Here is a 56963-nt window from a genome sequence, read left to right as displayed (position 1 = left end):
GTTAACAACATGCTGTTCTGCTCTACATCTGCTTTTGCTTTGCTTTTTGTTTTGGTCTGAGAGTAAGCAGAAGACTGAGATAACTGAGGTGCTTTTATATCTTGGTCCTTTCTTATTCACAGGAGGAAAAGAGAACAGCAGCAAAGGAGATACTTGGCATACATGCTGGTGATTGCAAGTAGCACAGACAAAGCTAGTTTCAAGGGACACCAGATTCAATACAGACCTCAAGTAGGGTCCACAACAGAAACCCAGCACAGAAGGATGATCTCACTGCTCTCCTGCTCTGAGGCAGAATAGGTTATTCACCATTTTCTACTAGCCTTCAAAAACAGCATGCGTATGAGGCCCAAAGCATTGATTTGACTAAATTGGGTGCTTCCTGCCTTTTCTCTGAGTTACCGCTGGGGTCACAGGATCCTCAGATCTGTAAGTCCAGCACAGGTGGACTTAGGAAACAGCAAGAACTAGCTAAGAATGATTTAGGACTGGAGCTTCCCTCACCTGCAGCCAAATTAGCTAAGAAAGCATGTCACAAGGCCTACTTAATATCTTCAGGGGGTAGGAAAAGAGGCACAGAAACCAGAGTGTGACACTTTTGTTGGCCATACCTTGCCCTGAGTATGAGGGAGATCTGAGCAGTAACTGAAACAAAAGGTCTGTGTCCCTTTTGGAGCCTGCTCAGCTCACACCTGCCTGTATGTAACAGGTACCCATCTGGTCCCAAGCTAAAATGTAGAAAAATGATGGTGTGAGGCTGTTCTGGTTCTCTTTGTTTAGCCTAACCATTCGGTGTGTTGCCCTCCGTGTTCACCTTGGAGGTGTTACACTGCAGAAACCTCTGTGGAAGGTGTTCACAAGGCCTGTTCCTCCTGGTGAGCCACTGTATGAAGCCTGAGGTCCTTTTTGTGCTGTCTTCCCTCAGTGCACTGATTACCTCAGGTTACTTACACCCTAACACTACTTACACCCTAACCCATGACATTTCATTTGCAGAAAACTTCATCCTTACTTTCCCTGAGCTCTTGGCCATTAGTTTCCTCCCCAGGAGATACTGAGTGCTGGTGCTGTCCTTTCACATGTGCCTAGTTCATTAAGCCATTCAAGGTGCCACCTTTTGTTTGATTTTATATGATAAATTTTATTTTATTTTATTTTATTTTATTTTATTTTATTTTATTTTATTTTATTTTATTTTATTTTTGCTAAGGCTGAGATTTACTAAATGAGATTGTAACCAAACCTTGGCTTTGATACACCACTGGAAGGTCCACAAAGTTCCTTACACCAAACATTAATGGCTTTTATATGGCATATAGGGGGCTCTCATTAGGGTCAGTTAAGATATTTTGTGATTCTCCATCCCTTGCCATCTCGTTTTCTCTCTAAAAGTACCTCTTCCAAAGCCCAAAGACACCTGAGCACTTGCAGCAACAACAGTTGATCCCTCACGTACAGTAACATTTCAAGGAACACAGATGCTCCCTTGAACGACTGAGCTCCATGTGGAGAGAAATTGAACACTCCTGACAGGTGAGAAAATCTGGCAAGGTGTCTATAAACATCATTTGGAAAGTGATTGATGCCATTTTAATGAAGGATGAAGGGCCACCAAGGCAGAGCAGCCACTCACCCACCCTGAGGGCCACTGGTATGTGGTGGAAGTGTCACCAAAGGGCAAGCCTGCCCTCACTGCACCGAGCCATCACCGGGACAGTGACACACACACACACACATAGAAATCATAGAATCACAGAAATCATAGAATCATTAGGGTTGGAAAGGACCTCCAGGATCACCTGGTCCAACCATTCCCCTACCACCAGTGTCACCACTACCCCATGTCCCCAAGCACCACGTCCAGCCTTTCCTTGAACACCCCCAGGGACGGTGATTCCACCACCTCCCTGGGCAACCCGTCCCAGTGCCTGACTGCTCTTTCTGAGCAGAAATGTCTCCTCATTGCCAACCTGAACCTCCCCCCACACAACTTGAGGCCATTCCCTCTAGTCCTATCACTGGTTACCTGTGAGCAGAGGCCGACCCCCAGCTCCCCACACCTCCCCTTCAGGTACCTGTAGAGTTGCTCATGTTGGCAAGGCGTGGTTGATCCTCAGGGCTGAGGCTTCGTCTTGTGCATTGCCTGACAGCCAGCAGCACTGGGACCACAATCTTAACCGGGACCTCAGGGTGCTTCTGTGGTACAGCCAAGGGGGGCAGAGGGGTGCCAGGACTGCTTGGTGCTCTGGGCAAAGGATCCGGGTGCCTTTTTGTCTCCCGGCACCTCTTTGTCTTCCAGGTGTCGTTGCCATGGCAGCAGCCGCCTGTCATCGCTGCACAAGGTGAGGAACGGGCGGTTCACAGCAAAAACATCCCCCAAACCCTCATCCATACACAGAATCCAGATAAATTTCCAAGTCCTGAGAATGCCTCGTACTTTCCTATGTCCCTTTCTCCCCCATTCCTTCTACCTTGAGAGGAAAAATGTGTGTTTTCATTTTTCACCAGGAAATCTGTGTTGAAATGGCAAAGGATGAGCAGCTGAACGATGAAAGACCCTCTTTGTCCTCTTCAGCACCACAACCTACTTGGTGAGGAGGAATGGGACTACTGAAAACAAAATCAGAAGAGGAAGAAACAACATGTCCTGCTGCAGCAACCCTGTGGATTGATGGTGAGAGCTGGAATGACAAATTTATTTTCACCAAAAGTTTCACCAGGCCACCTCTGCACTCAGAGCTTATTGTGCTGCTTATGTTGCTTGTGTCACCAAAACTTCTTGCCTAAAAAAAAAAAAAACAATTTTTCCTTTAAAGCTCAGACAGCAGTTGACTAATTAGTGTTTCTTCCATCATTGGTGTTTTCCAGCTATGGTGTTGAACAGGGAGCTATACCAGGAACATGCAGTACACAAAAACATTCTGGGAAGAAACTGTCCCTGGAGGCAGGGATGAAGCAAGCCTAAAAGGAGAGAAAAACCTTTTCATAATCAAAGGCAACCCACTTGCAAAGAGGGAAATATCTCATCTGGGAAGAAGAAAAAGGGTTAGGGGCAACAAGAGGCTTGCCAGGACAGCAAGACTTTCTCAGTAAACAGAATTGTATTTGAACTATTCCATGTAAAACAAACAAATAAACCAAACCAAAGAAAACAAAAACAAACAAAAAACCAAACACATAGTTTCTGACAAGGAATATCAGAGCCATTCCACTAGAAAGAAGTATTTTGGTAGAAACTTCTTCTAACTGAAGTATTCTGACCTTTGAAGGTCTGAAAAAAAATAAAAATAATTGAAGATCTGAAACAGCTTCCCAGAGTTGTCTCCTACTAATCATGGTGGTTTTTAATCCTGGTTTCTCGTACACTCCTTTTGAAGCATCTCATTCTTTCTACCTGTCTTTTCTGCCTGTTGCCAGCTGAATAGTTGTTTTTATCACCAACCAGGCTCATTTACTGAGATTAATCAGGCTCAAGGTCTCACGAACAGAGGGATTCCTGTGGCTCACAGAAGCAGTCTGCAAACAAACAGAAACTAAACAGCCTCCTCTAAGGTTTAATACAATTTCAGCAGAAAAATGGGGACAATACCTTCTGTCATAAAGTGCCTCTTCCACATTCTTATATTTCATGTAAGTGCTGTTCACGTCTTCCAGCAGGTATCCCTAAAGCAGGAGGGGAGGTGACGAGAGCAATACAACCCACAGGTGGGTGCTCGTCAGGAAGAACCAGGATGAGAAGGAAGCAAAGCACCAGCCTTGGCTCAGGGTGTGCCTGGAGCCCGGGGACTCCTTTCAGCTCCAGCTCGCATCACTTGGCTTTGAATGGGTGGTTTGAAGCTTGGTGAAATTACATCACTGTAGGTGCCAGCGGGTCACTGTCACCAGTGGGCGTCAGATACCCAGGGGCCATAAAGGACTGCACTTCTGTAAGTATTGCACGTCTCTGTTAGAGAGTTTTACAAATGCTAAGTCTCCCAAAAGCAGGAGGACCACAATCACTTGACATCTTTGGGGTCTTACATTTTTGATGGTAGGAGATGCTAAGAGCGAGAACAGGAGTTTTAGGAAGTAAAGGGGTCGTTTTATCCATTTCATTTTGCATCTATCCATAAGACTTCACTCCAGTAAAAGAATGGATCTGGGCTTGGATCAGATTTGTCAGCCATTAGTTCTGCACTATTAGAGATGTCTGCAGAAACCCGATTATTATTATTTTGATGACAATTGAAAGAGCGTTTGCAGACTTGTGGAACAAAATGATGTAATTCAGTCATTTTCTGTGAGATCCTAATGATGCCCTAATTGGAAAATGTACTCTGATGTAATTACCCCACATCTTCATAAGCCTGCCTCCGGAGCACAGTAAAAGAACAAACGGGAATATTTTTACTGTACCACGTGAGAAAAAGTCCTCAAAGTTTTACTTGTATTATGTCATGAACCTTCTGGAGATGGAAGCCTCATAAAATTAAAATATTTTCCTTGTTTGATTTGGCAGCCTCTTGGGGCAGGATCTGAAGGCAACTTTAAGCATGGAAATCAAAGACAGATTTAAAGGAGGGACTAACACAAACATGTGGGTGCCCTGTGCCCTTGTATGCGTTGGGGTATCTCCCTCAGCTTCCACCTGCAGCTCCTGGAGGACGTAGGTCTCCAACATGCTACCATTTCCCAGACCACCTTCAGATAGGTTAGATGCCCGAGTGCCTCAAATGGCACTGTATGCCCGCGTTTAAGCCCCTGGGCTGCTTCCCCAGTGCAGATTGTTATCCCAAGGAGTTGTTTAGTTGAACCCTGAAAGGGCAAGAGGGAAGAGGAAACGACTTCTTCTTCTCCACTTCTCCAAGTGGGAGCCACTGGTGGGCCCAGAACTCCCAGAGAGTGAAGCAGAAAATGGCCTTCCTCCTTTCCTGTCCTACCGGCACCCACAAAAAGCTCCTGCTACAAGAGTGAGCTTGAGGAGCCAGGAAGCAGCATGAAGAGAAAACAGCAGAACCAGAATTTTCCTATATTGACCCAAAGAGCCCCAAAAGGTCTCCCCCAGCACACTCCCTGCCTTCTCGATCATCACAGAGAGTGCGCACATCTCACCATCATCTGCGCTGCATTTGCTGCCTCTGGAGCCTTTCCTGATTATTCAGTGAGGGATAGACAGGCTTGTAATATATTAATAAGCAAGTTTTTTGTTTGTTTGCTTGCTTTTTATTTATTTATTTTATTTATGACACAGCCTGCTCCCTGCTCTGGGCTGGAGGCACAATGCAGTAAGTCATAATAAATATAATGAAACAGTATAAATAAGTAACCAGCTTTAATCCCAGCTGCAGAATTATTAGGCAGGTTAATGAATGGAAAATTATATTTTTGTTTTCATTGTTCAAGTTTCTCTGGAAGCTGTGATTTTCAGGGTCTTTACGTGGGACTCTGTGAAGGGGCAGGAGACAACCAAGAGGCAGAGAGGCAGCAGTGACTCGAGCACCAGAGGGGAAGGCTGGTGCCGCCGTCCTTCACTTTGGGACCAGATGAAGTGGGGTCAGGGGGAGCAGTGTGGTGTCACTGGTTGGGGTCAGCACAGACAGCTCAAAAGCAGCAGCACTTGGGGTCACACTGGGAAATGACACAGAGAAATCCTGGCCTTTGTCCCACGTGGCACCAATTCCCTTTTAGGTACCACCGCAGCGAGTGCTGGCTGAGACCTGGGCAGGGATTTCTTTTTTACTCATGATAAATGTTTTTATTTCTGGTATAATGCCATTTTAAGCCAGCTGTGACGTAGATTTGGATGATAACATCACTGGCACCCATCAATCTTCTCTCCTTTGGGCCACAGAGTGAGAGGTGGGGGCCAGGCTTGGTCTCTGCTCCCTCCATCAACAAGGAGCACCATGAACCAGAGCTGCCATTCCCAGGTGATGTCCTGCTCACCCTATTTCTCCTTACGCCAAGAGAAGCTCCTCAAGAAGCTGCAGGCTGAGAAAGCCTTTCGGGAGGAGGTTCAGGGCTTTCAGAAGACAATGAAGAACTTTCGGGAGAAGATCAAGGCGTTTCGGGAAAAAATCAGAGCTTTCAAGATGGCCATCCAAGCCTTCTGGGAGGAGGAAAAGCCCATCTGGGAGGAGGAAGCTGCCTTTTTGGAGGAAGAAAATGCTTTTCAGGAGGAAGCAGAAACCTTCTGGAGGGAGTATTGTGACTTCTGGAAGCACTCGAATGCATTCTGGAAGAAGGATGCAGATTTCTGGAAAGAAGATCAGCTCCTCTGGGAGGAAGACAAAGTCCTTCTGGATGAGGACAGAGTCCTATGGGAAGAAGAAAAAGCCCTGTGGGCAGATGAAAAAGCTCTCCTGGAAGAGGAGAGAGCAGTCTGGAAAGATGAGGAAGCACTCCATGAAGACGAAAAAACCCTTGAGGAGGATAAGATATTGATCTGGCAGGAGGCCTTTGGTCCCGAGAGAGAGGACGGGCTGCTCCTGGCTGTCGCTGGGGTTGGTTCCTGGGGTGTTGCCGCCTGCAGAGGAAGAGCGTAAATTGTTCTGCTAGGCTTGGAAACATGAAAGCCACACATATGGGCATTTATTTAACAGTGCTGCACTTCAACCACTTCTCTGAAATAACATCTCTAGATATATGTGTAAATATGAGTAGTTTGTTTGCTTGTTTGTTGCTGCTATTTGCTTTAAAGCCATTGCACACCTTTTCAGGACATCACTTGTTCTTTTGAAGTCTTGCAGTCTGAGCAATGGGTGGGTAAAGCCATGAGGTGAGGGTTTCATGGCTGAGATCATGTTCTGGAGCTCACAACTGCTCAGCTAACTTTTTGAAGTTTCTACCAACTGAGTCAACAGTTTATGTAGAATCACAGAATAACAGAATCACTTAAGGTTGGAAAAGACCTCTGAGATGATCTGGTCCAACCATCCCCCTACCACCAGTGTCACCCACTACCCCACATCCCCAAGCACCACGTCCAACCCCTCCTTGAACACCCCCAGGGACGGTGACTCCACCACCTCCCTGGGCAACCCGTCCCAGTGCCTGACTGCTCTTTCTGAGCAGAAATGTCTCCTCATTGCCAACCTGAACCTCCCCTGGCACAACTTGAGGCCATTCCCTCTGGTCCTGTCACTGGTTACCCGTGAGCAGAGGCCGACCCCCAGCTCCCCAGCCCTTCCTTTCAGGCAGCTGCAGAGAGCAATGAGGTCTCCCCTGAGCCTCCTCTTCCCCAGCCCAAACACCCCCAGCTCCCTCAGCCACTCCTCACAGGACTTGTGCTCCAGGCCCTTCACCAGCCCTGCTCTGGACACGCTGCAGGGCCTCGATGTCCTCCTTGTAGTGAGGGGCCCAAAACTGAACGCAGCACTCGAGGTGCGGCCTCACCAGAGCTGAGTGCAGGGGAATATCAACTGATAAATGACGACCTTCCAATCCTCCACATTTAAGAGTCGCAGTGAAGACTCCTATGAGTCTTAATGACAGAACTCTTGCTGTTCCACCAGGTTTGGATTCTGACTCCCCACATAACTTCTCAGGAGCATGACAGGAACATTGCCTGCTTGGTTTAACCCCACACAACCTCTGCTTAGCTGACAGGGGCAGAGGATGAGATAGAAGTGGGAGAGATTACAGGAGTCAGCAGCATGTGGGAACCATGCAAGCTGGAGGGAAAGTTGGCAGCAAGTCCCTCAGCAAGGGGGAAATAAATTTAGCTGTGTGAGTATGTATGTGTGTGTAAGATCAGGAGAAGATACACGCAGGGATTTGGGCTATTATTCACCTGCTGAGCAACTACTGCCAGAGCACCCCCTTCTTCTGCAGGGTGCAGGAGCCTCTTGAAGAAAATCCTCGATAACTGCAGAGCAATACATGGTGGATGTTGAGCAATATTTTATGTGGTGTGAGCACAGACCTGGTGCCTTCTGCTGGTAAAAGCAGCTGTGGCGCAGAGCTTGCTGTTGTTCTTGCCCTGCCTTTCTGATATGTTGGTTTTTTGTGTTTGTTTTTTTTTTTTTTTTTGTTTGTTTTGTTTTGTTTATTGTTTTTTCCAAGGATGAACTAAATTCAGATGTTTTGCTCCTCTGAAGGCAGAGCTGGAGAGGCTGATCTAGAGGCAAATCTCCCTGTGATCCTCTGCACATCCAGGAGAGTGGGGAACAAGAGCAACAGTGACAATTTCTCCTCCTCTCAGTCAAACCAGGCTGTGATCTTTCTCTGGTATGCTAGCATTAGCAGCTCACCCCCCTTACGGGATATAATCCCATATATATGGGATTTTACACTGAAAAGGCTCAAGGACACGGTGTAGAAGCCTTTACAACTGCTGCTGAAGAATCGAGTGACTTCTGCAACTGCCAGGCATGCCTGGGCTGTCACTCAAGTTCAGTCCTTTGTGATCTTCTGCGGGATAAGGCTGGGTGTCCTGATTAATTGCGCTCAGGACAAATTATGCACTATGTCTATCCTGAAAAAAAAACATGAATATTTATTGCTCAGTGAATAACCAGCCCATAAAAAAGGCAGCTGATTCAGCCATGGTAGGAATGCTTTGCAACCTTTGTTATTATTATTCTATTATGTAAGCCGGAGATGAAAATGACCTATTAGACCATTCAGTGCAACTTCCTGCAAATTCAGGGGACTTACGCATTCAAGCTTTATCATTTAGGCACTATGGAGAGAAAGAACCTTTCAGAAAATAACAGTATGCAAAAAGCCCTTGTCACTTAATATATTTTAATGTCAGAAAGCCAAGAATTTATCTCAGTTATTCAAATCCACACGTCAAATTAACATCCATTTAAACTAAAATTAGGTATGTTTTCTCTCACAAAGAACTCGAAGCACATGAACTGCTCTTATGAGAGCTCCTATTCACTTCCCCCTGCACAGGAGAGCAGAGCAGCGTTTCTCTGGTGAGAATGCTGTCAGTATCATACAATGGTTGCGAAACTTGAGACATTACACATTCCAGCAGAGAAGAAACCAAAGTTTAGGCAGGAAAAAAGGGTGTACTCGTACACTTTTAGACTGCTGGTAGCTCCCCCCAAACACTGCACCCATCTGGCATCAGTGGCACTTGCTGGGGTGACATTGCTGGAGAGAGAAGCATGCCATGTACCAAGAGCTTACCAGGGTTGGTATTTCTCAGTGGGAAATTAGGGGACACCTGCTCAGCTCTGGACTGAGGATGAATTTCAGGCATGAAGCCAGTCTCTGCTGACTTTCTGGACTGACAAAAATGACAAGAGGAGTAAATAAAACAACCATTGTTGTGGTTGAAGTTTGCCACCTTTAAAAGATGCAGATGGATGCTGTAGAGCCGTGAAATTCAGAGTAAAACAATACACAAATACATGTCTCTTGGTAGAGTTATTTGCTGGGGGGCAAGAAAGAAGAGGACATGCCTGAAGAGCTGAAGAAGTTTAAAGCATGGACTCATCTGAAGGAGGGTGGAAGGGCCTAAAGAAGCTGACAGATGCACCCATGCCGCAAAAGCTGCCATACCTATAATGCTCTGCCCAAATGCTCGTCTAAGCAGTTTTTGCTTGCTTCATCCTCAGCACTGGTGTGGTACAGCCACCACCTACCCTCTAAGGCTTCACTCATTTTAATATTTTTATGGTGTCTGAGGTGAATCTCCCTAGTTGCACTTTTGATTTCTTACCTGTAGCCCTGTCCACTGCAGACATGGAGAAGTCTTTATCTTGTATTAATTTGTCTGATGCGTGTTACTGTCTTCTCTGTCCAACTCTCCTTAGACTAACCTGTCCCATCTCCTGTCCTCCTTCTCTGACCACGTGCTTTACATATCTGGAAGGCTTCTGGCCCTGCTTCTGGCCCTCCCTCCAAACAACTGAAAAAACTGAGATAGATTGCAGCATCCTGATGCAATCCCAAAGATGTCAAAACTCTAGGTTACAGCAGAAGATACTGTTTTGCAGATGATATTTGTCAGGAAAAAAAAAAAAAAAAAAAGAAGAAAAAAAAAGGGGGGTACAATTTGTGTAATTTCAGAGGGATAGCACCTAGATACAGGGAAACATGGTGAACTCAAACACACCTTATATGTTGGCAGTGCCAATCACTGGAAGCCGATAACCCTCCTGCTCTCCTCTCCCGTTGGTGCTGTGGGAAGGCCTGGCTTATGCCAGAGCTCACCTGCCCTCTGGTGTGGGCCATGCACTTCTTGTTATCTTTCCCTGGAAATCCTTTGTAAATTGGAGAAAAACATGGAAGTATTTTGGAAAATATTACAGAAAAATTATGTCTGGGCTTCATCCACGCTGACTGCCAGCCCTGACCTCAGTCACAAGCAAACTGATGCTGATGAACCTAAAACTCATCTTTCTAACAGATACTCAGGAGTTTTTCCTTTCAAAATTTCTGCTCAAGGGATTCACAGCAGGCTATTTTGTGTTCAGGGCCACAACGGTGGAAGTGACGGACTGCAACGTGGTACCTCTAGAAACACAGAACCACCCAAAGCCCAACGTGTCTTGCAGAGGGATGGCACCAACTTCCTCACAGAGCAGTAAAGAGGCTGAGTCATTAGTGCCAAATCAGCATAAATATTTGAATGGGAGAAATAAATAGCTCCAGAGCTCACCTGCACGTTTGTAGAAATGCAGTCATCAAAAACCATTCCTGACGCATCCGCGGAGCTAACCTGTGGGAGACGCAGAACAGGAAAAAATGGTGAGGAGTTATTTAAGGCAGCTGACATGTCTGCAGGTGTCATAAGCTGGAACAGAATAAAATTAAATCTATTCAGTATATGTGTGTATATATATCCGTGTGTGTGCGCGTACATCTATAATTTCCAGCTCTTCGTGTCAGTCATTGCATAGGAGGAGTGTAAAAGAGCTGTGACTCACGAGAAATTGGAGGTATGGAGAGCATCCAGCCAGAAATACAAATCCTGCCACTCTGCCAAGAGGCAAGGCTGAGTTGTTGAGGAGTCAATGCAGAGGGTGTAACAGAAAGAGAATAAGCAAATTAGAATTAAATAACAACAAAAAATAATCATGTTTTTGACCTTTAGACTTCAACATCTACTTTGAGTTGGAGAGGAACCACTGAGAAGATGTATTTTTTAAACAACTCTGTAATGCTGAGAATCTCTCCTCCTTTTTTTTTCCCTATTCTTATTTTTCCATTACTTATTGATTGAAGCAGGAAAATTATTGCCAAAGAGGGAGAGAACTGCGGATTCTTGAAATATGGGGACTTTGGGGGAAGATTTTGGTCCTGATCCAGAAGTTTTCTCAGTCTACGCAATCCCTCAGAGTACTCAGAATACCCCAAGGCCTCATCTAAATCTGTATATAAAAATACGAAAAAAAAAAAATAATAAAATAAAAATCTAAATCTGTATTTAAAAAGCTGTGATTCTGCTGGATCTTCAGAAACCATGGTGGCAGTTTTAAAGAAAAACATAGCTTGTGTCTTGGATCTTCAGCTTTGCACTACACTACCAGTGACACAAAGCCACCAAGCAAACAACCAACCTCCCTTGGCTGCAAACTATCCTCTTCTTTGTGATTTTTTTGCCCCCTGCTCTACTCATTGAGCTGTACTACCTCTGCTCTTGGAAGTGGTGCTTTGGTTCCTCCCACCAGGAGCCATGCACCTAATGATGGGCCAAATCGCAGCAGTAATGCTGGGGACCTCAGCGAGGGGCTGTGACACTGTACCTTTCATGGCACCACCTTCATTAGTTCTTCACCATGCTGCTCAAGGACAGCATGCCAAAAATTAATCTCACACAGCTATCCACCCTCCAAGTCTTTAACGTGAGCTATAGCATCACGATTTTCTTATCCTGCGGCACAGCTTTCTGAGCATTTTCGCGTGGGAGCTCTTCCAGTAGAATTACTGTTATTATTATTATTCATGTGAACACATTTCCAGGGCTGTGCTCAGGTAGACTGAGAACACTGAAATAAAAGTTGGGATGAAAAGCTGTAATTTAGCTGCTCATCCTGCCAGTAGATTTCCAATTCATGCATGTGTTTTGTTTTTTTTCCCCTTGTCCTTACAGATGGACCCACACACTCGCACCCTGACTGCCTTACTACAGGCTGAAGGAAATGAGTAAGACCAAAAGTAAGCAGGTGCCTCTTTTGTGAGCACACACAAAAAAGCCACTTTCCCTATAGGCTCCATTACAATGTCAAGCTGCAGCCCAGACACACAAAGTCACACTGCAGAGAAAGCTTTAAGTTCCCCAGTCGCTTCACACCTGCCATATACACACTTCATTTTTCAAGTGATTATTACTGGACTTGCATCCTACCAACACACGTGGCCTTTTCTTCTCAGCACCACTCAGAGATGCATCTGTGCAGCCTGCAGCTAGGTTTAATTTAAAAAGGCAGCCCAAACAGCAGCCCGAGGGAAAGTCATTAATACTGTGCAGTAATGAAGAGATGAAGAAACAGTTGCGTGACCTGACTCTTCACACAGAGCAGCCAAGGAGGGACACCTCCCCAAGAGGAGACGTAATCAAGGATAGATGGAGACAGACACAATTAACAGTGTGGATACAGCTTGAAATACATCCCCCTCCCTGCAAAGCAGACATGGCCCTGGTAGGGAGCAGCATGGGGAGAAGGAATTTGTGTAAACCGATGAAGGTGTAAATAACAAGGCCTGCAAGGATCCCTCCATGGGGAAGCAACAGCCCTGCACCACCCTGCTCAAAAGCAGCAGGATGCTTCCCACCCAGCACATATCATGCTGCCCATTCAGGGGTTTCTGCCTTGAAAATCCAAGGGTGACAACTGCCAGGAGTCCCTAGGAGACCCCTGCTTCCCAGGGCGCAGCTCGCTCAACCCTACAGCCACTTTCTTCCCACAGCACTAGCTCTGGAGATGGCAGCGGGCTTTTGTGTGCATCTTTGGCTGGTGGGTTCATGGCAGGGGGAGCAGCTCCCCAGTGCTTGGTCTCACATCCCCACACCTCACTGTCCCTGCAGAACATCTCAGGAGTGCACCACCCACCTCCTGGGTTCTCTTCCAAGCACAGCCCCACAGACCTGGTGCACTCATCAGGGATGGTGGAGGACTGGCGCGGGCAGACACAAACTGAGCCAGGAGTCGGGACATGGCCATGGCTTCATATACATGGATGGAATGGACCAATCCTGGATTTTAATGCCAGAAACCAGTCTTTACAATCACCTGGCATTTTTAGCATCCAATCCAAGAACCTCACAGAACAGCATTTATAACCTACTCCAACCAGATTTGACTGGGGGACAGCAGGTGAGGAGATAGCTACACCACCTCTGCATACTTATTCCCACATGTCACGCAGTTTCCATCTCCTCTCTCACAGACATCTGTGATTCAGCTCCCATCACAAGCACTTTCTACCAGCTGAGCATCTGACACCCTCCAGCAGTTTTATCCGACGGCTCTTCTGTGCACTAAGGACTAATGTGTCTGTAACAGGCTGGAAAATGAGCAGTCTGTGCTACCAGTGTGCATGGCCTGGGTGAATACTGTTGCCATCCTGGAAGCCCAGGGGCACACCAATGTCCTTGCCCAGAGTGCTGCAGTTTACCTGGGAAGGAAACAGGCAGACATGAGAGACACAGATAGGTCTGGATGTCCAGGTAGAACAGCAACCACAATATAAACCTAAGCTCTGGACTAGGATCCACAGAGTCAAAGAGTTACAGCAGGGCTGAGGCTGTCAGGGAGCTCTGGAGGCCCCGTCCCCAAGCCCTGCTCCAGCAGGCCCCCAGCACAGGGTGCCCAGGGCCCCGTGCAGGCGCCTTGTGCCGCTCTGCCAGGAGGAGCCCCCACAGCCTCTCTGGGCAGCCTGGGCCAGTGCTCAGCCACCCGCCCAGCACAGAAGTGCTGCCTGGTGCTCAGAGGGAGCCTCCTGCCTGCCCCTGGGTACCCACTGCCCCTGGCCTGGTATCCATCTTCAAAAATCTTACAGGAGACAGTGCCAAAGGCCTTACTGAAGGAACAGGATACAACAGGAACACATCTCTCAGAGGGCTGACCCTGGGTTTTGGGACACTACACAGGGCAGTGACCACAGCGAGGCCATGGCCAGGAAAACCCAAGGAGACAACAGCTCCAGCCAGGATAACTCTCCTCATAATGTGCCTACTTGCTGCCGAACAGCAAACAGTGAGAAATATATGCAATGTTTGGCTGCTGAAATGATTTGCATTGTATGTAGTGGTGCTGGGCCACTCTGTTGAGTGCTGGCATATGAAAGTATCAGTTCACAACCTCAAGTACAGAGACAATAGCTGGTGCAGCACACATTGCCATTGGTGCATATTTTTAGACTGTTGTAGGCGTTTGCAGCCATTTTGAAGTGCCTTGATAATTTTGCAGAATTTTTTTTTTTTTTTTTTTTTTTTTTCCAGCAGGAATTAAGATTGCTTCCTGAGGGGTCATATAATGAACAGTGTGCAAAAAAATAACCAAAGGACTCCGTTTTCCTCTCAGGTCAGGGCAGGCCTTTGGGGCCTACTGTAATGCTGAGGCTGCACAGCCATGGCTTCTGCTTGTTTCTCTGCAGGGCTTTGAGACGCCAGACAGCATTTTTTGTGACTCTGCCCATTTTACCATGCTCTCAAGCATCCTCCCTTCGCTCACAGATGGTCACATCCAGAAGCTTTCTTGGGGCCAGGAACATGTTTGAAAGAGAGACTTGGGCTATTGGGCAAGGGAAGACTCCAATACACAAGAGGCATTTGCCTTTAAGGATGTGACCTTAAAGGTAAGAGCAACCTTAATTCTCTTTCAACCAAGTTCTGCAGCTGGCAGCAGTTTGGTGCTGAGCACCAGCCAACCAGCCCCTTCCAAGGCGCTAGAAGTTTTCTAGCACTTAAAAATCCATCAGAGAAATCCTGCAGATTGCAGTCATTGCACTGTGAAAATCCTCCCATGCCAGAGGGACATCTGAACCAAGAGGGACATCCAACGTCAAAACCAGCTCCATGGTTTGTCCACAAAAAGAAAAGGCAGCAGCGTGACCCTGGTGACAATAAACACTCATCATTTGGATGATTAAGTCCTAACCAACCCCCCCAGTGTTTGTGTTTCTGTGCTGGATGCCATCAGTAATTCTGTCCCCCCTCACTGATTAGTTATTGTTCATAATGAGAATCCACTTTCCAGTTTACCTCACCAGGCAGCCTCACCGTATTCATCATCACAGCATCCAAATATCCAGTGCTGCAATTGCAATCAAAGTGAGAGATGATCCGTGATATGGTTTTTCTCTCATTCCCCAGAGCTGGCCAGAAGGAAACAGCAGTGAGAGACAAAATGACCCTCTTGCTTTTAAACATGCCAGGCACAGCCTTCGGGGAGCTGGAAAAAACAGACCTCTTGTATTGAACTGTAAATTGTTGGTGCGGGATTATGTTGGGCTATTTACATTTTACTGCATTGGCCCAGCATAGGCCTTTTTTTTTTTAATTTTAATAAAGGAGTTGGCTTCTGAATGTTATCAGCCAAGCTCTTGAGGATTTGAAAAGCATGCCCAACCAGTCTACAAAAAGGAAGAGCTGCAGAGGTGGAAGCCGTACCCCAACAGGCTTGCAAGGAGCCAGGCTGGAAGCTGGCTACATATCCTGGATACTGTGGGTAGCTGTTGTAGTTGTTAAAGAGCTTGTAGTTATCCTGCCCAAAGCACAGCCAGAAGACAACTATTTACAAGTGAGGGAAGGTCCAGATGGCAAGATACTACATCAGCAATAAGGCTGCACCAGTAGTCCACGTGCCATGTAGCTGTCCCATGACACAGTTCAAAATATAGCGTAGCTCAGATCTTACTACATTTTATGGGTTTTCTCAAATAACTAAGAGTAACCTTGGGCCAAGATAAAGAGAGATTCTAGCAGGGCTTAGGCATGGCCTAAAAACAGCACTGTTTTTTTCTCAGTATTATTTTCATCCTTAAAGAGAGTTTTAAAAGTATTTCAGAAACATTGAGTGTTTCCAGTGAACATGCAGGTGGATGCCCTGAAGCTCTCAGGCAGGCATCCTCCAGGCCTGGCCATGCCATGGGGAGATGATGCCACCTTGGAAAGACCAGGGCAGCAACTCATTCAAAAAGGGCACAGCCATGCAAACGCTTTCTGAAGCAAAGTGGGTGGTCACCCATAAAGATATTTCTTCAGTGTGCCCGTGAGTGTTGAAGAAGGCCTGCGGTGCTCATCGTGGCAGTGAAGCCATGAAGAGACTTGGAGAGAAGCTGGTAAATGCTGGTGGATGTTCATGACCTCTTCCCAGCTCTCAGCTTGTAGGTGCAGGGACAAGCAAGATCTTCTGTGAAGGTGAAAGGTGTAGCCCTGGAGGATGTGTGATCCCAACACGGTGCCTGCACTCCTCAGCACAGGGCCAGCAGTGGTGGGAAGAGGACATCTGATGTGGACACAGAAACGGGACGTCCATGTGCGGTTTTGTGGCTGAAATGCCTTCTCCAGCTTTCTGTGGCCATGGGAAATGCTGGTTCCTGTAGCCAAGCCAAGGTTTTTCTGTAGGAAAACCACCCACCAAGTCCTTGCTAATTGCTTTTTGTGGTAAATTCAGTGGGGGCTGAATGCCACTAACAAGGATAGCTGCTCTGCAATTAATTATCTTTGGAAGGAACTGGGATTCAGCCAAATGCCAATGAAGTCAGAGGGAAATGGGAGCTGCACCACGCACGAAGCAGTGAAAGAGTTTCACCTGCAGTCTAAGAGCTGTAGCGTTCCCTTCACAAAACCAGGTGGATACATCTTTCTGCAGTTCTTTGCAGCCACTTGTCACACCAGAGCTAGCCATTCCTTCTCCAAGTGGTGTCACGGGCATCCCGTGCCAATATTTTAGAAGAGAAACTTACCTAAGATGAAAGAAAACATTACCAGCCAAAGAGAACGGCTCATCCAGCACATGGGTATTGACTATTTGGATAAACAGCCCAGAGGTCTTGCCTAGGTCTCCTTTGTATTTCAAGAAAGCTCAGCCAGCCTCCTCTTTTCCAAAGCATCCTGCCTCATTAGAAACACCTTCTTTTAAGAAATCATTTGTGTGGAATTGCTTTCAAAGCACAGGAGAGGGTAAGGCAGGCAACCTTTCTCTGGGCTAATAGATGAGAGCTGTAAACATCAGACAAGGGAAATGTATGATCACGCCAATAAAAAGCACTCTCACAGTCACTGCTGAGTTACTGGGAGATAAGCAGTTGTCTTTGTTCCCCGTGACTCTCGGCTGCTATTAGCCAAATGAAATAATTACGGTTATTCAGACCAGGCAGTTTAAGATTCCTTCCCATGCTCCTGCTCCACTGCCCCACTGATCTTTGTGTCGAGGATTTACAGGTCTGAAATTTGTGAAGAGACCCTGCAAACATGCTCAGGGTTTGGCACAGTAAGAGTGCACGGGATTTACTGCACATCCTGCCTAAAGCTTACCTGCAGAGGGACCATGGCTATTTCTTCCAGGTTCTAGGAAGAAAAAACCCTACCAAATCTGACTTACATCAGCCCCAGTCACACCTCGATACTACACCCGAGTCCTGCTGATCTGACCAGGCACATCCCAAACTTCACAGACTGCAAGGAGGTTTTTTCTCTCTGTCAGTAAGGCAGAAGAGGGGTTTGTTTGTTGTTTGTTTGTTGTTTTTTTTTGGTTGGGCTGTTGGTTTTTGCTTTCTTTTTGCCAAACTGGGGGATTCATTACAAAAACACCGTGGCCACTTGCAGCACCAAACACGCACATATGCAGCACAGGAGATCGAACGAGGACAGCGTTGCTGATAGGTGCAGTCGTTCTCATTACACCTGCTGCCATCTCTCACAAGTGTTTTAATTCCTAAAGAAGTAAGTGGAAGGGCAGCACTCACAGCCAGCACTGTCATTAGCGCGGACGGGTAAATGTAACACTCGGGTATTGCAAATGCTCTGGCAGAACTTTTCATCTGCTCCTTTCATTACCCTTCAGGTTTATTAGAGGCCTTTCCAGCGTGTCTCTTTTCTGACTTATTCATCCAAGAATGACACCGAAAATGCTTCAAGAGCCGGTGAGGATGGAGAGGGGAAGAAGCTGTTGGAGAAGGAATGATCCGTGCCTGAATCAGAGAGTAATGCTTTGTCTGCTGGTGAGCTGTTCAGTTTGTTCATGTGCTTTTACGAAGCTAAGTGAGCTCTTTTAAGGTCCCCTTTTAAATTATTTTATTTATTTATTTTTTTAAACAAACCAGCCAAGCAGGGCTGTAGCACAAAACGTCTGCTCCCTGCTGGGGCAGGCACTGCTCAGGCCACTCAGCCCCTGCCGTGGTTCAGCCTCATGCAAAACACGACCAACACTTTCCCCGTGGAAAAGGTCTGATGTCTTATTGCTGTGAAGCCCCTTTATCTCAGGGCTTTCTCTCATTACTTTGATGATTGCTCAAGAGCAAGCTCACGTTTCTACTGCCTTATATTTATCCGAATTGCTTAGCACAAATGCTGCTGGTGTAGACTTTCTTACTGCAACTTGACCTTGACCAGGGTGGCGTTGGCCAGGTCACCTTTACAGCCAAAACCTGCCTCCCTGCTTGGCATGAGGAAAGCAGCACAGCACCCAGAAGCCTTCCTTCCCTACCACTGCTTCATCCCTAAGATGGAGAAGGCTCAACCTTCGTTTTCTACAAGCAGAACAACCAAACGACAGCCTCTGAGCAAGTTACTTGTGGCACGAATATATTGGCAGCTGTACGTTTTTTTTTGTTTTTTTTTTTTTTAATCCTCCTGCCATACAGAGAGGATAAAATTCCCGACACAAACGGCAACTCTGCAGCAGGTACCTGCCATAATTACAGTAATTATGTTGTCTCCTATGAATCGGTGACAGTATGGGCTTAATGAGCCGCTTCCTGTTCGGCAGGTTGCTCCCAGCCCCTCGGATTTGCAACTGCAATGCAGAGCTGTCTCCGAATAACGTTAACCCTTGCAAGGGATGTGAGCACGCTGGGGATGTGCCCTGTGCATGGCCAAGTCTCCCTCCCTGCCAGGAAAGCCTCCACAACCACACCAACCTTCCCTGCAAACCCCAAATCCCCTGCCCTTCGTGCTGGAGATGCTCAGCCCTACAAACCACCGCACTGACACGCCGGGAATTGAGGAGGATCGCACCGTGTCCCTCAAGGGACCTCATTAAATCCACAGGCTTGAGTGTGATGAAGGTGTAGGGAGGAGCGGACCCCTCATCAGATGCAATTAAAATCTGCTGTATTATTAACATAATAAGGGAACGGTGCCGGAGGAGGTCTCAACAGGAGAGCAGGACTCCTCCTGCCTGCTGGTAGCCCGATGGGGACAGGGCATGGCAATGCATTCCCCCAAAGAGCAGAAATGCCGAAAAATATAACAGAAGTAGATCGAGAAATGTGAATTTTAAAGCAACTTGCTTTAAGAAAAGCTGAAACCAACCATCCTATAACCAAAGGAGGCTTGGGTGATGCTCTCAACTGTGCATATCCAGCCCCTGTCCCATGTCCCACACTCTGTTCGGGGTAAAAAAGAGATGACGGTGAAGGACAAGTAGTTTGGTGGACTTCTTTCAAAACCAGCCCATCTATTTGCTTTTTAGAGAAGCCATCTGTGAGTGCCTGTAGGCCTCAAATGTTCAGATTTATGCCTACATTTGTGTGATAACTCCCATGAGAGGTGCAGCTGAGGAGCGTTGAGCACGTGCCTCCGACTCAAAAGGACTGACAGCAGGATCGACAGTCAGCCACTGACTGATTTCAAAAGGATTTACATTTGGGCTTGGTGTGACTTCACCCAAATTATGATTCTGCGTAAAACAGAAGCCAACCAAACAAGAAGTCTTGCACCCTCGGGTACCTGGGGAGCTCAAATTTCTGCCTGAAGGCGTGGGTTGGTGCTGAGCACGCAGCCGGGGACAGGACGCTCAGCCTTCCTGCAGCTCTGCTCCTCTCCTTACATTGCAGCTTGTCAAAGGGAAAAAAAAAGAAAAGGAAGCTAACAATAATTTTAGCAGACAGCACATGCGGAGCTGTCAAATAATACAACCAAGGTAGCAATTCAGAGCTCCGTGCAAGTAAATGCTTGCCTGAAATCCTCTGTTCCCCAGCTAGATAATGTCAAGTCAACCCAAAATCTTAGGCACGCTGTATTCTTCGACTTAAGCTGCCCCCTTTGCATTTTCCTTCCCCTCGTGGCTAATGAGTCAACGAGCACTGACTGAGCTGGATTTTCAGATGCTTTGCAGATGAAGGGGATTCTCCGCCTCGGGCCGAGCCTGCAGTGACATCTCGTGGTCCCCTGCGATGTGGGGTGCTGGCTCCAGGTGGCACAGCCCCAGCCAGGGCCACGCAGCCACCTGGGCTGCTGCACTCACCGATAATAACCAGCACACGCTGATAATAACCAGCACACATCTCCCAGGGGAGTTTCCTTAGCCTGGGGCAGCTGAACGCCCAGGCGAGGAAACAAAACGCACACCTCCTCATGCCAAATCCCTTCCCCTTTACCTGGGGAAACTCCAGAAATGATCCTTTTGTGCATGAACAGCTCGTGAAAATCAGATCATTGCTCAGAGAGCCTGCAGCTGGGCTGTGCTTGCCTGCAAAGCCCCGGTGCTTTTAACTCGAGACAAGCAGAGGAATCATCTCCCTCCTCCTGCCTTTGTACCTGTCTGGGACTCACATACAAGCAGGACGCTTTGCCCTTCACTTCTTTTGTTGTGGCTCTCAGATGGTTTCCACTGAAAACCAGCATGCTTGGTGGTGGTGTCTTAGTAGAGGAAATTAAACCGGACATCTCAGCGTCATCTCATTTACCATCCCGCACTCCACCGTATTATTTCGCCGCCTACTCATTTGTTTTCCTCACGCACGAGCCCATTCAGAGAGAATCCCATCTCTCTAAGACTGTTTAGTCACGCAGAGGATGCGATCAGCCTGCACAGAACTGAGATCACACCAAGGGAATCGCTTCTTTTCCCTGAACTCAGGGCACCAACATTGTTATGCAAAACAATAGCAAGAGGAGGAAAATGGTTGGAAACCATCACTGAAACACTACGGATCTGCTGCACTAAGAATCCCATGGAAACCAAAGCAACAGCAACTTATCCTCTAAGTGTCTTCTGTGTTAATAAATATATCTATAAATATATACAGGCAAAGACTCACTACTTTTTCCAAGGCAAAATAACTAGACAGCAGCAAAGATTTAGAGAAAATAATGTCACCCCTGCAGCACGGCTGTGACATTCCTGTGTGTTGGTTTATCATCAGATAAATCAACGTTTAGGCTCAGATCTGCAGCACCTGAGTCACGCCAGGGGAATGTGCAGAATTTAGACACTGAAGACAACAATTGGGATTTGAAAAGCCTCTCCGTGCTCCCCAGTCCATCAGAATGTTTAATCCTGGGAAAAGGGAGGTGTGTGGTGTATGGGTGAGCAGCCAGGGCACTGAGCTGAGGACTTACCTGCTTACGTTTCTTATTCTCAGGTCCTTATGTTCGCACATTTTCTAGACTTCTCCTAAGTCTCGTTGCTCTTTTCTGAACTGTCTACAACATTTCCTAACAAGCGTGGCATACAAAACCAGAGCTGCAGCTCCAGCTGATCCCTCACCAGAGCCAAACAGTTGTTTTATGTCATGTAGGTGACAACCTTTACGCACCTCTGTGTATGTGTCTACTTTACAGCACCACAGCACTGCTAGAACGGGTCACAAAACAAGCACAAGACAACTACTTGACCTTTTCTCCTGCCAGGCTGACCTTTAATTCCTCTCTGTCCTCTCTGCAACATTTGTCAGTCCTGTCCGATTTCTCAGGACGATTTGGGATTCTAATTCCACCCTTCAGCATGCTTACAACCTTACCTGCCTCAATGCACGGAGTAATTGTCTTTTTTTCTGCTTACTCTGCCTGAACTAGATCTCAAAGCAGTCACTCTAATCAGCAGTCACAAAATCTCTTACCCATCACCATAATTTTGGATGTGTGTATAACGTGATTTTTGGCTTAAACTATCTTTCAGATGTGTTGCATTAATAATCAGAAGACTACTCTAGCCAGCAGACTGGTCTGAAGTTCCAGAAAGCGGTGATCAAGTCAACAATTTAATCAAGTAAGCCTTGGTTCTGCTGCAGTCTATCACTTTATTTTTGGTGCACCCCTCCAAAACCCAACAACAACAAAAACCAAGACACGCAAAAAAAAAAAAACACCGATTTTTTACTGTAAGCACTGGTAAGAAAACACAACGTAGTGAACCAGTAGACCACCTTCCCCACAGGGCCATCCGTAGGCACCTGTGGCATGTTTGAAAAGTGCACGCTGTGAAAGTAATCTCTGCATATAAAGACATTTTACAGTTTTAAAACAGATTCGTAATTATATTTTAGGCAATGCTGTTGATGTTTTCCAAGGACAGCTCAAACATAAGAGGAAGAGAGAATGGGAAGACCTGCCTGATGCTTTAGGAAGAGGCTTCTTCCTGACTTGTAAAAACAAAAACCATTAAGAGGAGCAGGATTTGAACCCCCACGGGAAACAGTCCTATATGTAAGTCAGTGAAATTAAATGCTTACTTCACATTGCTCAGCACAGTAATTTCTGTTCTTTCACCTCTTAAACCAGATCATAAAACTCTGGTCTGCTTGCTTCAGAGTCCCACAGTCCAGCAGCACAGCACCACGGGACCAGATTCAGCGCACTGAAGCAGTCGATTGCCCTGACTGATCCCAAAAGGTGTTAAGGGTAAAATGTGACATTCAGAGTGACAAAGTTACTGCCAGCTTTGGTAAAGAGGTTAAAGTGAAAAACGTTTGTTCAGCACCTTCATTTCTTATTAAACTAGAGAAAAGATGAAAATTAAAACCAATTCAAAACATGAAAACCCATTTGCATTCAAATTCAAGCTATTGCAGATCTTTTTAGCTCAAGCCCTTCTGTCATCAGAAACAGTAAATTACACTGCAGTTAAGTAGAAGTCCTGCATTTTAAGGCTGCTTTTCCACCACGTCCCATTTAACCTTTTGACTCCATTTTAATCAACACACAAACTGGTCTTAACATGCAACGAACTTGCTCCATCCAGCCATGCTGGAGTCACACCGACATCAGACCTAGTCCTGCTTTCAGTCACTCCATGGTAAATACCTCCTTCACATAAATTCTTCACCCAGTCCGAGGGAAGAACAAGCCAACTGTCCAATTGTCCAGGACGTCAAGGGATTCTGCAAGGTATCCACAGGAAACTGCTGTGCTAACTTGGACCAGGAATTGCATTAAGAACGGAATATTCCTAGTGACTTTAAGGAGTTTGTCCCAAACAGGAATATCTGTAAACGCAGTCAGTGAAACACTGAAGCATTTTTGGTCCAATAAGATGCACACGAATCCTAAGTATAAAGTGCTCTCACAGTAGTGTGACTAGTTAGGATTCTGCTTAAAAATACAGCTTCCAACCACAGAGCTCCTTATGCCATGGATATTTTCACTTGGACAGAGAAATTAGTACTTGGAAGCTCTGAAAAATATTTTTGCTTCACGTACTCTTGAAAGAATAAAGTTAAAAACAGTGAAAAGTATGAAATTTGGTGCCCAGCAAGCAGTCCAGAAGAGAGAAACTCCATTAAACTCTGAAATTTTACATTATTTCAGTATTTGCGGTGTGCAAAGGAGCCAGTTCACTACAGAGCCCCAGATTCTTTCAGTGACTGGACGTAACTGGTGGCCTGAAGGAATCCACAACCCATACAACTCAACACCAGACTGAGTTGCAGTCGTTTTGTGAGCTGAAGTAACAACTTTGCTTATAACCTTGAAGATCTTGATGGCATAACTCAGCTCCTCTCGTCACTGGGATGTTTCCTGCAGCACTAAGAACACGGTGCTTCAGATGTACTGCTCTTCATCTCTGCCGTTCATGAGCAGCGACCACTTGTCCCCTTCCTCCTCAAAAAAGCCATTACGTCTGGGCAGCTTGTCTGAAGTCAAAGAAGAGAGAGAGACTTGACTGATCTGATCCCAGGGAGCGGGTCTGGATGAATCCCTCCTCCTATCATCCATCCCAATGTGAACACTGATTTGGGAAGGAGTCAGTGGCTTCATGCGGCCTTGAGCTTGTGCCTCGTAACTTTCTGTGTCTGGCTTCTTATAACTAAGAAGAGAGAGAGAAAAGACATTTAATATCAAGAGGTCAATGTGTGGAAGTGACTTTGGCATTACAATAAGTCAGAAACTTCTCATAACCTGATTGCTATCTGCACTTCAGACAAAATATTAATGGCTAAGAGTGGTGATCACATGGCATTACAACAGTTCAAACTGTAAACAAGAAGGTCTCTCAAAATGAGGTTTTTATTCGAGACTGTGATCTCACTGAGCATTCACAGGATCAGAATCATGATGCAGTAACAGATTTCCTACATTAGTTGACACTGCACTGTACACTACAAAAGGCCCAAGCTACAGTAGAAACATTTGGCGGTTTGGACTAATTTCAGAAACTCTAAAAATTTTGATTTTAAAAAGATGCGTGTTCACAAAGCTCTTCAAACTAGTTCCATTGCAACTGCACCCAAAAAATGTAGAATAAAATTTAATAGAATTTGAAAAATCTTGTTACATTTCAAACAGTCACTCACTTCCAATAAAAGAAAAGCAGGATGCTTTCACCAGCTGCAAGGGCCAAAAGAAAAAACATATTTTGCTTCTCTTTTTCTCCTTGGCTAAATTAAAAAGACTAAATAATAAAAGCAGGTGCAAGTCTTTCAAAAATCATTTACTGATACTTTATGAAGAACTCTCATTTGAATTATTTGTTCGGTTGATATCCACAGCAAGAACAGCACCAATCATTACCTCCCTTGGTACTGAACTTGGTTCACAGTCTCCAACACAGCTGCCCTTGTGGCATCCACTCAGTACTTCAGCTGATAATTAAAGACTCAATATAGTCTTAAGTCTGGGTGTGTTCATGATAGTGACATCCATCTCTTTTGGAGCCAAGAATTAGACACAACAGCCCCATGCTAAAGGGCTGTCAGGTGTTTTTAGGTATACAAAGCCCAAACTACTGTCTCATTTGAGCTGCTGACAGCCCCCCAGTTGCTCAGTGTAAGCCCACTTGCCATTTCAGCTGCAGGGAGGACAGCACGACGGACACAGAGGAGGCTGCCATCGCAGCTGATCCCATCCAAGGCTGAAGCACGAGGCCGACGGGCATGAACACACCTAGCAAAAGAGCATATGGACATCAGCCAGGGCAGCTTGTCCCATTGCAAACATTTCTGTCCCTACGTATCACAGAACAGAGCAACGTGACTTATTGAGACCTCTAGAAACACAACCAGATAAACATGTATTTACTTAGTTTTAAATATTTCCCTTCAGTTGCAAGGGCTGGGCTTTGCACAGATTCAGCTACAAGACTGCAGCCACAAGGTGAGCCTATTTGTCCCTTCTGCACATATGAAAAAAGCAAAAGCGATAGGAAGACAAAGCAACAGCCAGGCAAACGAGGGAGAACTTACTGACAAAGAAAAAGAGAACTGCTAAAAGTAAGTTTTAAGTTGGAATTTGGAGCATGAGAAGATGTCTGACAGAAGCACGGAGAATCTAAACAGTATGAGAGAAAATGTGCAGTTCAGGCTGAATAAAAGAGCGAGCACCAAGAAGTGGGATGATCTCTCTCATGAGAGGTGGTTTAAAATATACTAAAGCTGATCCCCATGTACTGCTATGTAAAATAAGAGCTTTTTTATTTTTTTATTTTTTTTTAACATATAAGAATTCACTCATAAGAGCTTAAAATTGGGAGAATATAGACTTCTACCAACATAAACATCTATAAACGTATATATTTTGTCCTCCCTCCCTCTGCCAAGGCTTAGATGCTTCAGGAACCTCTTTTCAGTTCCTTGAGCAGGAAATCCTGCAAGAGACACCACAGAGCTGAGCACTGCTGCTGTCTTCCTCAGGCTGAGCTCCAGCAGCCACCCACCTGCTGCTATTGGTATTCCAAGCAGATTATAGATTAAGGCAAGAATCAGATTTATCCGTATCCTTCGTACTGTTCTCTTTGATAAGTGAATACTGGCAACAACATCTAGCAAGTTGTTCTGCAAGACAGAAAAGCATCGAAAGGTTTCCACACGCAGTCTTCAGAACACCGAGCTAAAAAGAAGAGCAACAAAGTGATGAAAGAAGCCAGGTCAAAACCGTAGTGCTCACTCGGATGAGAACAACGTCTGCTGCTTCAATGGCAACGTCGGTGCCCGTTCCAATCGCGATTCCAATGTCAGCCCTGGCTAGTGCAGGGGAATCATTGACTCCGTCACCAACCATTGCAACCTTCCGCCTCTCGTTTTGGAGCTCCTGGACCTTTGCAACCTTGTGAGAAGGAAGAACCTCAGCGAAGACTTTTTTGATCCCAACCTACGTACAGAGAAAGAAACACGTGCTTGTTGGTGACATGCTTCATGCCAAAAGGAAAGGCCACCTGCTGTTTTTAGGGAAAAACAAACACCCAAACTAATTCTGGTCAAGGCCACACTTGCAAGTGGCACAGAAAGCTGATGACCAACATGTTTTTGGTGTAAAAAAGGGATTGATTACAGTCCCCTTCATCATTACCACAGAGAGGCGGGCAAACCACACACTGCCCCTGGCACACATCAGAGTCATCAGGCACTTACACTAGGGAAAACACACATCAACCTAAATATGCAAGTCTCAGGGAAACTGAAAAGAAAGTAGATGGCTGGATAAATTCACCTGTCCACACCTCAACTAACCTGGAGATGCTTAACCAATAGCTTAGTGCTGCAGTTGGAGAACAGAACAGAGGTGGGTGTACTAAAGAGGGCCGTGATAACACCCCTGGTCAGGCTGCTTCATCAGGTAGAGATCAGCTTTTCACTACAAGAGGTAGAAGTTATCTTTTTATGTTTCAAAAAGTAACATTTGAAAAGTAGCTCCCCATTTTTCCATTGGAAAGGAAGTAAGTGACAAAATTTCAGTGAAAACGTGGGTTGGCACAGAGTAAGTTCCTTTGAAAACTTCACCTGGGTGCCCGCAGCCATAAATCAAAGTCTGTTTCTGAAAAACTTCTTCCCGTAACAAAGAAAGGTGGGGTGGGGAAGCACTTGAAAACAACTGAACGCAAAGATGAAAGAGGGAATTAAAATACGATCCCAACTTCCAGATCCCAACTTCCCTTACTGGGGACAGCACTGAATGCTTGTCTTCACTGAGGTCTTAGTGCAGCCGCTGGACTTTACCATGCCCTACAACTCCACCTGATTTTCAGTCCAGTTCAACAGAAGTTAACCTTTCTTTAACACATCCAGGGAAACTCTGCTTACTCCCAACGCACTGGAACAAGCAGATCCTTGGAAGCCCATCACACTTTTTTTTTTTTAAACGCAAAAAGGTACCTGAGTAGCAATGGCTTTTGCAGTTTTTCTGTTGTCTCCTGTTATCAGCACCACGTCTATTCCCATGTTTTTCAGCGTGTGCACAGCAAGGGCTGCCTCCTGCTTGACAGTGTCTGCTATGGCAATCATTCCACACAGGGCACCTTCACAAAGAGACATCCTGCGTTAAAAACAGCTTTGGGCAGCAAAGGGACAACAAAAGAGTAGGACTTTCCCTCCATCACACCACGGTGGCTTGTAAAGCAACATTTTCTGAGCAGGATTGGCTTTCAGAAGCCCGAACCACCATCTGAAGTTTTCTAAGCTATGGCCCCTTTCTTACACACACACACACCTCTCTTTTATCTGTTCCAGATCTAACAATAGGTTCCTTTGATAAAACTCCTGGACCAGGAAGAAGGGGAAAATAGGGGAAAATAAGGGGGTGGCTTTTAAACATGCCCAACTGATAGGTTTTATGGCCTGGACAAATATGATTGAGGGCCAGAGAATGTTTTGTGCCCAGGTCAGGTGCTGAAGCTATTCCTCCAGGACGCAGTGCATTTGTTTTTATATCCCCTAATCTTTCAGGGTTGGATCTCTATCACAATTAATTACTTCTCTACAGGAATGCTGTGCCCAACTTCCAACACATCGACTGAAAGGCATTTCCGTGTTTTCTTCACGTGACTTACAAAAATCCCATGCTGTTTTATCATTGCAAGGTACCTTTTCAAAAGTAAGGCCGTAACAAGGTTTCAGTCCCCAGTTTCCCTGGTCACTATCACTACCAACAACAGGAACTCCAAGGATCCTGATTTTCAGCATTTGATTTTGCTGGACCCTGACAGAGCCCCAGGGGAGACATGCAAAGGCCTCTGAAAATTACTCTGTGGGCACATCAAGATTATTTATTCACTGATTAATTCAGAGGCCCCAAATCAAGATCACAGGTGCACTGGAAATCTATCACCATTACAGCAGCTTCTCGTATTAAGGTGTTGTCTAGGATCCCTTTCAGTGTGGCACAGAACAGAAGCCCTCTGGAAAAACTCATTTAGACTAATCTAGCATTTCTTTTATACTTGAACAATCTAATGAACTCCCACGTTTATTCATGAAGTATTTTGAGATAGTAATGCAATGGGTCAACCTGAAATCCTTAAGTGATGTAAAGTCTGGGTGGGACATCAGTTTGTGGTTGCACACCCTGCACCAGCACTGCTTTTTGGAAGCAGGAGGTTCAGAAATGAAAATTTAAATTAAAAATTACCCAACAAGATCTTTAAACACTGAAAGCAAATATTATTTATAACATTATAAATTATTGTGATATTATAATATCATAATTGTATCATTATATATATAGTATATATATATATTGTATTATTATATAAATACTGGAAGTAATAATAATAAGTAGTAGTAGTCGCTTGACACTAAGTTACCAATGACTTGGTTCACTTTGTTTTTATCCTTTCCATGGTAGAATCATTTGACATTGATTAAGTCTCTCCAAAGAGCAGCAGTTACCATCTATAGCCACTAATACGGCAGTCTGTCCTTTGGTTTCGTGGTCTGTCATTGCATCATTTACATCATTTGCGATGTGCAAGCCATTGCGCCGCATCCACTCGCGATTTCCAATCAGCACCGAGTACACGTGGGAAGCTGACGGACCTTCGTGGAGAGAGAAAAGAAAAATGAGAGACTTACAAAAAGGAGACATGCCAGAGACATTATGTTTGAGAACTACAGTTTCAGGCTGCACTAGCTATTGAAACACTCCGCAGAGGTTTTCTTTTGTGTGAGTCTTTGACTGGGAATGGCCACATCCAAGACGCTTCATCTGGGGGCTTATCAAATGAAATGAGGCTTATTTGAAGTGCTGCTGTCATGGCCAAACCCTAACGCATAGCCACTACCTGCTGACAGCCTCACAAAACTTTCCTCCTTCAAGACTCACTTCTGAGCCTGTTTATACACAGAACTGTGTCATGAACTTAATGGAAGCATTTGCACATATTTGCTTCTGTGAGTTCGCATTGTTTTCCTGGATAAGTGCAGCGTGCACATTTCCTAAATGTCACGCCCCATTGTTCTCACAACTAACAACTTTCAAATATAAAGGCTATTTTTGGTAACAAAAAAAGTAGTTTTGTTCTAACAAACAATGAAACAGTATGGAGAGCTCTTCATTAAGAAGTCAATCCAACTTCACAAAAGCCATCTGAAGCAAGAGAGAAGCTATTACATCAACACCATTCACACATGGCACAGTTCTGATGATTAAAGTTCTTATTTCATTTAATTCTTCTAATAGCTTTCTCAAAAAGGTCAGAAGAGACACAGTCTTCAGAGAATTGATGAGCTTCTTAAAGAAGGCTTTCAATATGTATTCTTTCTCTCGTACAATAACAAAGATCAAAGTGCCTTTCACAGAGCCTGAAACAAAAATAAATTTGTTGGCTAAATCAAAAACATTACGCACTGAAACTTTTATTGTGCACCTGCTGATTATTTTTTTTTAATTAAGTGCCTTGAGAGATATTGAAACAGAAAACAAAAGGTCCAAGTTATTACAGAACTAAAAGGTAGGACATAAATGTAGCAATAAGATAACGTATGTTAAAGGTAATTGCTCCAAGTAAGAAGATCATGCTAATTGTCAAACTTTGCTCTCTGCTGGACCATTCTTCTGTCCAAAAGGGACCTTGCTGACTATGGCTTATTGCCTAGGTACTGTGCAGACTTTTGGAGTACTCAGCACTGTAGCATCCAGATCCTTAATTAGGTTTCTGAATTCCAGAGCAATTGAGAGTAGGGGAGAAGAGAGTTTGAATTTTCATTAAGGCTTATTTTTGTCCCTCGTGTTCTTTGTCTCTCTCTCCATCTTTCTGCTGTTCCTAGTCTGGCAGGATGCATTAGCCCTTGGGCAGAACTACCTTCTGATTCAGGGAGCGCGATCAGTGCGTTATCTTCCAGAGGAACGCTGCTGTCCCTGCTCCTGCTGGCATCCAGCTCACCCAGCCCCTCCTCGGCCATGCCCAGGACAGCCTCAACGCCGCCAACTTTACAGCTGATGCCACAGCCTGGGACCGCCTGGAAGTTGGTGCAGTAGCCCAGGCTCTGGGTGCCAAGCTCCTGCAGATGTAAGCAGAGTTCACCATCAGTCAGCGCGTGGTACAAATATTAGACAACTCCCACCAAAAAGAGACCTCATTCCTCCTCTTGACAAAGACTTAAAGCGGCATAGAGCAGAAATTAAAACAAGGATGTCCTAGATGTGCCGGGGTTTTCAAATGCAAAGAAGTTACAGTGTTGGTTCATGACCTCAGCCAAGATTAGGAACTAAAAAGAAATACTACAGCAGGCCATACAGCCTCTGAAAAGAGGCAACTTCTAATTAGCTTCACAGACAAGTGGCTGTGTGGCATCAGCTCTTATGTATATACACAAACACATATAAGGACAGTGAAAAACTGCATCTAATCCCTGTGATCTGCTGACCTGGTGGATGATTCTACTAAGGAAACTGTTTTTTTGTTTTGTTTTGTTTTTGTGGAGTGAAGGAGAAGCCAGTGAGTACCTTCAAGATGAGAAAATGAATTATCAGAACCCTATAGGGTTGTTTTTTTTTCCTAATCCATTCATTTATAACCAAGTTATTCTGGCTTAGCTCTCAAAGTCAGAACTGTGTGTACCTTTCAGTGACCTCATTACAATGTCGAGATGATAAGGCACATGGTAAGAATACCTGCAAACAGTACAGCATTTGAATTCATATAACCATAAGCCAGTGATAATTGGTGCATGTGATAATGACAAAAGTATCATGAAAACTAAGACAAATTTGGAAACAGAGAATGTTATATATAAAGGAGGCAATTGAATCACTACTTACACTCTATTTTTCCTTCTAAATTTACATTTTAACTTCTAAATTTCACCACTGAAAGATCTATCATTAGTAAGTTTCAGATTCATCAACTAATCACAAAAAGCCCAGTGACTTTTCTTAGCAGCAAGAAGCTGGTTATTTTTAAAGCATGTTTCCTATGTTGGTTTCTATTTGTACCTTCATTCTTCCTGAAATACTTGATGAACACACGTGATATGTAAGCGGCCTCTAAGGATCTGCACAATTTGTGAAAATGGGAGTAAATCTATTAATTCTTTTGTGAAATTCACACATATCACAGGACAGCATTCATGTTTGGTTTAAAGCTGTTTGCTTGATCTATTCAGATAAGCAAATGACTAACAGAAGTGACTACTACAACCAGGTAATATGTGAAATGTCACCACATATATTTGCTTCACGATGCTATTTTAAACATAAGCATTCTTCCTGCATATATTCCGTAATCCTTTTTTTCCCCCTGTTATTTCTGGGAAAACTTCATAAGATCTTGCCTGAGGACTCCATAGAATTACCAGAAAGCCAAAGCTTAGAATATGCCTTCTAGGTATCACTCAGAGTAAGATGCACAATCATAAAATCCACCAGCTTTTCAGCCTGTTACTTTTCAGAGAGGCCTGTCCCTCTGGAACTTGCTCATTTCACACAACATCGCTGCATTCGTGTAGATCCCTTCAACCCTGAGGTGAAACAGAAAGGCTCAGTACCTCTTTGCAGTATTTAGTCACTGCTACTCCTAAAGGATGCTCGCTGCTGGCTTCTGCAGTGCCAACCACTGCCAGGACCTTCTTCAGAGAGAGCACAGCTGTGTCTCCCAGCAGAAGTACCCTCATCACTTTAGGAACTCCACAGGTGATGGTCCCAGTTTTATCAAACATCACGGTCTTGATCTGCAAAAAAGAAACCACAGTTACTACCTAAGCTGTGTGATCGTAGGAATGTTTGCATGCTTTAGGCACATAAATGCAGGCAAGAGATCAATAATCAGATTAGTGTAACCAAACCACAATGAATAAACCTACAAAAGTCAGGGATTCCTGTACTGTGAACTGTCTGTGCAGGACTCCTCATGCCTTCTTATTCATTGCCCATACAGCTACAGTACCATGCTGTACCTGTATCAGGATCTCAGACAACACACTCACTGCAGGACTTGCACTTTGTGTGTATGTATTCTCATGCAGGATTCATGTAATGGCACCTTACTCACTTTTACCACAAGGTATGCAATACAAGGAGGGCTTTTACAACTCCTGTTCCAAATAATTAGCAGTAGCATTTAGGAAAGAGGATTCAAAGTTGTTTGGAGATAGAGCGGGTGGGAGAGAATTCAAGAAACTGCAACAAATTCAAGAAACAATGATCTAATCAAAGCCAACCTCACCAAATTCAGCAATCACTGGTTAGCCAGCCCTGTGGGTCTTGAGGAATCAGCAAAGAACCAAGAAACACGGCCCCACATACACCAAAACCCAAAGCTAAATTCTCATCTTCAAAAATAAACACAGCATGGAGAAACACATAAACCAAAACCCTTAAGGCGGCACCATTTCCATTCTCAGCTATTCCAGCCCATCAACCCTGCAGAATCCAACAGGCCACCTAATTTTCCAAGCCCTGACCCAACTTTTCCCTGTAATCCAAAAGTTCAAACCAAATTAAAACAAAAAAAGCTAACACTAATTAGAAGTATTTTTCCTGTTTCTTTTCTTTTGTAGTTGTTGTTTCATTTTGCCGTTACTTTTGTATTTGTTGCTTTTTTGTTTATTTTGCGGAGCCTTGTAAAGAGCCTTCTGGTCTCTCATATCACAATTTTATCATGTCCAGTAAGAACAATAATTATCAGTCTGATTAACTTATTCTTACTTATCCCTTTCACTTAAGTTATTCCGTTTATGTCTAATCCAGTCTCCCATAACATAGTTTAAACTCATCTTCTTCTTACTGGCTTTGGACATGTCAAATCCTTTTTCCTCCTCCTCTTTTCATCAGTTTTCTATGTTGCAACAGCTGGGTAAGCTACAGAAGTACAAATGAAGCATTAACCTTGTGTGCCATTTCCAGGGGCTTTCCCCCTTTGATGAGAATACCGTTCTGCGCAGCAACTCCTGTGCCCACCATCACAGCTGTTGGGGTAGCCAAGCCTAAAGAACAGGGGCATGCAATGCTCAGCACGGTGATTGAGGTTTGAAATGCAAACCGCAGTATCAGTTCAGCTTTTGTAACGTCTTTGTTCTGATTCTGCAAGAGAGGGGGGAAAACAAACAAACAAACAAAAAAAAAACAACAAAGAGATGCATGTTTGCTGATAGAAGATAACACACATGTGCATTCTTATTCACTTCAAAAAAAAGCAACACACATTTACCCAGAAACCTCCAGGATAGGAAAACAATCTATTATTGTTACTGTAATGATAGAAAAACATCAATATCACGAATTGTTTATGGCAGTATTTTGTGGCTTTCTTGCTACTCAAGCACACATATGCTTCAGGACTTTCTGTTGGACACCGCCTATTGAAGCAACACAGCAGAATTACCCCTTACATTAAATGGTTTGACAGAGTGACTCTGCTTTCAGGTTCCTGGATGATTGTGTAGCTTCATTGCCTTCCCTTCATGATCTACCAAAGGAGAACCCTACATCCAGGTGCATGGATTGCCACTGTTGCCGAGCATAGCAAATATACATCCTAAATATAAGAGATCACCTTCCTTCTAACACCAAACCCACTATCTGCCATGGAAAAGGATGTTCAAACAATATTTCAAGCATGATAGGAACAGCTCAGTTCCTTTCAATACAGTTATAGATAATGTTTATTCCAGAAGAAATACCAGTAATTTCAGTTTGTGAGAACCCCATGCAGAAATAAGGGCTAAAAGCACAGCTATATTTATACCTGCAAATATATTTTAATTAGTTTAATTATCTACTCTGTGTAGAAAACACCACACTGTACAAAAACAACATCAAACCCTACACACCAAAGGTACATTAATTTCATTGGGAGACTTCACTAACAACAAAATCCAACTCTTAATGAAATTACTTACAGGAAAATATTTCTGAATGATATCAAACTTTATAAAACCAATTGTGATCCATACTAACAAGGTCACTGTAGAAATAATGATGATAAATGGAACAAAATATCCACTAAACCTATCTGCCAGTTGCTGGATAGGTGCCTACAAAAAGAGAGAGAGAGATTTGCATGTTTATGATCAAAACACAAATATGCAGAATTCATGAAAGCAATAGTCTTTATCTGATTCTTTTTTTGAAGTCTGGAAAAACAGCAGTTTGCTGAATGCGTAAATATGTCAGAGTATAGGATATTTTTCCCTAGTTTAATCAAAATCTGTGAATAAGGCTTACTTTTTATTACTTTTACCTTTGACATCTGAGCTTCTTCCACCAATTTCACGATCTGTGCTAGGGTGGTATCGTTACCAACATGGGTTGCGTTGACAAGAACTGAGCCGTGTGCATTTATAGACCCAGCGATCACCGTGCTCCCAGGCTTTTTAGTGACTGGCATGGCTTCCCCTGGAAAGAAAGAGTAAGAATAGATGTGCCAGACCAGTGCAAGCACCTCTAATGACACTGAATTTAGTCCATTAGCACACAGCACATTGCATACTAGCAAAATCAGCATGCTGAACAATAATGACATGAAGTCACATCTTGTTTTTGTCTTCTGAAGCTATGTATAAGTGGTGTCATACTTCTATAAACCTTTTTCTGGGTTTATTTTTGCAGCAAATGCCTTAGCAGACGTCTCTGGCTCTTCCTTTTCAGCCCGCCTGAGATCTAGGGCTCTCATTCTCTGACCTCCAGAAACATAATCCCCTACAGCCTACAAACACCAGTGCCCAGATTTTCCTAAAATAGGCCATGGTTTCTCATGCCTTCACTGGAACTTTGAGACACGTGGGAGGGGAAATAATCTTTCTGAGTATCTTGGCTAAGAAATGCATCACAAAATAAACAGCCAAATGGACAGGGTCACTGTGAGAGAAGATAGCTAATTTTGTGGCACCCAAAACACAGGCTATTAAGGTAACAGAAAAGATTTAGGATACATTTTCTGTGTATATTATGTTTATAAAAAACTGTGAATTGGCATCAGCAAAGTGCCAAAAAATCACGTAACCTGGAGACTGTGAACAAGAAGACGCAGCACAGCTCCTCAAACCACAGAATGTGGAAGTCGTGTATAACAAACAGATGGCTCAGTCACCTCTGTTTTCTGTGATTCTGCTTAGCAAATGGGCCAGAAACTAGATCTTATGCTTCATTCTTTCCTCTCCTCAACCAAAAAAAAAAAAAAATTAGCATTACTATCCCTGCAGATAAAGCATCAGTCATCTCATTACCTTCCCAGCTTTTTATTAAATCACTTAATTAGTGAAGGAATTTGGGCAAGGCTTTATTTGATTAACTGGACAATAATCAGTTTAATCTTCAAAAGCACAACAAAGTTGATCAGTCCTCTAACAAAGCCAGCCTGCTGACTGGAAAAACACTGCACTGCTTGGTGTGGTAGTCACCAGCAACTGTAGAAGCTGGGGGTGGACGGAAATCCTACACCTTTCCCCAGAACAAAAGAGCCCGAACACCTGGATTATGAGAATCCCTCTTTGCCATTTTGCTCTGAACCTCTGAGCTACAACTTGTCCTGACCTTTTGTCAGACCAATAATGGAGGAAGAAGCTTAAATTTCCTTAATCCTAACCCTCCAGCATGCCACCCCTCAAAAGGGCCAGGAACAAACTGATCTTAAAAGGAACCTCTATGAATTTCTCCAACTGATATTTTGTACAGCCATGGGAGTTTGTCTCCATTTCTTCCACCCTCAATTTTCAAAGACTACAAAAGTTGTCTCTGCGGCAAAGCTCCTACTCTCACGTTGTCTTTTCAAGAATCTCTACAAAACCTTTATTTTCTGTTCTTAAGGCAAGCGATGACTGGTTCTCCTAAAATTAAGGGTGTCCCCTCCTCCCTAGGCAAAGAAATACATAACTACATCAAGCAAGCCAATGACAATGTAGAAGTTACAGACCCTTTAAGTTATTTATAAAAATTACACAATCAAATAAATCCTTAATTAACAAAAAGAAATGAAATTTTCAAAAATTATGAGTAAGTCCCATGACCCTTAATGAGCCCCAAGGTGTGAGGTTTGCTTTCTCTCTCCTTGCTCACTTGGCAGTCCCTCTTGGAAGCCCTGTCTGATGTCCATGCACATACACCCCAGAATTTCAGCTGTATGTCTCTACTGCCCTTTAGAAGTTACTTCTAAAAAGGTACCACCTCTGCAAATATATTCCTGGGGAAACTGCTAACATATCTCTGGAATAATGACAACAGTGTTTAGCTTCCATCCATCCCATCAATACATCAGTAAAAGTCACTGCATTGAGCTGAGATGCTTTGTGTTTTTTTTTTTTTTAAGGGTGCGTGCAGACAGGATTTAGACTGAAGCTCACAAAGCCCAGCCACAGAGTTCATTAAGCTGGGAGGTTATTCAGACAACACCTTTTGGTTTGGGGCTGTTTTCTTTTCTTGTATGAAAAAGTTACAGCAGATTTCACATCCCTGAGTAAGTTAAAAGGAAATTACCAGTAATGAGAGACTCATCTGCCATAGAACTGCCTTCAATCACCTTTCCGTCCACAGGGAACTTTCCACCAGGAACAACTTTTACAATATCACCCCTCTGAACCAGTTCAACAGCTACTTGCTCCTCCCTGCAAAAGACACAAGTAGAACAAGACAGATCATTTAGGCCAACAGCTTCAAAAGAATAATGCTTTCACATTTACTCATCAAGCCTAGGCTGAGCTTTTTTGGTTCATGAATACCTGATGATAGAGTGGTCAGGTCCAAGAGTCACCACAGTAGCTTCCGTGGCTTGAAGAGATATAAGTTTAGCAAGAGCTTCTGAGGTCTTACTCTAAGAAACAGAGACACATGATTAAGACATACTGAAATATAAAAATGCTGATGCCTACTGAACACGATGATACATGAACTTTAAATGACCATAGCACCACAAATATCAGAAACATCTGACACCAAAATTAATCTGAATAGTTTTATTCTATTCTCTTTATAAAAGCACGGCATTTTCTGTGGAGATGAGTTACCTTTGCTATGTGTTCGAGCCATCTCCCAAGGGCAATGAATACAAACAGCATTGGAGGAGTGTCAAAGAAAGTGACAGGACTTTTCTCTGCCTTTTCAATGATGGCCACCATCAGGATCACACAGGAATACACATACGCAATCGTCGTGGCCAGTACGATGAGCACATCCATATTGGCTGTCTTGTGCTTCAGGGATTTGTAAGCTTGTAGGTAAAAATACCATCCACCAAGAAACTGTTGGCGTAAGCGTGGACAAACTCATGTTAAGATCACAGCAGTGAAAGCAAGGAGCACATAATACCACCTATTATAATAGAATTATGAACATGCAGTAGATAAGGGAAGGGATTGCTGTCCCGTGTGAGCTTTACGTTGCAACTTCAGTCAAGTCATCTACTCGGAGGTTGATTCCCTTGTCATCCCCTCACTCGCCCTTCCTTGCTCTCTGAACAGCTCTGCCAACTAAATACCACCCTTTTGCTAGAAATGCAAAATAAACAAAGCACAGAAGTTGAAGTGATTTATCTAGAGTTACCCGACCAGTTTGCAACCAATCAGGTATTTATTTGGTTTTACATTACTTTCCCCTCTTAGAAATGCAACCGGCAAAACTGTGGCAGGAGTAAGCGCTGTGAGCAATTACAGAATTGGCATTTTGCAGAAAAGTCCTGCTTAAGTCTATGTAGGTGGTACAGAGAAGAGTGAAGGTATAATCCGTTAAACCCTTCCAGTCTCCTGTCTTTATCAGATCAGATTATGTAAATGGGAGATGAATAAAAAACAACCCCCTAGGAAATATTCTGGACATACCTGAACAAAAGTGCACAGGACAAAGAAGAGAAGATTTAATATAGATAATCCAGGAATGAGATTCTGTTCCAGCACCATAGACCCATGGTGTCCGCCGTCAGGTATTAGCATATAAATCATTAGGATTAAGACAGGGATACCAAACACTAGGCTGCACAAGAAAGACTTCCTCCACCTGAAAAGTAGAAGCTGTAAATCCCCGGCCATGGCACACCCCATAATACCCAGGCCAAACACCATGATGGTGCAGAGCAAGGGTATTAGTGCTGTGCTAACACAAAGCTTCAGGATATTTGGGAAAGCACTTCAGGACAACTTTAGTGTCTCCTACATATATAAATGTACAGAGCTTTATCTGTTAAAAACTGAGGCTAATCAAAGTAATAAAAGTATCTGAACCAAATAGCAAATCATAAAATTAAATATGCTTTATACAAGGATAAGCTAAATTAACTGGGGAAAGTGAGGATGGTGAATTACAAGAGATGATCTACATGCACTCATTACTGAGAGAGGAAGAGAAATACTTACTGCTGTATTTCTTTTTTATGATCCAAGTTATGTGCATTTGGAACTCTTCTAGACACAGAAGCATGAAAGCCAATTTCCTTTTTATTAAAAGGGGAGGGAAGATGAGTTAGCTTTGATTAAACTAACTATATTACTCATAACATACTTAAATGACACTACTTTTAGAAGAAATGTCAGAAAAGGACACTGTTCCATATTTAATAAATGCCATTTTCTTATTTATTTTCAGATCCTGCCAACGTGAGATCATATATCAGCCAGGACTCAAAACATGGCCTATAAAGGACTTTTGTTATCTACACACAGACAAAATCATGATGCAGTCAGTATCCTGGCTTCTTAGGCACAGGCAGCTCCCATAGCTGGAATTCTGCTGTCCCCATCTTCAAAGGAATTTTACACACTTTCCTCCCCACTGGTATGAGAAACAGAAAACACCACAAAGGAAGGGAAAAATGTATACAAGCCTCTGGGCTAGTAAACCTTGCTAGCATGGATGCATTAGAACAAGTCCAGAGGAGGGCCATGAGGTAATCAGAGGGCTGGAGCACCTCTCCTATGAAGACAGACTGAGGGAGCTGGGGTTGTTCAGCCTGGAGAAGAGAAGGCTCTGGGGAGACCTTACAGTGCCTGACGGTGGGATAAGGAGGGACTCTTCGTTGGGGAGTGAGAGGATGAGAGGGAATGGCTCTGAATTAAAAATGGTAGATTTAGATTAGACATTAGGAAGAAATTCTTTACTATGAGGGTGGTGAGGCCCTGGCACAGGCTGCCCAGAGGAGCTGTGGCTGCCCCATCCCTGGAGGTGCTCAAGGCCAGGCTGGATGGGGCTTTGGGCAACCTGGGCTGGTGGGAGGTGTCCCTGCCCATAGCAGGGGGTTGGAACTGGGTGGGCTTCCAACCCAAACCAGTCTGCGATTCTGTGATTCACCTTGTTAACAGTACAGTTCATAGATACACCTGAAGTAGAAAACGGGGACTACCAGATTCAGTTTTAACCTGCAAAGCTAACCGCAGGACAAAGCAAAGGTGCAAAAAGCCAGTTCTGCCTGACACTTAGGTGAGCTGCTGCAGTGAAACTACTCCCCGACAACCCTCAAAAAAAAATAAATTGAACTCAAGAGCTGCATTATCAGATGCTCCTGTGGCAAAATGTACTTCACAGAACTACTCTACCAGCCTGAGCAGCCTACTACTTACACATTAACCACTGCTGCCACATCAGCTATACAGACAAAGAGCTTTTTCTGAACAAGTACTCTCAAGTATATGAGAGGAAGACAGTCTCTGCTGTTCTCCTGACTACTTTCTGTGTGTGGCTCACACAACAAGTTCTCTTCCCCTTCTGCCAAAACAAAAGAAAAAGCTTTGTCACCTTTGGCACCTGGGCCATGATAACGGCAGATTTTATGATCTCTGTGGTTACTGATAAGCCAGGATTTTTTCCCTTTACAGGCTGTATCACATCCTGTTTTGGTTTAAACAGTTTCTCTCTGAATTATTATGGGAATAAATGCCAGTGTATACAGAGAGATTTAATACTCATGGTATGAAAAAGGTTTAGCTCCCTGCTGTTACAAAACTCCCTTTAAAGTCTCTTCCACTGACAAGACAAAGTCATAGTTTCTTCTGAAGTATCAACACTTCACTGAAACAACTGGAAACTGGCGACACACGATTCCACATACAGAACAGCCAGAATGGATATAGAGACACTTTTACCAGATAGAGATTTAGAAAGTCTGGGTTTTTATGGTAATTTTTGGAGGGTGTTTTTAGAGCAACAGCCTGGGATGCTATGCAATTCTGTGAAGCAGAGCAGCTTCACCACACAGTCAAGACCATACACATATGGCAAACACCATACATTATCTGCAAACCATACATTATCTGCAAAAGTCAGCAACACTTCCCGAATATCAGCTGTTTTACTTTCTTTTTAGCTTCAACTTATAACTGTTCATATATTATTTTTTTTTCTAAAGCCCACCTACCTCAATTATTTTTATAATGTCTCGAGGTCCTGTAATTTCAGGATCAAACTGGATGTGAGCTTTGCAAGTAGCCAGTGCAACTGAGGCGTAGAATATGCCGTTTGTTCTCATAAGTTTGGATTCAATGTTGTGAACACACGAAGCACAAGTCATCCCTGCAATCTGAAGAAAACACAATTTTAGGAACAGTTTGCAATCTTTGAAATTAAAAGCAGCTTCTTCTCACTGTCAGTGTTAAGAAGGACCAGCACAACAGTTAATTATCTTTAGCATTATTGATGCAGGTTTCAGTGTTCAAGGAAGACCATTATTTTTCTTTTTAAGAAAACACTAATGACTGTTCAAACTCTGCTGGTAGTGACCCAAGCCCTCAGCATGAAGAGTTTATAAAGCTATCTTAAAGGAAACAAAGCTGAGAATATAACTGTCCACTTTTATTGTAAATTTCTGCAACCAGCTAGTTTACTGAAATTTCCTGGTAGCTTCAGTAAGAGATGTTCCCACTTTCTGATCTATTAGCATAACTGCAGACTGTTGTTACCTTTCTTACAATAGCTGTATGTCAGAGAATAAAAAGACTTTTGAAGAATCTGTCCTCAGCATGAACAATTTACTAATATTACCCAACTTTCTCAGGCCTCTTCTACAAACCCCCTGACATTCTCATCACATATTTGATGATAGACATTTCCTGTTCCATCCGTTTCATTTCCTCTTGCTAACAAAAGCCTATTTTTTACATACAACTACTAATTATTTTTTTTCAGCCCCTTTGGACAGGTCCTTCTAAGATAATTGCTGAAAAGAGAAAATCAAGTTAAGGAAAATTGGTGTCACCTGACAGAACTGACCCACTGAGGCAACAACTCTTTAAACAAAAGTGTTTATAAGAAGCTGCTTCTTCCAAAGCTGATATTTCCAAAACCAACATACAGTTTCAAGTATACATTACTTACAAGAAGCTCCACATTTCCTTCTGTTTCTGCATGATCTTCTATGACAGTAGCCTCAAAACCCAAATTCTGGATCAGCTGTGCAATTTCAAGAGGCTGTATGAACTCTGGCTTGTATTTTATCTCTGCTTTACCTGCCATCAGGGCTACCAACACTGAAACAATTCCTGTAGTGGCAATAATAAAAAAGGTTAGATAACATAGTTCCTTTGAGAGGAAGAAAAATAAAATATTACAAGTGATTTCTGACGTGGGCTGTAACAGCTTAGAGTCTTTTTATGTCTAGTGATCTCTCTCTGCCTCCTTCTAGCGTTGTTCCCTGGTCACAGCAGCAGAGATTTTACTGAGATGTGACCATAACACAGTTCCCTTTAGCAACAACAGGAGTTGCAACGGGTACACTAGAAAAAAAAGATGAGTCTTGCTATGGTCTAATGAAACAAAAAGAAAGACCATAAGCAATTTCTACACCATTTGCTACAAGCTCTACCCTGGACTCTGAGTTTGGAAAGCCCTAAACAAATTCCACTGCACAATGTTCGGCCTTTTATTTAAAAAAAAAATAATCTAGACTTAGAATCAAAAAACAAAACTGATCTGAGGTGGTAGTTGTTTCCTGATTTGTATACTAATGCAGTGAGCATCACTGGGAGACTGGGTGCACAGAAATCTATAAGCAAAGCTTTCCTAAATCATGCCAACATGCATTGCAGCAGACAATACGAAGGCTCATCTGTTCATGTTCTGTATGGTCAGGGCAGAGGTAGCTCCAGAATGCAGAGTTAGAACCTAAGAAGCCTTGCTGTGCCTCAACCAATTACCCAGGCACTGGAGCCACACATTTATTTGTACTTGCTTGTGCAAATGTATGCTGAAGAGTAAGTTTCACATCACAAATGTGTCAGACAGCTCTGGAAGAGGTGGATTGCTCTGTAAAGCAGTAAGGCCCTGAGAACACAATGGGAACAATGTCTCTGCTCTTGTCTTGAGCCTTATTTGAAATGTCCATCATATAACAACAGCTTCCTGTTGCAAAACAACTACGTCCATAGGTCCACCAGTGCAGCGGGATAGTTAAACAGCGACATGGTTACATTAGCACTAACAAAGAACACGAAGTCTGTGCAACCTCAAGATGTTCTACCACAGCCCCTGAACACCTCCTCCAACCACTAGACCCATCCAGACTCACGAGAGGAATGTCACATTTATTACCGTCTTCTTTCTGCAGTTTCCTTTCGATGGCAGACACGCACGACGCACAGGTCATGCCAGTGATTTGTAAAAAACACTTCTTGGCTTCACCGGGCTGGTTTGGCCCGTCGAGGTGAGGACCCTGCAGAAGAGGATCTGAGGCACGATCCTGGTGAGGAGACTCCGGAGCTTGAGGCTGCACCGCGGCATCGCTGGTGCCAGGCCGATGCTTGTGTTCTCCCGTGCCAGTATCTTGAATAAACGCACAGTAAAGTGAACAAACACTAGCTGAAGCGCGATACGATGACACAAAACTACAAGCAGGCCGTATTTATCAGTCATGCAAAGTCTCAGTTGTTTGAAAGGTGATACGGCAATCGTGGTTTCTTCATGGAAATGATGTAGATTGCTACTACACAGCTCCTTTTCCACTTTCAGATGGCAAATGGCTCCTTCCTGTTTCAATGTCTAGACCTGACAGTTACCTCTGCTCAATAAGTATCTATTGGGATCTAGAGTGTTTTCTGGGCTCCCCAGGACAAAAAAGACAGGGATCTCCCGGAAAGAGTCCAGCGGACGGCCACAAAGATGACACGGGGCCTGGAGCAGCTTCCCTGTGAGGAAAGGCTGAGAGACCTGGGGCTGTTCAGCCTGGAGAAGAGAAGACTGAGAGGGGATCTCATCAATGTGTATAAATACCTGAAGTGTGGGAGGCAGAGGGATTTGGCCAACCTCTTTTCAGTGGTTTGTGGGGACAGGACAAGGGGCAATGACCACAAAATGGAGCCCAGGAAGTTCCGCACCAACATGTGGAAGAACTTCTGCACGGTGAGGGTGACGGAGCACTGGGACAGGCTGCCCAGGGAGGTTGTGGAGTCTCCTTCTCTGGAGATATTCAAGGCCCATCTGGATGCCTACCTGGGCAGCCTGCTCTAAGGAACCTGCATGGGCAGGGGGGTTGGACCCGATGATCTTTCGAGGTCCCTTCCAACCCCTACAGTTCTGTGATTCTGATCCAGCACAGAGAACACAGCCCAACCTCAGTCACTTTGTCCTTGCTGCCTTCTACACAGAGCTCATAGCACTTCATCTCTACCAGGGAAAAGGACGAGTTTCTCAACAGGTTTCTCTTTCTGGCATGATGTTTATCGTGCAAGTACTGCAAAATGAGTAGTGGGAGATTTGCAGCGCTCAGACCTCCACACACTCAGGCCCACTATGATCATCTTTGTTCTTTGCCAGATTACAGACACCCAGTAACTAACTCTTGCAGCTGCACTCACAAACCAGATCTCTCAGGCAGAGTATTTGTATAAAGGAGCAAGAGCTGCCTCTGAATGTGTTAAACACAGGAGCTCCCCTCTTTTTCCAGAGATAGATCTGGCACTCTCCTACAAGTTCTGAAACAAATCATAATTAAATGTCATATATGGACTCCTCATTCATAGCTGTTGCATAGATTCAGAGGGATTGGACCCACAAGAAAATCTCACAGGAGTGGGGATATTGGGATTAAACCAACTCATTCCAGGTAAACTACATCTGTATCTGAAAGGAAATCTGTTCTGAGCTGAAGCAAGTAAATATTGCTGCTTTTGAAATTCACCAGAGAGATTACACACCATAGCAACTTCTTAAACATCGGGCACGTGTATGAAGTGTACAAACCATGCTGCAGCTGACATGTAAAAGCACTGCCTGCTTCACACCAAAGGGTACATGTACATGCATCTCAGCACTTACTTTGCTGAAAGCAAGGCTTAGCTCTTGGATAAAGTACTCAAGAATAAAAATCAACAGATTAGGACACAGTTACCTGTTAGCACAGACGCATCAAACCCCATGTCTTCTATGGCAGATCTCAAGTCTTCTCCATTTGTGACAGCTGGATCATAACATATGGTCCCAGTCTTGCCAGCTAAAGAAACTGCTACGTGCTGCACACCTTGTCTCTGCGATATCGTCCCTTCTATGGACTGCACACAGGAATTGCAGGTCATACCATCGATCCTAATAACAGCCGTGCACGTCGTGTCGTCCAGCGGCTCTCCAGTGAGACCACATGGCAAAGCAGGCAGTGGAGATGCTTGGTTATTTGCTTCTGAATCATTAGGGAGGCGCACTTTAAAGTTTCCAGGTGGAAGGGTCTCAATAGCTCGCTGCAGAGCTGACAGGGTAATTAAATTTGGGCTGTACCGTACAACGGCACATTTACGCTCCAAAGACACGTTAATACTTTGCACGCCTGGAAGAGAGGATATGTTTCCTTCGATGTTTCTGACACAGGACTTGCAGTGCATGCCTTCTATCTGCACAGCCACGGTCGCTGTGCCACCCATCTTGGCAGCCTGTGGCTCCAACCCATCACTCTCAAGACTCGCCGGTGTCTCCTTGGGGTCTGCGCTCTGCAGGCGCCCAAGATCAAGCACACCGAGCTTCAAAGGTGCTGATTTACTCTTAATGGTGCAGTCGTACCCCAGGCTGCTGATATGGCTCTTGAGTTCCTCGGGCTGAATGATGTAAGGCTGGTAAGCAATGATTGCCTCCTGGTTAGCGAGCGACACCTTGATTTTTGCCACACCATGCAGCTTCTTCATCTTTCCCTCGATGCTGGTGACACAGGACTGGCACGTCATGCCTTCTACCCGAAGCTTTATTACCGCTTCCCTCGAGCACGGTAAACTTACAGATGCCGGTGTCAACCTCTTTTCTGCGACATTAGCGTCAAAACCCATGTCATGAATTTCCTGGCAAATCTGTTCCGGGCTTATTTCTGACTGCAGGTACTTTACTAGGGCATTATTCTGTTCAAGGGAGACTTTAATGCTCACGACGCCCTTCACCTTGGAAATTCGTCCTTCTACTGACTGCACGCAGGACTGGCAAGTCATCCCCACAACCCTGACTGCAACAGTGCGCTCCTGGGAAGATGGCGAGGGCAGGGTTTCAAAGCTCTCCTCGTAGCCCATGTTGTCAAAAGCAAAATGCTGTTTCATTGTAGGTTCCAGCGCACAGCTAGGAGGGGAATCGGCGTCGGACAAAGCCTAAAGAGAAAAATAAAAGTAAAACACGTGTACCTTTATCACTGTAAAAGCAGCAATATTCTTCATAAGCCCTCAAAGCAGTCTACTTCCACCAAAATGTTTCATGATGTTAACTTACACTTTGACTACGCTACCAGTTAGCTATGCAGCATGAATCAGGCCTCTGACACTTCCCATGAGCAGCAATTTTAGAAATACCCACATTTCCAATCCAATCATTTATAACTTGTATGTTCCTGTCGTGCAGCCCGAGCTCTGCTTTTCAGAGCAGACTGCCACCGGCACAAAGGGTCACAGGAGAGCGCACACTGAACATCTCTCCACAGACATCAGAAGACAACATTTTGGCCAAGCCACTACCAAAACAAAATAATATGCCAACAGAAAACAGATTCAGGAATTGCCGGAGCCTGAAACCAGACAGGACCAGTTGCATGATACCTGCAGCACCATAGGTGTACACACAAGGGTCTGGATAGTTTGCAAATACACAGATCTTAGAATTTAAAATCTACTCACAAAGATTTTAAAAAGACATATGTATGCAGATGCTTCCACTATAGTTTAGTTTCACCTTCCTCGCTGTGAGGTACCTAACAAAGATCAGATATTGAGCTCCAAGAGCTCACTGCTTTGATCCAACACCAATTTTCCGAATGTCACAGCCATTACTGGAGGAGATTAGCCTGAAGTGGATTATCCATCAGTCAAATCATGGCCCACAATACTGCAATTCTACAGTTCAGTGCACTCAATCCAATTGAAAAATGCAATATTAATCAAAATTATAAAGGCGATGCTTCTCACGAAGAGGTAATGAGAGCACAACTCTCCGTCATCAAAGGACATCGCTGACACCAAGCAATGGGGAGGACTTAGAAGGAGAGGGACAAGCCCAAGATCTTCAGGTTTCATGCAAAGAACTTTAAAATTCTTGTTTGGGACGTAAGGCAAATTTATCTCCTAAAGTTTTAGATGGAAGTTGTGACAAATCTATTAACTTGCTTGTGAAGGGCTCTCCACTGCTTAATAACACAATATGCGTCTTCTTTCTACTAAAGAGAAAAAAAAAAAAAAAAAAACTTTCTCCTCAGTACAGCAGCACAAACAAGAAGCATTTAGGCTGCTTATTAACACTAGACTGCTCCCAGTTCATTTCACGCAACATTCAAAATTCATTAACTTGATTTTGTTTCATGCTTAGAGAGCTTGGGAATAATGATGTCTGGGTCACGACCAAAACGGCAAAAATTAAAACTAAGAAATTTGCTTTCAGTCTTCTCTGTACTGTATTTATTAGAACTGGAGGAGAATACTCCCTGGGAAAACAGAAGTGCTGGTAAACAGACAGAGGCCACCGCTTCAGTCACACGTCCATGCAGCACTCCTCTGAATCTCACCTTCAGGTGAAGGCAGAAATGGGTTTCCTGATGAGCCCATCGCCTCCTGCTCTACACAACAGTTCCCTGAGCCTTTGCCATGGACATTTATGGAGGCCTCTAAATAAAAACTGAAAGTAATCGAGTCTTCAGGCTTGACTCCCGTTAGTGGTACAAGCTCAGTTCACAGCACCACAGCAGGGCTGAGGCTGTCAGGGAGCTCTAGAGGCCCTGTCCCCAAGCCCTGCTCCAGCGCAGGGTGCCCAGGGCCCTGTGCAGGCGCCTTGTGCCGCTCTGCCAGGAGGAGCCCCCACAGCCTCTCTGGGCAGCCTGGGCCAGTGCTCAGCCGCCCGCCCAGCACAGAAGTGCTGCCTGGTGCTCAGAGGGAGCCTCCTGCCTGCCCCTTGGTGCCCACTGCCCCTGGCCTGGCGCTGGGCACCCCTGAACAGAGCCTGGCTGCGGCCTCTTTGCCCCCTCCCTGCGGGGATTCCCAGCCCTGGGGGAGATCCCCCTGAGCCTCCTCTTCTCCAGGCTGAGCAGTCCCAGCTCTCCCAGCCTCTGCTCACAGGACAGGTGCTCCAGGCCCGTCCTCATCTTCATGGCCCTCTGCTGGGCTCTCTCCAGTGTGTCCATATCTCCCTTGTACTGGGGGGCCCAGAACCAGACCCAGCACTCCAGGTGTGGCCTCACCAGCACTAAGCAGAAGGGAAGGATCACCTCCCTCAACCTGCTGGCAATTCCACCTAATCCAGCCCAGAGCCATCAGCCTTCTTAGCAGCAAGGATCATGTTCAGCTTGGTGTCCACCAGGACTCCTGCTTTAATGTCACCAGGTCCAGCACAACCTGGTTGGGCATGACCTCGAGATAACTAATAATAAGTGAGGCAGCCCCTCACTATCCTGGCATGAGCCCACCCTCTGCGCCCCCTTCCCTCTCTGCTTGTAGCCTCAAGGCTACACTCCAGGGATGCTGGGGAAGAGTTATGTGCATATTTTAGCTCCTGTGTCCCTTTTACTCCTGCACACCTGGCAGTCCCTCTCTCCTTGCACTTTCCTCGCCAGAAGTTACTGAAATCCTCAACGTAAATGTAAAGATGCAGCCAGCCACCCCCCCTTCAAAACAAAATACAAATGATTAATGGTCCCTATTTAAGTGCAGAAAAGACAATTCCATGCTTATTTCCTCTTATTTGTGCCCTCACAGTTTAAAAATAATACGGCATCATATATGGGGAAGAAAACCTGTTTGAAAAGGAAGACTGTCTCTCACAGACTTTATTTCAAATGCTGCATAACCTTAAACATTCGTTTTTGTTCATGTCTACTTGGAGAAGCCTATTTCAATACTGTCCTTCGTCTCCTCTTCCCTATCTCCAGCTCCCATGAGATTTTGGTCACAGGGAGAAGCTCTTATCTTCACGAACACCCAGAAAAGCAAAAAGCCTCATGCGTGCTACAGGAGCTCACTGCATGCATTTGCTTTTCCTCGTACAAAGGCATTTGTGTTCCTCATTCTTTGATGAAACTGAGGAAGAGCGGGGCGAGACACGCAGCCTCCTCGCCTGCTCCTATCCAACATGCTTCTGGGAGCAACCTGCAGACAGAAAACAGGCAGCACCACAGCTCTTGGGTCCTTCTCTGCATCTCCCCTACCCCACGCTCACTAAGCATCTCCATTTTCCTATGTGCCTACTGAAATAAAAGTGATTCAAATTAAATGAAGCGATTAAAGGGTATTTACTGGCACACAGTCTTCAGAAAAACATAAAAGCAAGGACTGATTTTACTATTTCGATGTATTTTTAGTCATAGGAACATCAAAACTTGGCCATCAATTGATGTTTTGGATTAAAAGATGCACCAGCATTTAGAAGAATAGGCGATATTTTGTTCATTATTTGACAAAAACTGGCATTTGTGCTCTGCAAGAGAAAACATCCTTATACACATTTTTTTTTTATTAAAAAGGACAAAAATAGAGGGGAAGTAGATGTAAATACATATATATATATATATATATATATATATATGAATGCCCTTTAAAAAAAATCAAAATAATTTGAGAATATCCCCCCCTCCAAAAAACAAACAAAAATGTGTACATATTCAAATGCAATATCTAGAAAGTCTTCAGTATTTTTTTCTGTTTTAAAAAATGCTCCCAGGAGAAGGAGCACAGCCCTATCTATGGGCATATCTATGCGAAGGGGTGTTTCTACACCAGATGAGAGGAAAACAGCAGGTTCACGTAAGGAGCTGGCCAGCAGGCATGCAGAAATGCGCACATTCCTACATACAGCATGTAGTCTTCCTCAGGCACACACTAAGTTTCAAAAGAGGGTTTCTTGGTAGCAGCTAACAGCTGTACATTAAATGGCACCTAGGAGACTATCAGAGACACCACCTCCAACACAGCCCAAGCTGGGACAGCCAGGTAACATCACCGGGGCCAAAGTCACCACGCAAAGCTCACCACCACAAAGAGAACGGCATCTGGTTAATCCTGGTGCCTGACACTTACCAGGGATCACCCCTCCTGCTTGCTTCTGCCCAGAAATCTGAATGAATCAAAGAAAAGTCATCTGTCTGCGTGTCTGAATCTCAGAAAACTGGCTGCAGTGACCAACGCTTTTTGCCTAACATGCCAAAGGAGGCCTGCTTACTTTTAAGGGGACGTGTACACAAGGTCTGTTTGCTCTACAGGACTCCGGCATATTTTTACAATGACTATGTGAAAATTATGTAAATAATGAAAACATGAAATTAGGACAATTATTTCCCTCCCCTGTTTTGCACATAAAAGTTGCCACTCAAAAAAAAAAACAAAACAGAGGGAGGATCTGGGCTGAAAACTAAGAAAATCTCATGAAAGTTGAGCTGTGAAGATCGTTTAAGCAACAGCCCTTAAATAGAAAAATGATTTTTAAAGAAGGGAAGAAAGTTAAATGGGGACCTATTGGAAGAAAAGCAGCAATAGTTGGAGATGGCTTTAAAGGAAATGCCAGAGGTGAAACTATTCCCATCTACAGCAGGCAGCTCTGACCAAGCAGCATCTGAAACCATGAGTAAGTCTGATCCCAGCTCCCAGGACAAGGATTTCAGAACAAACCCATCGGTGTCATGAGCTGCCCTCCTTGCTGTCTCAGGCAGGAATCGAGTCTCTGTGGCTGCCCTGGAGAAAATCTGGGCCTGGGGGCAGCAGGAAGAGGCCAGAGGCTCTGTTCCCCTGTCAGGAAGATCATTGAACAAGAACATGCCGCGGGGCTGGAATAACTTCTTGGGAGAGCGAGGAGGTGGAGCAGAGCAGGGTGACACTGCTGGATTGGGAGTGCCCAAGTCTCGAGTCACAGCGTGATGTGCAGCAATTTGCCCTGTGGTGTCCAGAGCTCGGTGGCAGGTCCAGGGGAAGAGGCGGCTGCTGCCTGTGGCCTGTGCAGCTGGTGGGGCAAAATGGTCCTCGGAAGCCCAGGCTAACCAACATCCCCAAAAACGAGCTGCTTCTTTTGGGTACTCCCATTCAGAAGTACAAAGGCCAAGGGTTCAACACAGTGGTGAAGGGCTACGGAATACACCAGAGGAAAACTGCTTAACTGGATGAAAAAAAAGACAACAAAAACCCACACAGCACTGGGCAAGGCCCTCCCTCACACATGGTGACCAGCACGTGTCACCTTGTCTTCCCTTTCCCCCTCACCTCCCCTGCCAGGGAGGTGCAGCCACCTCCCAAATGCTGGTGTAAAACCCTCAGTCTCCCAAATGTAACACCAACTTTCATATCCTGAAGTTCAAGAGCCTCATCACGATGCCAGGCAGTCAGCTGACAGGGAAACGGGACTCGGCCCACTGAGCAAATTCCCTTCTGATTCTCCCCATCTTCTTGCCCACGAATGCCAGATCTCAGCCTCTCACCTGGTGTCTCTGAAGGTTTTGAGCTGCTCTTTCCCCCACACATCCGCAGGCTGAAACCAGCTATTGCCCTCCTCCCTTGAAGTGCACAACTGCCGAAGAATTACCTTATCTGTCACTGCTTTACCTTCCCTGCTTTGCTCTTTCACAAGCTGCTGATTCACGGCTTTGGATTCAGGCAGGCAGTAACGCACAACCGAAAAGCCACATACTAGTAATTAAATACTTCAGATGTTTTCCCAGTTTGTTATAGGCTGCCAGCAAACAACAAAATGAGGACAGAACAGCCTTGGGAACGTCAAAGGTCCAGACTCTTCAATTTCACGCCTCTAACAGCGTCATTTCTGAGTGGGCCGGAGGCAGAAATTCAGCTCTCATCCTCCTGAACAAATCTCAGCTCAGCCCGTCCATCCATCTTGTCAGCACATTCTGTTTAGCTGCATCAGGTCATAAATGGTTGGTCTTCCTCCCCTCTTCCCCCTCCATGCCTCAGGGAGATCAACATGTGAAGCCCTACTAGTGTCAGTATCTAGTTCTGACACAGCTTATGTGCTTGCACCCAGTGTTACTGAAATGATACCCATATATGCCATATTTATTAAGCCCTAGAGACCTAAAAAAGTGTTTTTAAACTAAAGAGAGCTATATAAACCATACTAGGTTCAGTGAGAAAGAGGAAAGCCTTGTCATAAATGGATAGTTTCTAATGTAGAATTAAAGCAAAACTCCTTGTGGTGTTCTTCACTGCTCCGATATGAGCAACCCAATATATTCCAGCAAACTGAATACAGAAAAGAGATCTTTTGGCAGAACAAAGTAATTTATGTCATGACTGCTTTGTAGCAAACATTTATAGTGTGAGAAGTAGAGACAGGCAAAGCCTTCACATATAGTTGGCCTGCTCTCGCTGTTGTTTCATCCCAGTCTGACACTAATTATTTAAGCCATTCTAATATACGCATTTTCAAAGAACACTTTATTTATTCTGACAGGTTGTTTTCCTTAAACATCCACTGATCCAAATTACATTATTATAATTTGTAATATAAACTTTTAAACAGCAAAACCTCTTATTTAAGTAATAAACCTCATAAAGTTTTTATCAGCGCTTATCTTTCTAAACCTCTTTTCCATAGCAGCCAACCTCCAAAACTACAACTCTGAATTACAAACGAAATAAAATGTTGCCACAGGTATATTATCGAGAATTTCTGTTAGTATCCACTTACTAGTTATAAATAAACTACTTACCTACAATTATGACCTCTTAAAGTTTCTAGAATTCCAGGGAATAACCCAGCACTAGCTGATGTCAAACTACTCAAGCAGTCACAGCTCAAGAGGAGAAATGTTTCCTCAGTAAGAATCACCACTCCGTATTACTAGAGGTGGAGCTGGAAAAATGCTCATTAGCTAATATAGCATACCTCGTTATTAACATTTGCTTTCAAAGATTAATTTCAGAGGCTCTCGAGAGGACTTGGCATTTCTGTACTACTTGTTACAGGACACAGATGCATGCTGGGGATGGAAATAATTTAGATAAAGAAGGTTTGAACACATTAATATACAATCCATGTCCAACATGCTTGGTTTAAAATTCTCCAGTTCGGCATCATCTCTTCCCTCCCAACACAAGCAACAGCTCACTGACCTGTCTTTCAATTGTATTGACTTCTGGCATCCCCATGGAGTTACTTTGCAAAACTTTCTCTTCTTTCTGCAAGTTACTGCTTGCTTCTACCGGAGATCCTGCTCTGGGTTTTTCACCGATAATCAGTAGTTCAGGCACATCACGAGCTGCCTGCCGCTTACGAATAGACACCAGGGTTATGTTTTTGTTGTTTAAAGTAGCTAAGCAGGACAGTTCCCTTCTTATTTTACTCTCCCCTTTCCTCTCCATTATCTTTGCAGGCTTTAAATATTGCAACGCCAAAGGAAAGCTTTAGGAGAGCAGTTAGGCAGCGTGCCTTATCAGCAACTCTTCTTTCAGCTGCAACGGCCTGGGGAGCTCTGCCCGCCTCATCAGCGTGCTCATTAGGCATTCCTAATGAAATCCCAGATGTAACCTGTGATCTTTGTGTACGCTGCACTCAGCTACCTCCTCGGCCTGCCAGCCCAAACGCTCCCCACCAATTGGCAGCCCTTGCGCTTACCAAACCGCAGTCAGCGCCGCTCGGCTTTGCGCACGGCGTCGCGGGCAGCTCAGCCAAGGCTGCCTTTCACAAGCTGCTCAAACATGACCTGTGTGCAGCCAGTCGGTGCATAATTAACTCAGACACCCAGGCATTAGCTCCTTGTGGCCATGGGCACGACCACAGCTCCTGCAAAGGGCAACGCTGCTACTCCGCTTCCCTTTTCCATGAAGTGACCTGGGATTTTTTGGATTTTTATCCAGGAAATGGTCCCCTCTAACACTTTTAGCATGCTTATGATAGCGAAGATTCCTAGGCTGAAGGTCTTTCGTTTATTTAGGGTACAAGGACGGTCGTTCCTGGTTTCAAAAGGGAAAAGAAAAAGACTGAGTGCAATACTGACGCTTTTTAAAGCGCAGCTCTTTACCATCCCCAAGCTTAACTAAAAATAAACAAACAAACAGAAAGCTAAACCAGCAATTAGTGCCACGAAGAAGAGAAAAAAAGAAAAACTAAAATTAAAAAAAAAAAAGTATTCCCTCCGGCAAACCCCTTAGATCCTTTCATCAGTTCCAGGAATGTCTAATTAGACAGCCATATGATAGGCACCATCACTAGAAGTGTTTAGAGCCAAGCTGGATGCATTTCCCTGGGGCTGCCTGCCCCAAATTCACAGTGCTGTTCTAACCTGGTAAGCGGGACGTCGAGTTCCCTGAGCATCCAGCAGTGCAGTCCACTTCTAAAGGCACCCCTAAACAGGCACCTAAAAACTGGCCATGAAGGGAAACTACACCATATAGTCAGTGTGCCAGCAAATCACATCCCCCGACTATGCACTGACCTCACTGTGCAGGCAAGCCTTAAAATAATTACTATTTTTTTTTTTATCAGAAATGCTTGGATTTGAAAAGAAAATAAATCACTAAACATACTCCCATGCAGAGACCAGCACACAGGATCGGAGTCTCGGCACAGCTCAGTCACGGCAAAGAAACCTGAGGACACACATGGCACTCCAGCTGTCTGGCAGGACGAAGTCACATTCCTTTTACTTTTTTCCCTTGACATCTCTCACACCCCTGCTCACACCACACAACAGTTGAGAGTTCAGAATCCTCTTTAGAAAAGGAAGGTCTTCTGCCAACGAAATGAAAACCAAAATACCATCATAGCATGACTGTGTGTCACTGCCTTAATACACAAGAAGAGGGATAACATTAAACTGGAAAAAGAAAAGTGAATTTGAAAACGTTTTGAGAAATGGCACTTCAAAAGAGCTTTACAAGCATGTGATGATGCCAGTACAATTTAGGACGGGTTCAAGAGAAGCTTCGTTAGCTACGAGGTCAGTGAGGGAACACCCTACAGAAGCTCCCTCTCCGCTCCCCGTTCCCTCCCAAGTGACTGCAGAGACCCAACCCATATAATGTTTCCAAAAAAAGGAAAGAGGTCAGGAAAAAATCACTCCCATGTTAACAAAGCCAGGTGACCATCCTTGGGACCGTGCCTGGGAGGTGGGGTCCCCAAGCAGTTTGTCAGGTGCCCAGCTGGCAGCGTGGAGGTGGCTCTCAGAGGAGCCTCTAGCAGGGTCACGTACGGTATTACCTTAGCTCAGAAGTGGGGGCTGGAAACCATCACAGGCTGCTGGCTTTTACTCAAAAGGAACCTTCCCTTTTCCAGACTCTTCAGATCTTAAATACTAATAGTTTTACCACCACACTACAAGGCGTAAAGCATCTGTTCTGCATTTATCAATAAAACTGGTTAAAAAGGCAGCTGACTTCAGTTGGGACACTTTTCTTAAAAGTTGTCTTTAATTCTTCAAAATATTTCACCTTTCTGACTTTAACTGGCTTTGAAACAACAAATTGAAAATCCTACAGTTTGACTTATGTGAAATATAATTGATATTTCATTACCACGTCTTCAAGTACTAGGGCTACATCTACTCATTAAAGACACACACTCAAGCTAAGAGTCTATTTTTTGTCTTTCTAAGGCAAACCAACGCTCCGATCCCAAATCAAAGATACTAAGAAACTCAGCTCTGAGTACCAAAGCTAATTTCTGTTCCAAATAATGGAAAATCCAAATTCTAGAATATCTTAGGGAACACAAATTGCAGTTTCTGGCCAGCTCTAAGGTAAAAACTCAGTCCACTCACCTCAGACAGTATCTTTATTATTCAAAATAGCCCAAACCCCTACCTGGCACGTTGCTACAAGTGACTAATATTCATGAGATATCATGTGATGAAGCTTGCTGTCTGAGGTTCACCCTAGGTTGAGGTTTAACTTCAGCTGAAGGAATAAAGAGATATTTAGTAAGTCTTCTCCCCGCCTCCTCTCGTCCATCCAACTTCTGAGCAATTCTAAGGTAAAAATCTCTTTGCTTGTTCCTAGTAGTGGAAACAAGTTCTTACTTAATGCCCTCACGGTCCTCCTCCTTCAGCAGTGCTGAATGCTGACTTGGAGCTGGAGGAGAAGCACACCAGGCTGTGTTTTGAACACCTTTACAAGGTATTTATATATAAATATATATATATATATACTTTTACAAGGTATTTACCTACATTAAGAAGAATTATTTTGTTGGGAGGAGAGGACAGTTTCCTATAGCTCTTCAGATGAATGGGGTATAAGATGTATTTCAACACAGCTGACTGATGTGGAACATCACATTTAGTGGGCTCCAGCAGAGACCCGTGGCAATGGTGACTGAAACCCATGCAGCTGAGTTACCAGCAGCAGCTCTTGGACAAGCACTGCCACCCAAGCATCTTGTAAAACAAAACCCAATTTCAAAGTACCTTAACAGAGCAGGCTGAAAGCTCAGAGGCCCTGCCCAATCCCACCCTCTCCACAACTCTTGCGGCCCAGGAGCCAGTTCAGAAGGATGCGAGGTAGCACCCTGAGGGCAGCTACATCTGCTGGAGGAGCAAGGCAGCTGCTTGGAGTTACCCACACAAATTGTTTTCCCCATTCTGGCTCCATTAATTGCCCCTTTGGAGCTGATGCTAACTGTGTCAGCTGCTAACATTTTACTGAGGGCTGAAGGAAGGAAGGAGCTGTTGCCTGTCTCACCTGGTAACAACAAGGTGCCCTGGTTGGAGGCTAGATGTTGCACAGCTGAGGAGCTTTACCAGGAAAAAATCACTCAGGAGTGGTAGGATGGGATTCAGATGGCAAATACAAAATCTGGCTGCTGCTTTTGCAGCTCTCTGCTAATGCTGGAGGAGATATTTTCATTGTCATTCAAGAAAACAGAGAACATACCAAGAAGATTAAATCCCTTTGAATTAAAGCTCATAAAACATGTTTTCCCCTTTATGCTACTTGCTACCACCAGAGAATGTATTAAACCCACAAAAAGTACACGTCTTTGTGTAAATTATGCTTCCTGGGTGCATTCATCCCTGGCTTTATAGGATGACTTGTCCTGTGCCTAATCCCCCTGCCTCCTTGTCCAAAGCAAGCATGTTAAAATGTTCTTAACAATGCCTTGAAAGATGAGAAGCTTGGGAGCAAGTTAAAAATCA

At 44.4% G+C, this 56963-nt stretch overlaps 2 protein-coding genes across 2 annotated transcripts; one reads left to right on the top strand and one right to left on the bottom strand.

The window, feature by feature from the left end:
• Positions 1–5912: 5912 nt before the first annotated feature.
• Positions 5913–6524, top strand: CCDC70 (coiled-coil domain containing 70; the record flags this gene model as incomplete). The annotated part of the gene is made up of 1 exon (XM_084284170.1): positions 5913–6524. The coding sequence occupies one exon, from the start codon at positions 5913–5915 to the stop codon at positions 6522–6524; it is 612 nt and encodes a 203-aa protein (XP_084140296.1).
• Positions 6525–23875: 17351 nt separating this feature from the next.
• Positions 23876–53193, bottom strand: ATP7B (ATPase copper transporting beta; the record flags this gene model as incomplete). The annotated part of the gene is made up of 21 exons (XM_084300832.1): positions 23876–24140; positions 25114–25216; positions 25986–26103; positions 26216–26419; positions 27421–27563; positions 28933–29079; positions 30345–30543; positions 32029–32211; positions 33368–33562; positions 34381–34515; positions 34722–34876; positions 36953–37080; positions 37195–37286; positions 37480–37713; positions 38290–38464; positions 38821–38897; positions 40815–40976; positions 41771–41934; positions 42983–43213; positions 44778–46005; positions 52945–53193. 21 exons carry the CDS (start codon positions 53191–53193, stop codon positions 23876–23878), a joined length of 4587 nt encoding a protein of 1528 aa, XP_084156958.1.
• Positions 53194–56963: the final 3770 nt, after the last annotated feature.

Source organism: Netta rufina, assembly GCF_964035555.1.
Source record: "Netta rufina genome assembly, chromosome: 1".
In the NCBI taxonomy this organism is placed as follows: domain Eukaryota; kingdom Metazoa; phylum Chordata; class Aves; order Anseriformes; family Anatidae; genus Netta; species Netta rufina.
This window is presented reverse-complemented; position numbering and strand designations above follow the sequence as displayed.